Source organism: Thalassophryne amazonica, chromosome 15, assembly GCF_902500255.1.
Source record: "Thalassophryne amazonica chromosome 15, fThaAma1.1, whole genome shotgun sequence".
Lineage (NCBI taxonomy): Eukaryota > Metazoa > Chordata > Actinopteri > Batrachoidiformes > Batrachoididae > Thalassophryne > Thalassophryne amazonica.
This window is the reverse complement of record NC_047117.1, coordinates 10,789,967-10,862,055: the sequence shown is the minus strand read 5'-3', so window position 1 is coordinate 10,862,055 and position 72,089 is coordinate 10,789,967. Positions and strand designations below refer to the sequence as shown.

General features: G+C 40.9%; 3 protein-coding genes across 7 annotated transcripts in view; all 3 read right to left on the bottom strand.

The window, feature by feature from the left end:
• The window catches only part of LOC117525855 (bromodomain-containing protein 4-like), an 85,701-nt gene extending 55,518 nt beyond the window's left edge, over positions 1–30,183 (bottom strand). For 3 of the 4 annotated variants that reach the window (XM_034187782.1, XM_034187785.1, XM_034187784.1), the window contains exon 1: positions 30,142–30,183. The gene's annotated coding sequence lies outside the window, so the exon portion shown is untranslated. Of the gene's footprint in view, positions 1–1,968; positions 2,017–30,141 lie in introns of those variants that run through there. The other variant, XM_034187783.1, reaches the window with a different exon arrangement.
• LOC117525805 (bromodomain-containing protein 4-like) lies at positions 5,062–13,185 on the bottom strand. Its single transcript, XM_034187737.1, is given in 11 exon segments — positions 5,062–5,544; positions 5,646–5,965; positions 9,622–9,682; positions 9,685–9,756; positions 11,714–11,797; positions 11,799–11,852; positions 12,718–12,758; positions 12,761–12,809; positions 12,892–12,932; positions 12,935–13,051; positions 13,176–13,185. Coding segments are annotated over 11 exon segments (1,332 nt in total).
• Positions 30,184–36,529: 6,346 nt separating the features above from the next.
• On the bottom strand, positions 36,530–66,659 carry akap8l (A kinase (PRKA) anchor protein 8-like). 2 transcript variants are annotated; one of them, XM_034187786.1, is made up of 13 exons: positions 66,517–66,659; positions 63,716–63,754; positions 53,985–54,201; positions 47,718–48,315; positions 47,179–47,293; positions 47,014–47,063; positions 44,843–44,873; positions 44,309–44,423; positions 42,022–42,163; positions 41,706–41,811; positions 41,509–41,639; positions 37,679–37,774; positions 36,530–37,437 (listed from the first exon to the last, which is right to left on the bottom strand). In XM_034187786.1, the coding sequence occupies exons 1-13, from the start codon at positions 66,539–66,541 to the stop codon at positions 37,000–37,002; spliced, it is 2,103 nt and encodes a 700-aa protein (XP_034043677.1). In that variant the 5' UTR covers positions 66,542–66,659; the 3' UTR covers positions 36,530–36,999. The 2 variants fall into 2 exon arrangements, with proteins under 2 accessions (XP_034043677.1, XP_034043678.1); XM_034187787.1 differs by having other exon boundaries at positions 47,179–47,290; positions 66,517–66,658.
• Between the last annotated feature and the right edge of the window lie 5,430 nt (positions 66,660–72,089).

Below are 72,089 nucleotides of genomic sequence, written 5' to 3'. Positions count from 1 at the left end.
AATTCATTATATTAGTAAACAGAGTGGGTTGTGGCCTCAACTTTATCTAAAGTCTAGGTCTTTAAGTGAAGCTTAGGGCTAGTGGCTGGCGATCACGTAGTATTTATTCTGTTTTTCTTACTGCTTAATGCTGACAACTTATACCTTATTTGTAGCCTTTCTACCGCCTGATTCGGTTTTTCTCTCTGTCTGAGGTGCAGCTCCATCCAGGAGTGAGTCTTCATCTGCAATGGTCATGAAATAGATGGTATCTGTAGACCAAACCCTCCAATTGTAATACCTTAACAGCGTAAGGCACACCTGTGCAATAACCATGCTGTCTCATCAGCATCTTGATATGCCACAGCTGTGAGGTGGGATGGATTATCTTGGCAAAGGAGGAGTGCTCACTAAAGCTGGGCTACACTGTGCGAGTTTTGACCCTTTTTGAGCCAATTTTTCACTTGTGTGAGAATTTTTTGGATCGCGTCAAGTTTCAGCTTAATCGTGCATCCTGCATCATGTAGTATACATGGAGTAACGAGCCATATTTAACCTCTCATGACCACCTCCTGATCGGCAATCGTATGGTCGGATGAAAATCAAACCTGTTTGATATTCTGGTTGGCCCTCATGAGGGTATCACGATGTTGAAGCAGCGCTACAAACGTCTACAAGCTGATTTACCCCAACCTCTCGCACTGTGCATGTGCAAACACCGATACTGAACTGGAGAGAGCATAAACAGTGATCATCTCTTTGGGAGAGCAGCTTCTGTTTGCTTTTTCCCCCTTATCCTTCAACTCATGTAAAGTCTTGTATCGTTTTTTTTTTTTTTTTTAAAACTTTTTGTAAAAATAAGAAATGTAAATAAAGTTTTAAAAAGAAAGAAAGAAAAAAGCTATTTAGATTTTGCTTCTGGAAACACGAGTCTGACATGTGTTTTTTTTAACATACAATGTGAGTACTCAGATCGCATCAGAGCATCGGGCCGTATCGTGTGACAACATAAATCGTGCGCTTTGAACTTTTACACCCTGCAGTTTTGTTGTACAGTTTGAGCTGGAGCCGAGTACAACAAATAAAAATATCGTACAGTATCTGCCCAGCTTAACATAAATTTAGACAGATTTGTGAACAATATTTGAGAGAAATAGGTCTTTTGTGTATATAGAAACAAAAGTATTGCATATATATATATATATATATAATACACACACACACACACTTTGCACTGGTATACCAATTAAACAATTGCAAATTATAAAGAAGACAATGCTCATATGGCCGAGAGCATTTTAGCACTGAGTTATATTAAAAGCTGTAAACAGAAACGGGCTTTATTTATTTAAATGCTTTTATGATTGATAAAATTTTCTGTCATCTAATCGATTGGTGAGCTAATCGTTTCGATGTGAGTAGTTAACCACAACAATCAGCAAGCAGATAGTTTTGTTTAATAATTTGTTTACCCTTCGCAGGATGACAGCTTAAACTACCTTTCAAAACAACCCTGCTAGTAGTGATATTCACAGATTGACCTACGCCGAAATTCACACGAGCTGCTGCGCCTTGTAGCGTAACTTACGTTACTGACAGGACGTAAGTGACGTCATGAATACGGCCTACGGAGCTACAAACAAACAGCTAGCAGCTAACCAGCTAGCATGATACCGACAGACAGCTAACACTCACTTTGACAGCACGGAGCCTCCGACGCTACGAAAAACACCTCAACGCGACGATTAAACAGCTTATACATACAACACAGAACACGCAAATAATAAAAATGGTGGTGATCTTGGAGACATATAAGCGTCTATCGCGTGCGTCTGAACCGGTGAAAAAGGCCTGCGAACACTGCTCGTGACAGCGCACGAAATAGGCAAACGCTCCTCGCACAGTACCTCCCGGCACACTCCCCGGGTTTCAGTCTCTCTGTTAATATGCCAGTGTCATGGGCACAAAGCCACAAAATGCCATTTTTACCTTTCTCGGTGCCTGTCAGCGCTCGCAAACCTTCCTCGCCCCAAACCTCCGACGTCACTGACGTAAGACGCACGGAGGCTGGCAATGGGACGTACGTGTGCGTCAACCTCGTTCCGACTCCGCCCCTTCTACCCGAACATAATGCAATGTCATGTAATACTTACAGAAACATCTAGATTTTCTTTATTTATTTTAAAACAATAGTACTAATAGCATTATTATTACTACTACTAATAATAATATAAAAAGCAGACTGATGTATGTTCTGACCTGGTGCTTAGCAACAGTACCCAAGGCAACACACACACACACACACACACACACACACACACACACACACACACACACACACACACACACACACACACACACACACACACACACACACACACACACACAAATATAATTAATAATATCTTATTTTGAGGACATTTCGGCTGCTATCTTGAATAGTTGACTTGAGGACCGTTTTTATAGGGTCGTCTAAATAACTGCGTGACGGGGGGGGGGGGGGGTTGCCGTGGATACTGTTGCTAAGCATCAGGCCAGAACATACATTGTCCTAACTATAATATAATATGATATTATAAAGTGCCTTGCAAAAGTATTCGGCACCTTGGTATTTCACACATATTAATTTATTTATGCCATTTCAGACACAAAAAGTAAATCAGGCCTCTCAAAAAAAAAAAAAAAAAAAAGAATCTAAAATTGTCTTCCTTAAACTCAAACTCAAAGCAAATCTCTACAACTTGATATAAACTAATACAAATAAAAGCCAACATGATGGGGTGCATAAGTCATGGGCCCCTTTGGTGTAATACCTGTAAATAGTCAGTTTTATTGCCAGTTTTCTTCAGACAAGTTAGGGGATGGATACATGAACATTTCCAAAGTCACTGAGTATGTCTTGGACTTTATTTACATCAGTTATGAAGAAATACAAACAGCATGGCACTCTATGGTAAATCTGTGTGGAGTAGACAGTTCTCAAAAACTAAGTGACTGTGCAAGAAGGAAAAGAAGGAAATAAGCCACCAAGACACCAAGGCAACAGAAGAACTTATAGGCTTCCGTGGCTGTGATTGAAGAAATTGTGGATAGTGCATGTTTTGCATTTTACAACTGTGCAATAAAATAAGAAACACAGTAAAGAAAAAATGCAGCCAGTGATGCCGGTAACGCGGTTACTTAGTAACGCGTTACTCTAATCTGATCACTTTTTTTAGTAACGAGTAATCTAACGCGTTAATCTTTCCAAATCAGTAATCAGATTAAAGTTACTTCTCCATGTCACTGTGCGTTACTATTATTTTTCATTGGGGTCGATAGCAGCATTAAACTTGGTCTGTGGGCAGGAGGTCGGGGTTCAACTGCACTGCACACTTTAAGCCAGCTGTGAGCTTTTCATCCAGTTTTTTGCAGCTACTCGACTCGTCCTCACCTCTTAAAGCACGGTGATCAGCACACCTGCACTGAGCTTTACCAAGACATTTTTATACTTTTTTCCCTCCTTTATTTAGAATTCTGAGCTGAGCCGCTCCGTATCGTCTCGTTAAAAACAGCTGATCCTCCACTACGCGTCAACAACTAACACTATTTTCCACTCAAATGCACCTAAACACTCTTTCTGAGGACCACATGATGTGAAAACGCAATAAAACTTTCTTACCTGTAAATCTGGTCATGTTTTCTGCATAAATAAATGTTATCCATTCTTTGTGCTCAAACGCCAAAGCAGGGGCGAATCCAGATGGAATGGGGGCGTGGGGCAAGGATGTGCCCCCCTCCCCCACAACACCCCTAGATTAAAGGTCCAGTTTTGAAGCCGTTTTTTTTTTACTACAACTACTAATATTGCTTAAAATAATAATAATTTCGACAAGTAAAATGTTTAGAGAGAATTTAAATGTTAGAATTTAATAGTTACATTTATAAACAATGTAGGTTTGAAATTGCAAGTTTTACTGTTACAGTGCTGTCAACAGTTAAATATGAGGTCAAGAAAGAGGTCTTTATTTTACTTTTTATAAAACAAGTATTTATTTTCATTGAAGTCAAGAAAGGGTGACTATAAAGTGAGTTTTGGCAAAACAAGTGTCATTGTCATGTTGAGGTGGGTTGTTGTTGGCAGCTGGGGAAAGTAACTAAAAAAGTAACTAGTAATCTAACTTAGTTACTTTTACAATTGAGTAATCAGTAAAGTAACTAAGTTACTTTTTCAAGGAGTAATCAGTAATCAGTAATTGGATTACTTTTTCAAAGTAAACACTGCATACACTGGCAACACTGCATATATATACACATACATATATGCATACACATACATATATATATATATATAGCCAATCACAGAGTAGCCTTTCCATCCATCATTTACCTGTATTTTGGCATGCTTGGGGCCAGAAAGTTATGTTGAATCCAAAGGGATCCAAAAAGGCTAGGACCAAAAGTTATATTGGATTGGTTCCCACTGACCAATAGCTTTAGAGCTTACTGACAACAGCTAGCCAATCAGAGCACAGCATACAATTATTCATGGGATGACATCACTAATGACGTAGCGGAGGTCAGGAACTTGCTGACAGACGCTGGTTGAAAAAATGGCAACAAACATGTCAACAGCACCAGAAAACCGTCTGCCAGCGAGGTTTGCTGAGTTCACAGAGGAGGAACTGGTGGAAATCTTGAACTCCAAGGATGCCAAAAATGCTAAGAAGGTAGACAAGAACGTTATGACGTTTTAGAAGCATTCATATGCTGTTCACAACAAAAAAATTGATCTAATTTACTTGACTCTTTGTTGTTTGCTTAATCTGGGAGGGGGTGGAGAACATAATTGATGGATGGCAAGTCGTCCAACATAGAGAAATATTGGATTCAGAAAAGTTATATTGGACGAGGCGTAGCCAATGAAAATTAGAATTATCATGCATCACTCATTAAATTTGTTGAAAGAGTAAATTTTTGCAGTTTCATGATTTTGTTTTGTAAAGTCCAACAAATAAGATATGTACAGGTGAAAATATAAACTTCACCTGCAGTTAAAAAAAAAACAAAAACAAAAAAAAAAAACAAAGTCTGGGGTTAGGCTCACTTTGTTGAGTTGGGAAAAAATGTGATTGAAATGTATATTTGGAAAAAAACTGGTATAATATTGGCAAGATATACAAGATTGTTTTGTGTTATTTTTAAGAAAGTTACCTTGATGGTACTAAGGTCCATAGGGTGCTTGATGATGTCAAGATAGTCATGAAGTCCAAGAGTTTTTACATCAACAGGTTTGTAGAACGGCCAGGCATAGGCCACATGTTTCTTAGACAGCATCTCTCTGTGGAGACGTGCACAGAAACGCAACTGGTCCTGGCGCTTCGATGTCGCTGTCACGCCAGTGTCCAAAGAGCCGCTCAGGTGATGCTGAGAGTCTGGCTGTGACGCGTCTTGTTTGGACTGCTTTGAGGGGCGACTGCTGTCTCGGAGCGGCCGGGCCTCAATGGAGGCAGGCGATGATTCGGTGAGCTGGTCGTTGGCAGGGCGGGTGGTGGTGTCTGCTTTTCTCTTCTGGCTCTTCCTCTGCTGTTGGAAGGTGAAACATCAGAAGTTAGAAAGTGATGCCAAACAGTTCAGTTTGTATCTGCTAATTGGAGCCGCTGATGCTCCTCAAAGTGCAGCCTCACCTTGAAAAGGACAGGAGGGTTCTGCAGCAATGGGACGGGATGGAGGGCTGGGTGTGGTGGTGCTGGAGGAGGAACAGAGGTCATGCCATGTGCCAGGACGTCTGGTGTTAAGACAGGGAATGGCGGCACTAGGTGGGGTGTGAGAGAGCCTGGGGTAGGAGGCACGCGTGGGGGCTGAGGCAGGATAGGAGGGCCTGGAGTTGTGGGTGGGGCCCGGGGCTGAGGCGTTAGTGGATGAGAGGGGGATGAGAAGTCTCGTGTGTGCGGTGTGGTGGAAGGAGATGACGAGTCTTGACCGGAGTCTGACTTGGTGATGAGAGCTGCATGAGGTGGGAAGATACAAACATCATAACCTGCAAATAAGAACACCAATGCAGCAAGAACTATAACAGCTCAGACTGCTTACACCCACCAAGCAGTCAAAACATCTCAACATTCCCCATCTGTTTGTCCAGTTTCTCATACAGAGGCTCCACTTGGGTGGCCTATGTAAACTGAGACCCAGAAGACAAAATCCAAATTCCATTTTTTCCCCAGTCAACAATGGAATTTTGGGGTGAACTCAGAGTATCCACCCACCAGCTCCACGCACTTCATAACAGTTTTTTTTGTCACCCTCCAAAGGGTTCACACTTTATTTTTATATATATATATATATATTTTTTTTTTAAGACAGATGAGTGTCTCCTTGGGAGATTAAAGTGAAGGACTGCGCACAGCTCCTTTCCTCCTCCCGGCTGCCTGCTTCAACACCTCACTTTTCTTCGAGTTGAATGCGGCCATAATATCACTTTCAGGTAAAGACAGCATTCAAGGGTCATAGAAATATGGGCTAAATGTGATTTTTGCTGTGTGTACACAACAGAGTTTTCCACTAGTGCTGAGTAACTTTGTAGAGCCATTTCTGTATTAAGCCTCAATGACTGTGGAAAAGTCAGGTCCATAGTATTTGGACAGTGATGTTTTTGTGTCTTTGCCTTTCACATTTCTAAATTGCCACTAATTTATTTATTGATATTGAGTAAATTTTATACTAAAGAGAGTTCATAAACCTTCGCTTGACAAATTTATTCTGAACTTGCTCATCGTCCACCACCCTAACTACATTCTCAAACTGGGGGTAACACTGTTTTCATTGGTCACATGTTTGGTTAAATCTAAAAGGGCAGATTTCCACCAAATAGGGTGACAAGGTCATGTCTGAAGTCTAAATCACACTGTGACAGCATGAGGAAAACTGAGTAGTCCAGAAGTGCTATGCACCCACATTCAGTGGTTGTCCACTCATTCCACCAGAGCCCCAAGTCCACTGGAGATAGACGGATTAAGCGACTTTTGCCAGACAAATGTTTTCAATCCATTCCAAATCAGTTTACACAATCCTCCACTGTGACTACTCCTTAACCTGGAACAACAAACATTAAAATCCAAACTTGATTTACAAAAAGCGAAGAGAAAATCTTTTTTTTTCAGATTATTTATTTACCTATTTATTCAGATTAAGTTCTTTATTCAATTTACCAAAATTTCACCAAACATTCATGGTTGTTGCTGCAGGGAATAGAAGTGAGAAACCAAACCTAATGTGGATTTCATGGAAAAAGAAGAGAAATACAGCAGCACCGTTGCTTCTTTAACCTTTTATAAAAGAGTCGAACAATTACACAGGATGTGCTCAACAAGCACAAAGCATTAAGAGCTTAATTTAATAATAAATGCCACAGTGACGTGTGGTAATTATAGAACCAGAACTGACAATAACGACAAAGCATCTACATACAAGTTAAGCCTGGTTCACACGACAGGATTTTAAAATTATCTGTAGGTTTCCAAAACCTGAGAGACCACACATGTGAAGATAAAAAAATCATGGATCTAACAGGTTTGGTCGTACAGTGTGTGGTGTTCAGCCACACGGTAAGAACACCACCACCACACACGAACAGATTTTACACACGAACATTTACAGTTCAGACAGGAAATCTCGCAAATCTCTCGAGATTAAACGTGACTTCAGAGTAAACAAACGGAGGTACTTTGTGGACTATTTACAACAGAGGGAAAAAATGATACAAAAAAGAGAAGGTGTTCTTAAAGGAGTGGAGACAGCGCGACCACCGAACTTTCTGGTAAGTCAGAACAGCTGTTTCGATTTTATTTTCCGCTCCGTACGTTCGTCACCTCGCTTTTTGATTGGCTGCACATCACATCCAGCAGGCTGTGTGCTCGTTTGTGGTCGGAAGACACAACACGCTGCAATATCGGGCCAAAAAATCCAACATGTTGAATATCCTGATTTGCGATCGGAGCGCTCCTGAATGCCCTTCTGAGCAGATCAGAGCGCTCTTAACACACCACACACACACGGCAGGAATATCTGATAAGATTATCTTTAGCATCATCACGATTGTCGGTGCGTCCTTAAGATTGTCGGAAGGGGAAGATCGGGTCCGATATCGGCCTAATTATCCTACCATGTGAACCCCGGCCTTAGGCTGGTTGGTTGGATCATTTGTTTCTAGTATTAATCTTGTAACTTGTTTTTTTGAAATTTAGTCTTAGTCTTTGTCAAATGGACTTTTTAGTTTTAGTCATATTTAATCATTCACATATCATTTTTGTTTAGTCATTTTAGTCGACTAAAAGTCTTAATTTTAGTCTAGATTTAGTCAAAAGAGAACTCGATGTATTTTAGTCTTGCTTCAGTTGAGACATTTTAATCTTTTTGATAAAAAACTGTTTATTTTTTATTACCATTTCAGTCAATATAGTGTTTCACACATTTAAAATATGAATGCTATCATTACCTGACAAAATACACTTGTTGAATTATTGAAGGCTTGTGGTGTTTTTCTCCGATATTTTAAATCTGCAAAGCTTCCGGTCAGATACAGTTAGACATTCAGTTTTCTTCTAAATCAATGGAGGGGTAGGGGGGCAGGTCTTTCGGAATGAAAACAGTTTTGTTGAGCTAGTTATTCTATTTGCACATTCAGAATTAGCTGGAAATTGTTCATGCAAATCAGTAAAAATTAAATATTGCAAACGTTTGTATCTATTGTAAAAGTCACGTTGACACTTGCACGCAATTATTCTGCTGGATGGTGCTCTTTGTGCCGCTGTACGCTGCATTATATAAAATAATTATTTTATAGCAGATTAATCATTTGTGCTCAGAACTTGGCTAATGAAACCACCTCTAATCGCTCCCGGAATCACAGAGGAATTTTCTACGCTGCAGCTTTTCACCATCTTCATGATGTGCAGAACGCATTTAGAATCATATCAAAGGTAATTATTTCTAATATCGAATCCATATGGTTTTTGAAAAAAAAATAAGGTTGGATATTTTTCTAACAGACCTCGTATATTGTTTTTGAATAGATTGTGCAATGTTCATGTGTAGTTCGCAAAATAATGCGCGCCAGAAATTTTGAACATTTCAAAATTTTCCTTTACACACTTGCATACAGCCACGCACAGTTTACAATGCGTTTACCTCTGGCACGCCAGATTGCATGCCATGTGCGCGAATCAATTTCATGCAAGTGTCAAGGCACTTAAGAGCCAATTTAGTTTAAATATGAAGCACACTTCATATTTCATTATTTGTTATATTTCATGTTATTTGTTTATGTATTAGTCATAAATAATGTTAAAAACAAATTTATATTGGATGCATATAGTGCTTTTTGCTATATTCAAAAACCTATACATAGCATCTTTAATCTGAGCCTCAGAGAGCTGGTCAGACACTTTAACACCATGAGACAGAGTAAATGTAAACTAACATACAGTGTCTTTAATCTGAGCCTCAGAGAGCAGGATGACCCGCACATCTCAAAATTCACAACATGGGTAGAAATCCTGATTTTAAATAGCTTTTACTGAATGAGTAAAACATCCTTTACCAAAATGCTCATCCGTAAAAGACAGAAGCAAACACTTGTAAATCTATACAGCCTTTGAAAGATACCTAGATCCCTTCTGGTCCTGCGGCGTCCTTTCGTAACCACGGCAATTTCAGTCTCTTCCTGGGGCAATCTCCGTAATCTTCTGGCAGAAACAGCTTTTCCAAAGCCTCCGCCATTAAGACAATATCATCACCAGGCTAAACAAGCAAATGTAAACATACAAAGAATATTTACAATGTGTAATTTATTTGGTTGCTGTCATTGCTGGACCTCAGTTGATGGGGTCCTCCACACTGAACCACCTGTGTGCTGGATCATGCCCAGAGAAATACACACCACATGGAAAGTGTTGTAGTCAACATTTCCTTGTGATGCTAATGACATTCCTCATCCAAGTCTCCCTAAGTAGCAACACATCTGGCACAAAGTCATTCCAGCTGTACTCAAGGACCTCTGAAGACACAGAGCCATAACAGACATCCAGTCTTAACATTTACAGAGGAATCTGCAAATGGTGACAAGCATCAATTCAGCACAAATTATCCTTAGACAATGCTCTTTTTTTTTTGGTGTGGGGGGGGGGGGGGGGGGAGCTGGCCACTTGAATTTTCAATAGGTGACCAGGTAGGGGTCAATTGAGGAATTACACAGGGATCAAAATTTTAAAATGCTCCAGTTATATTGAAAATTAAACTACATTATTTGTCTAATTATAAGATTTGAAAAAGGTATAGTTTGGATTATCTGATTGCTTATTATATGATTAAATGAATGTAAGTGAATGTTATGGAGTTATGGGGTAATAACAGCAAGAATGGCGACAAAAGTCAATTTCAGTTTGTACAAGTGTCAAAAGTTAAAGTTCTTTCAATTTTGGCAAAAAGTGATGCAAATATTGGTCGAGGTAAGAGGGTTTTAAAAAAGGAATACTTTGCACCATGTGTTATCACGTTACACTTAGTTATCACGTTAGAGGGTGACATATGTTATAGAATCCAATGAACGTTGACCTTTATTTTGGAGACCAAACATTCAACACAGTCAAAACTATTCCATTTATTAATCTATAAGATCAACCAATAATATGCAATTGTGCTGAATTGGTGTTTGTATCACTATTTGAAGGATTGTGTTTCAGTTATCTGCTGCACTAGCATTAGTGTTCAAGTCACACTACCATACAGCAAGACAGGAAATACCAGGATCCTAAAGAGTTGGACCTTGGTCTCCTGCAAAGATCTACGCATTAGCAAACACCTTTTTCCAGGGACTTGAAAGGGAGAGAAAGTACCTGGGACTGAAATCTCTTCACAATCATCCTTACAAACATAGAAAGGATTGCAATAACCATGCAGTTGCTGTAAACCAGGTAAGCCTCCTTTTCTTACACTGTGGGGCACCATGTCTTCTCTTCCGGTCCATAGTGATGATACCAGTCTCTCAGATTGAAAACAAAAATGGTTCATAATGCCAGAACAGTGTTCTGCTCCAATACTGCAGATCCCTGCAGCTTTCCCTGCTGTCAGCCATTTTAGTCTTCATTGTTTCACTGTGTTCACAGCAGACTACATGAACCTTGGTAACGGGGATGGCTACCATCCAAGCAGGAGGTTCAGCCTCAACAACTGGTGAAAGATGCCAGCCCAATGGGACAGGACAGTAGAGGTATCTGCCAGGCCCAAGCAGGCTAAGAGTCCCAAGGAAACATATGTTGAGCCGTGCATGATGACTCCTCTTAATTATATTCACATTGCCTTCAGATGTTAAACAGCATCTCCTGTGGATACAGGCAAGTCAAATACAATCCCTGGCAACTTTCAGGCTCTAGCTGCAGAGCATCTGCATTCCATTTGGATGACCAGATATATCAATGTCTGATAGTCCTCCAGTCAGATTACGTGCAAACTCCTGCAAAACAGCCTAATCTTAAAGTCTAGTCAGATTTATCTTGGCCACTGAGCAAATTGCTTTCAGCAAGATTTCAAATTAATTGTTAAGAAAGGCACAACATATCTAATCAGAATTCACAAACCAGGTATGTCTATAAACCCTGAGGAGTTACTGCTTATGACCCTGGAATGACCAAGGCTTTGAACCCCTCAAGGCCAAGGCCTGGGGTGGAGGGGATGCACTACAACACTGCACAAAACATACCTTATTGTAGATGTAGCAGTTTGTGAACATTGTGTTGAAGTCTTGGATACACTCCTGGGCATTCCAGTAGTAGTTGTTCTCCAGGACGTTTTTTAATCGTCCCCATGTCCATAGGGGTCTTGATGATCTTATAGTAGTCCTAGAGAAAGAGAAGGACAGCAGAGACAAGGGATTTGGATATCATCTACATTGCAGCATCGGGGGGAAATCAGTCTTACTATTTTTAAAAATTTCTCCACCTTTTCTTTAAGTCCAAAATGTCGTATGATGCATTTGATTTCAAGTCCTGAGAAGCAGTGAGGCACAGCACAATAAGGCTGACACGTGAAGTACAATATAAAGTATCTGACAGTAATTTGGAGTATCACCCAGGGTTTGGGACTCGTGTTACATCACCGGATTCTTCGCTTGAGAATCCACACTCACCAGCACATTTTTATAAAGCTGGGAATACAGCTGAAACATTAACAGAACCCAAACTATTATTTGATTATTGAGTAGTAATTACTAAATATACATAATATTTTGATATATGAATAAAGGTTCAAGTAATATTTCAAGCATACGTGCCAAATATTCTTTATTTCAGGATCCAAATGTGAAGGTTTGGTTTTTCCTGTTTTATTGTATGCTTGTGCAGAATGGGAAGTATTCGTATTTTAAAAAAATTCAGGTCAATCATTCAGTGATTCATTTTCTGTAGTTTATTAATGTCAGGGTCACTGTGGCATTTGTGATATTAAAATATTTGAGCGAAAAGAAGATTACTGACTCCACTGAACCAACTCACAACCTAAAATCAATTCTACATCTTATGAAACTGAGCATTTTGGGGAGTTGGTTTAAAATACAGCTTCATGTTACTGTAGTTTCACCTGTTTCACATTTAACGTGGTTATTTTGCATAATTGTGTCACCGCATAGCTCACTACTACTTTGTTTATGAAACATTATGGTGCTTGTTTTACCGCCATGTTTGTGTTGGATGTACACACAGTACTCACAGGTAAATTGAGGTCAACGGCATCTACAGGAGAGTGGAAAGCCACGCAAACTGGTGTTTCCATAAAGTCTTCAACACCACTTTGAGGAGGTACTGAAAAGAGCAGACAAATCTATTTCTACTGCAAATCCCAGACAGTTTACACAGGAAAAAGTCACAACAACAACCTCCTCACCTGTAGCTGGTTGGTCTGTCGTTTGGGTCTGGAGGGGTTCCATGTTCAGGTGGTGGAGGGTTGAAGGGAAGAGGGGGGCGGGGCGAGAGGGAGGATTCTGGCTGCTGCCTGGATCCAGTCCGTCTCCCATCGCGGTGGTGGGTTGCAGTGGCTGAGCAGACTTAAGATGGGGACCCTCCCCTCAGGCCATTACAATCTTCTCTCGACTCTGGAACAATGGAGACATCATCACACCACTCAGTTGAGAGTCCAAGCATGAAAATAATTAATAAGCTGTATCATACACTCCGCCATGACCCTTAACTGGAACAAGGGAGGTTGAGAAAACTGATGGATGAGGATGAAATGCGTGCGCTGGTCTCGCCGTTTTTGTGTGTGGCTTCCCATTAATAACTTCATGGTAGAGTGGAGCATAGAAGGATTTCAGTACAAGAAAAAATCGAAACTACACTCATGTCTCTCTTGTGCCTGCTGGAAAACTGTAGCTGAAATTTCCACTAATTTAAAGAAAATCCTTTCTGTTCCACTCCACTAGAAGCTATATAACTAGCGATACAATAGACAAAAGCTGCACTATGCACAGTGACTCATATCACATTACAGTGATGACTGACATGCTAATCGTTACAATTTGCGTAGGCATATTAACATACAGTATGTGTTGATATTCTCATCTTTGACACAATACACAGTTGATGCACTACAATATAATACGCTGTGACAGCTGTCTCAAAACACATTGTGTGTCTTTTTTCTTTTATTGCAGGTACAATTCAATGACTGCTTCCAAGCATTCGCACGCAAGCCAACACACTTACATGCTTGTTGCACTGCAGCCTCGGTCTAATCCTGTTGTGTCATCACATCTCACTTGCCGAGACAATGATTTATGGAGGGTAATACTCAAGGTTTTTCAGTGACGCAGCACGCTCATAAGAGAGAAGTGTTGCACCTGAAAAAGACAATTGAAGGATGCCCACTTTAAAGTATGTGCAGGACAGACAAGAATGGTATACCAAGGTATACCTTACATCCAGACATGTTTGTCAAACTACAATAGAACCTCCTCAAATTAGCATTACTCTGATATGAGCAGTTAAGTGACACAGCTCAGCTTTTATCATTCATACATATAAAGCACTTCCACTAACATAAATATCAACTTCATAAAAAGCAATATGTCAATGTTTTGTTTAAATGCCATTAGACATGGGCTGATAACCAATTTTACGGTATACCGCGGTATCAAAACCACTAAAATCTTCCATTATACCGTCCCCTACGGTATCAGCGGGTTATGATAATTCTTGACAGGCAGAGTGGAGGCGGCCATTCTTCCCCCTGGCATGCACCTCTGTCTCCGTTTACAAACAGGCAGCTAATGTTAGCTAGCTCTGCATCACGGGCTGAAGGAGGCGAAGCCTGCACTGAATTTTCCCCTCCATCTAAAAGGACCAAGTTGGCTTTTTTTCGATTTCTGCAGAATAGCCCTTCAAGACAAAACAGTGGCAACAAAGCACCGTAGCTATGGCCCATGTCAGACGCGGTGCGATTCAAGATACCCGCAAAGGATTACATGGAAGGAGTAAACTTTATCATATCTTTGAAACCATTGAGAAGTACAAGCGGTGGACTCGAGTTGTGCTTGTGGTTGACCAAATTTCTCCCAAAAACATGTCAAGAAGGACAAATACATCTACTCCAAGCACTTTGTTGGTGAAGCTGGGCCAAGTATTGAGCATCCGGAGTTCTGGACCTTATTCCAGCTACGTTTCTCCCTGAGCAAGTAAGTCATGTTTCCCACGGGGCAGATGCTACATGTCTAAAAGAGTGACTATTATTTTGGTATTTTCTCTAAAGTTATCAGTGGTACAGTGCTCGTAGCAGTAGACATCACGTCAATTAGTGTGCCTGAATCACGCGCAGCTTCATATGCAAATAGCCATAATGTTGTTGAAGCACATTTTCAAGGTATACATATTACTGTGAAACCGCTGTATTTTTGGCCACGGTTATCATACCGTCCAAATCTCATACTGGCCCATGCCTAATTGCCATAATGTTGTTCCATCTAATATTGTCACAGTACCAAAAATTTTCACTGTCATACAGCTAACATCTAAGGATCACAGCACTGGTACAATAAGAAAAAACCTAAAAGACTATATAAGAGTCCTGGCATACCTATTAGACAACAGAACAAGAAACAAACTTTTGTACAAAAAAAAACACACACACACACACACACACACACACACACACACACACACACACACACACACACACACACACACACACACACACACCACGTTATTATCCATGTCATTATCAATGAAAAATGACAGTGCCCATGGATGCTTAGGAGAGAAAAAAAAAAAAAGAAAAAAGACAGCAATGTAATTCATCTATAATATTCAAGGCAGAAAAAGTTATCCCAAATGCTATAGGTGTTTGGAAAGCTAAGGGGGGGGGATGCCCCCCCAAGAAAATTTTGAGAATACAAGTGCCCCGTGGTGCATTCTGGTGCATTCTTTGGACTAAATTTGGACCTGAAACAGCTGTTAAATTTCTCTTGTGATCTCAAGCAGTATGGCACAATATGTGGCTTTTGAATGCATGTTGTGCCATCCTGTAGGAGCATGTACAGAATATAATAACAGCAGTTTACAAATATAGCTAAATCTTCATGAAAACTTTATTTAGTTTGTTTGTGATTGGGCTCAAAGACTAGGCAATTAAAAATCATAACTCTCAACTAAAATGTTATAAATAACTTCATAACTGCTTTCAGGCTAGGTAAAGAGATATCATACCATAATAGTGAAGCCACTCGATTACTATTATTCATTCAATAATGCACCACAATAAAATGCTACATTTGTTTAAATTATCCATCTCAGTCTGAGCCCAAACACCTCTAAGAATCTGAACCTGAATTTATTTACTGCTTATGCTGCCTCTTGGCCAGGTCACCATTGCAAATGAGAACTGGTTCTCAATTGACTTACCTGGTAAAATAAAGGTTAAAAAAATTATTTTATACAGAAATTTATTTATTGACATACCTTGATTAACATACCTTATAGTAAAAAAAAGCAACATTCTTGTGTAAATTCCTGTAAATCCACTCAAAGTCACTGCGTCTTTTTCCCATGAAAAACATCTACATTAATAAAAACTCATTCACACTCTTGTGTAAATTCATGCAGCCTAAATCCATTCAAAGCCACAATGTCTTTTTCCCAATGAAAGAAAGTCTAGATTAATGAAAAAAGTCACATAATCTTTTCTAAAATCCTGTTTGAACAGTACAATGTTTATTTTCCAGAGAGAAAAATTCTTATCGTTTCCTGAGGGCACAGTTCACTTTTCCCGTTTTTTATTTCAGGTGTTGATGAAGCCAGTGACAATTCCACGGATTCTTGTCCTTATAGACTTTTCAAACAGTCTTTCTCGCCATTTTCTCTCTGTCGGACGTCGATCCGTGACAGAGACATGCTGCACAAGTCTTCTTTTAAAAACTTAGCACTCTAAAGGTTTACGATGTTCACATGCTACCTTTAGCTAAAGCTTTGTGCAGGAGGCACAGCATCGCCGCAACAACCAACCAGTCTCACTTTATGACAACTGTCGCAACAGCCAGGCTTTTTTTCTCCGAGGACACTGATTTTCATCAGTGTCCGCGGACTCCCCGGTCTTATAAAACTTGCACGATGTCGTTAAAAAAAAGAACACTTTGCGATAGACATTTTAAAAACTCAGTGACAATTATGATTACAGAGTAAAACATGATGAAATCCGCAGGATCTACAGATTTTTCACAGCCCTGTATTTCTTTTAGACAGCAAGAATTTACAAAAATACGGAAAACCGTCCAAAGACGGTAAATAAGCATCCCTGAGTGCCTCACGTTATCACCTGTAGTCTGCTACTGTAAACAACAGAAATTCTGCTATAATGACTGCTGTGGTGGATTCTGTGACGCCGACATCTGAACACAGCATGAATCCAGACAGACAAACAAATACAGCTTGAGTTTGGAATAATGTGTAGGATGAGCTGGATTTGAAAAACAGGTAGAACGCGATCCAGCTAGAAAGCAATCCAGATTAAATCCGACTCAAGCCAGACTGACAATCCGAGGTTTGAACAGGATCTTAATTACCAAAACAGAACCTTCAATCGTATGCAAGTGGTTTAAAGGGTAACAGAACAACTTTTTGAGAATTTGTTTGTGCATTCCTTGGTAAAAAATTAAGTGTTATTCATACACTTGCCGAATGTTTGAGCGCAGTGTAGATAATATTATTTGAATCAAATCTGCCGCTAAATTGACCAGTAAATCGCCAATGGCTGAAGTCAGTGAAGGGCACTTTTGGTTGATGTCACTGGTTGGGATCTCCTCTGCTGGGGACAAGTGCAGTCGAGATCCAACATGGCGAGCAACGCATCGCTACACAAACAGAAGGCAAGCGATTCCGAAGATGTACTTTCACTTATTGATCCTGAAGCCATGTTGTTGGTGCCCAAAGAAGGTATATATAAGAACTAGAGTCCACACGCACTGAGCCGTGTCCCGACAAGGAGGTGTGGTCGCCATTTTAATTCCGGGCAGTTTACTGAGCTCGCTCATTGAAGATCTATTAGTTTTGTCAAAAAACAAGTGGAATATGCCGGAAAGCTGCGCATATTGGCAAAGCCGCAAACAGAGGAACAAGAGAGACAATATTTCCTTCCATAAGTAAATGGTTTTGGTTATTCTTGTCACTTTGGCTGGGGTTGGCTGTCACTGCGGTATTGTATCACTTCCTGTTCCGGAGCACAGCAGTGTTTTTCTGTATCTGTTAGCTGTTTAATCTGCGCAGTTAGATTGATCTAGTTATCTAGATTACGATTTGTTTCCCAGTGTAATCTTTACGTGCCTTAACTAAAGCACTCCTTCTGCTGAATCACCTCTAAATTATTTACACATTATTCACTTTGCGTGTTTTTAGGAATCCGCTAGCTTAGCGTAGCTACTAGCTCTTAGCCGATTTAGCATGGCGGCTTCTCCTGTCTCTCCCGCACTTTTCTGCTCTGGGTGTGAAATGTTTAGTTATTCCTCGGCCTCTTTTAGCAGTAACGGTACTTGTAATAAGTGTAGCTTATTCGTAGCTTTGGAGGCCAGGCTGGGCGAATTGGAGACTCGGCTCCGCACCGTGGAAAATTCTACAGCTAGCCAGGCCCCTGTAGTCGGTGCGGACCAAGGTAGCTTAGCCGCCGTTAGTTACCCCCTGGCAGATCCCGAGCAGCCGGGAAAGCAGGCCGACTGGGTGACTGTGAGGAGGAAGCGTAGCCCTAAACAGAAGCCCCGTGTACACCGCCAACCCGTTCACATCTCTAACCGTTTTTCCCCACTCGACGACACACCCACCGAGGATCAAACTCTGGTTATTGGCGACTCTGTTTTGAGAAATGTGAAGTTAGCGACACCACCAACCATAGTCAATTGTCTTCCGGGGGCCAGAGCAGGCGACATTGAAGGAAATTTGAAACTGCTGGCTAAGGCTAAGCGTAAATTTGGTAAGATTGTAATTCACGTCGGCAGTAATGACACCCGGTTACGCCAATCGGAGGTCACTAAAATTAACATTAAATCGGTGTGTAACTTTGCAAAAACAATGTCGGACTCTGTAGTTTTCTCTGGGCCCCTCCCCAATCAGACCGGGAGTGACATGTTTAGCCGCATGTTCTCCTTGAATTGCTGGCTGTCTGAGTGGTGTCCAAAAATGAGGTGGGCTTCATAGATAATTGGCAAAGCTTCTGGGGAAAACCTGGTCTTGTTAGGAGAGACGGCATCCATCCCACTTTGGATGGAGCAGCTCTCATTTCTAGAAATCTGGCCAATTTTCTTAAATCCTCCAAACCGTGACTATCCAGGGTTGGGACCAGGAAGCAGAGCTGTAGTCTTACACACCTCTCTGCAGCTTCTCTCCTCCTGCCATCCCCTCATTACCCCATCCCCGTAGAGACGGTGCCTGCTCCCAGACTACCAATAACCAGCAAAAATCTATTTAAGCATAAAAATTCAAAAAGAAAAAATAATATAGCACCTTCAACTGCACCACAGACTAAAACAGTTAAATGTGGTCTATTAAACATTAGGTCTCTCTCTTCTAAGTCCCTGTTGGTAAATGATCTAATAATTGATCAACATATTGATTTATTCTGCCTTACAGAAACCTGGTTACAGCAGGATGAATATGTTAGTTTAAATAAGTCAACACCCCAGAGTCACACTAACTGTCAGAATGCTCGTAGCACGGGCCGGGGCGGAGGATTAGCAGCAATCTTCCATTCCAGCTTATTAATTAATCAAAAACCCAGACAGAGCTTTAATTCATTTGAAAGCTTGACTCTTAGTCTTGTCCATCCAAATTGGAAGTCCCAAAACCAGGTTTATTTGTTATTATCTATCGTCCACCTGGTCGTTACTGTGAGTTTCTCTGTGAATTTTCAGACCTTTTGTCTGACTTAGTGCTTAGCTCAGATAAGATAATTATAGTGGGCGATTTTAACATCCACACAGATGCTGAGAATGACAGCCTCAATACTGCATTTAATCTATTATTAGACTCTATTGGCTTTGCTCAAAATCTAAATGAGTCCACCCACCACTTTAATCATATCTTAGATCTTGTTCTGACTTATGGTATGGAAATAGAAGACTTAACAGTATTCCCTGAAAACTCCCTTCTGTCTGATCATTTCTTAACATTTACATTTACTCTGATGGACTACCCAGCAGTGGGGAATAAGTTTCATTACACTAGAAGTCTTTCAGAAAGCGCTGTAACTAGGTTTAAGGATATGATTCCTTCTTTATGTTCTCTAATGCCATATACCAACACAGTGCAGAGTAGCTATCTAAACTCTGTAAGGGAGATAGAGTATCTCGTCAATAGTTTTACATCCTCATTGAAGACAACTTTGGATGCTGTAGCTCCTCTGAAAAAGAGAGCTTTAAATCAGAAGTGCCTGACTCCGTGGTATAACTCATAAACTCGTAGCTTAAAGCAGATAACCCGTAAGTTGGAGAGGAAATGGCGTCTCACTAATTTAGAAGATCTTCACTTAGCCTGGAAAAAGAGTCTGTTGCTCTATAAAAAAGCCCTCCGTAAAGCTAGGACATCTTTCTACTCATCACTAGTTGAGGAGAATAAGAACAACCCCAGGTTTCTTTTCAGCACTGTAGCCAGGCTGACAAAGAGTCAGAGCTCTATTGAGCTGAGTATTCCATTAACTTTAACTAGTAATGACTTCATGACTTTCTTTGCTAACAAAATTTTAACTATTAGAGAAAAAATTACTCATAACCATCCCAAGGACGTATCGTTATCTTTGGCTGCTTTCAGTGATGCCGGTATTTGGTTAGACTCTTTCTCTCCGATTGTTCTGTCTGAGTGATTTTCATTAGTTACTTCATCCAAACCATCAACATGTTTATTAGACCCCATTCCTACCAGGCTGCTCAAGGAAGCCCTACCATTATTTAATGCTTCGATCTTAAATATGATCAATCTATCTTTGTTAGTTGGCTATGTACCACAGGCTTTTAAGGTGGCAGTAATTAAACCATTACTTAAAAAGCCATCACTTGACCCAGCTATCTTAGCTAATTATAGGCCAATCTCCAACCTTCCTTTTCTCTCAAAAATTCTTGAAAGGGTAGTTGTAAAACAGCTAACTGATCATCTGCAGAGGAATGGTCTATTTGAAGAGTTTCAGTCAGGTTTTAGAATTCATCATAGCACAGAAACAGCATTAGTGAAGGTTACAAATTATCTTCTTATGGCCTCGGACAGTGGACTCATCTCTGTGCTTGTTCTGTTAGACCTCAGTGCTGCTTTTGATACTGTTGACCATAAAATTTTATTACAGAGATTAGAGCATGCCATAGGTATTAAAGGCACTGCGCTGCGGTGGTTTGAATCATATTTGTCTAAGATTACAATTTGTTCATGTAAATGGGGAATCTTCTTCACAGACTAAAGTTAATTATGGAGTTCCACAAGGTTCTGTGCTAGGACCAATTTTATTCACTTTATACATGCTTCCCTTAGGCAGTATTATTAGACGGTATTGCTTAAATTTTCATTGTTACGCAGATGATACCCAGCTTTATCTATCCATGAAGCCAGAGGACACACACCAATTAGCTAAACTGCAGGATTGTCTTACAGACATAAAGACATGGATGACCTCTAATTTCCTGCTTTTAAACTCAGATAAAACTGAAGTTATTGTACTTGGCCCCACAAATCTTAGAAACATGGTGTCTAACCAGATCCTTACTCTGGATGGCATTACCCTGACCTCTAGTAATACTGTGAGAAATCTTGGAGTCATTTTTGATCAGGATGTCATTCAAAGCGCATATTAAACAAATATGTAGGGCTGCTTTTTTGCATTTACGCAATATCTCTAAAATCAGAAAGGTCTTGTCTCAGAGTGATGCTGAAAAACTAATTCATGCATTTATTTCCTCTAGGCTGGACTATTGTAATTCATTATTATCAGGTTGTCCTAAAAGTTCCCTAAAAAGCCTTCAGTTAATTCAAAATGCTGCAGCTAGAGTACTGGCGGGGACTAGAAGGAGAGAGCATATCTCACCCATATTGGCCTCTCTTCATTGGCTTCCTGTTAATTCTAGAATAGAATTTAAAATTCTTCTTCTTACTTATAAGGTTTTGAATAATCAGGTCCCATCTTATCTTAGGGACCTCGTAGTACCATATCACCCCAATAGAGCGCTTCGCTCTCAGACTGCAGGCTTACTTGTAGTTCCTAGGGTTTGTAAGAGTAGAATGGGAGGCAGAGCCTTCAGCTTTCAGGCTCCTCTCCTGTGGAACCAGCTCCCAATTCAGATCAGGGAGACAGACACCCTCTCTACTTTTAAGATTAGGCTTAAAACTTTCCTTTTTGCTAAAGCTTATAGTTAGGGCTGGATCAGGTGACCCTGAGCCATCCCTTAGTTATGCTGCTATAGACGTAGACTGCTGGGGGGTTCCCAGGATGCATTGTTTCTTTCTCTTTTTGCTCTGTATGCACCACTCTGCATTTAATCATTAGTGATCGATCTCTGCTCCCCTCCACAGTATGTCTTTTTCCTGGTTCTCTCCCTCAGCCCCAACCAGTCCCAGCAGAAGACTGCCCCTCCCTGAGCCTGGTTCTGCTGGAGGTTTCTTCCTGTTAAAAGGGAGTTTTTCCTTCCCACTGTAGCCAAGTGCTTGCTCACAGGGGGTCATTTTGACCGTTGGGGTTTTACATAATTATTGTATGGCCTTGCCTTACAATATAAAGCGCCTTGGGGCAGCTGTTTGTTGTGATTTGGCGCTATATAAAAAAATTGATTGACTGATTGATTGATTGACTTTGTCCGTGACATTTGGTTGATAAACAGGTGTATGTTTCTTGCCCGTGCCTGTGTCGTCTGAGGACACGGACGACAGTTATACACACCACTCACACACAGAGATGTGCACACACACCACTGACTTCATGAATAAAACTCGTACAATAAAGGATAATTGTGTAAAAATATAATTTTTACATATATGTTTTGTAATGGTTTTAGGAGCCGCACTATTCTGAAAACAGCAGCAGCAGGAACTCAGCCCAGCAGTGCAGCTTAACAGCGCAGATCTGTGTAACTTTCAACACTAATATTTGGGAATGTGTGGGTGTCAGAGTAAGTTTAATACTTTCCTGACATGATTTAATGTTAATTAATTTTACTGGCTCGATATCCAGGTCAGAATGGCATTTTAACACATATTTTGTGAGTGTTTGAGTGTGTTCAGTCTCGAATCCCCATTGAAAATGCATTAACATAGGGAACTTCGTCAATATTTTGCCCGGTTAGGAGGTGTCACGTCACTGTCCATGAAGGGACGTTCGTGTTTAGTGGGCAGCATTGGGAGTGCGGACTCTAGTAGTCATATATAACCTCTTTGTTGGTGCCTCTGGCAGTGAATCTCAGAACAAGGCTCATCTTCCCCAAGCAGTGATGTCACCCATCTGACCTGCATAAATGGCGGCAGCCAGTCGATGTTAAAGCCTAAAACAAGACTAGAAACGACTAAAACAAGGTTTGTAGATGTTTTATGGTCTTTAGTGTTTCTTGAACTATCAAAACAATGCATTTTTTGTGTTCATTCATGCTATAAATAATCGGTGGGCAATTCTGTTCCCCTTTAAGTTCAGAAGATCAGATAAATTTGCTCCACCTCTAAGCAAAAACAGACCAGAATATGAGTAAAGACAGTTGATGCATGAAGAAAAACAATCAAGTAAGCAAACTGCTGTAACTCAGAAGAGTGCTGTCAGAGCATTTGCCAGCTGCATGCCTGAACAAAGTGATGAACATAGTATAAATGCAGGAATGAATTGGAGTTAGTGTCAAAAAAATAAAATAAAATCTATTGGCACTGGCATTCTTACTGGAATTTTAATTTGGAAATAAAAGTCATTTTTTAAGCCAACTTAAAATCATTGATGTTATCTATGCTGGTAAGATTTCTGGCTAAAAAGATACTGCTGAATGGTAATATTTACATATAATTTAAGTTATTAAGTTATTATTATGGCAGTGGTAGGTCCATGACCTATACGGGATCTAGGCGCTCCCGCCATCACGAGCCTCCCAGCTGACTGGGTTATAGCAGTGGGTAGATGGGACTCATTAGCCCTGTTAAGGCGGTCCACCTAGGGGAAGGAAAACCCTGATGTTAAACCCCCAGCTTGGGTTACTGCCCCCGTGCCTCCGAGGAAGGTTCTTTAGCCAGAGGCTAGGAGAAGGTCACTCTGATGTAAAACCTACAGCCTGGTGGTCGCCACAGCCATCTCAGCTTGTCTGTGTCACTGTGGAGTGCCACCTTGCCTAAAGAGTGGAATTGGTGTGTGCGAACTGATCCCCACTTTAAGCAACGAGCGCAGGCGGGAAGGAAAGCCCTGCAGCGATGGGAAGAGGCGAAAGCAGCAGGTGCATGATGGCACTGGGAGCTGCCAACGGGCATCACTACACGCGGTGCGAAAAGAAAAACAAAGAACCTGAAAATTGCGTGCTGGAATGTACGCACAATGATGGACTCAGACAATAGCGATTGTCCTCGAAGACGCTCAACCTTAGTCGCCAAAGAGCTAGCAAGGCTTGACATAGACATTACTGCACTCAGCGAGGTGCGCTTTGCAGACCAAGGGTCACTCACCGAGGAAGGCACAGGCTACACACTGTTCTGGTCAGGGAAGGCTAAAGAAGATCGTCGACTCTCAGGGATCGGGTTCATGATTAAGAGCGCCATAGCACATAGGTTACACAGTTTGCCAGTTGGACATTCTGACCGACTCATGTCACTCCGGCTCCCCATCAACAACAAGGATTTTGCCACTACTGTTAGTGTGTATGCCCCAACCATGCAGGCCGACATCGGAGTTAAGGAGGCTTTCTATAGCAATCTGCACAACCTTCTACAGTGCGTCGACACCCAGGACAAGCTCCTCATCATGGGAGATTTCAATGCCAGAGTGGGCCGCGACTCTGATGTATGGAAGGACGTGCTAGGGAAACATGGCATAGGCAAATGTAACGACAATGGCCACCTGCTGCTGGAGTTCTGCTCTGCACATGACTTGGCGATCACCAACAGCCTGTTCCAACAGAAAGAGAGATTCAAAGCAACCTGGAGACACCCACGCTCCAAACACTGGCACCTTCTGGACTACGTTCTGACGTGACAGCGTGACAGAAGAGACGTACTACATATCAGGGTGATGCCTAGCACGGATTGCTATACGGATCATCGCTTGGTCCGTTCCAAGATTGCTTTCACTTTCAAGCCCCCTCCTAAGAAGAAAGGCCCACAGTTTAAGAAGCTACAAGTCCACAAGCTGCAAGACATAGACACAAAAAAGGAGTTCCAGGCCAAACTAGAGGAGAGACTGGGTGGAGAAGAAGGCCTGCCTGACGACCCTGAACAACAGTGGATGAGATTAAAGACCATCCTTCAGGAGACGGCAGCAGAAGTAGTGGGCTTCTCAGCCAGGAAAAATAAAGACTGGTTTGATGAGTCTGATGCACAAATCCGGGAACTACTAGAAAAGAAATGTGCATGCCACAAGACTCTTTTAGCTAAACCTGATGACCACTCTGCCAAGACAGCTTACAAAAATGCCTGCTCCACACTGCAAAGCAAACTCCGCATACTGCAGAACGACTGGTGGCTAGCTTTTGCGGAGAAGACAACAACATTCCGATGCCGGAGACATGCGCTCCTTTTATGAAGCCCTTAAGACCATCCATGGGCCAGCACATCAAGTGCAAGCACCCCTGCGCTCCTCAGACAGCTCCACCCTTCTGACGGACAAGGAAACCATTATGCAGCATTGGTCAGAACACTTTGAAAACCTCTTCAGTGACAAGCGCACTGTGCAAGAGTCATCAATCGAGAAGATTCCCCAGGTGGAGGTGAAATGGGAAGTTGATGACCCCCCCCAACACTTGAAGAGATCCGAAAGGCCACCACGCAGCTGAATCCAGGGAAGTCTCCTGGCATAGATGGCATCCCAGCAGAGGTGTACCAAAATGGAGGTGAGGCAGTCCTCGACAAGCTTCAGATTCTCTTCTCCAGTTGCTGGGAAAAGGGAATGGTTCCACATCACCTTCGGGATGCGGTCACTGTCTCCCTGTACAAGAACAAGGGCGACAAGGCCGACTGTTCTAATTACCGGGGCATCACTCTCCTCTCAATAGCAGGTAAGATTTTGGCTCGAGTGCTGCTCAACAGGCTTACCCCTACCACAGCGCATGAAAATATCTCGAGAGTCAGTGCGGATTTCGGGCCAACAGGGGAACCACCGACATGATCTTCATCCTGAGACAGATCCAGGAGAAGTGCAGAGAACAGAACATGGCCCTTTATGCAGCCTTCATAGACCTAACCAAGGCTTTTGACACGATCAGTCGTGAGGGTTTGTGGAAGATTCTTGCACGCCTTGGCTGCCCTCCAAAGCTCCTCACCATCATCCGCCAGCTGCATGAAGGCCAGATGGGACAAGTGAAGTACAACGGGACTCTGTCCGGCAGCTTCCCCATCTCAAATGGTGTCAAACAAGGTTGCATCCTTGCTCCCACTCTGTTCTCCATCTTCTTCAGCATGATGCTTTGTGAGGCCAAAGAAGACTTGACAGACGGCATCTATATCCGCTTCAGAACCGACGGAAGTCTGTTTAACTTGCGGCGCCTTCTGTCCCACACTAAGATCACAGAACAGCTAATCATGGAGCTGCTCTTCGCAGATGACTGCGCCTTCGTCGCCCATACGGAGCAAGCCTTGCAGCACATTGTCAACTGTTTTGCTGAAGCAGCAAGAGCCTTCGGCCTCACCATCAGCCTGAGAAAGACAGAAGTGCTATATCAACCGGTCCCCCATACAGCATATACCCCACCCCAAATCAACATCGAGGGTACAAGCCTGAATGCAGTAGAGCACTTCATGTATCTCGGTAGTGTTATCTCAAATGCCGCATCTGTTGCCAAGGACCTAGACAGTCGCCTTGCCAAGGCCAGCAGTTCTTTTGGTCGACTCTCTAAGAAAGTCTGGCAGAATCATGCACTGCACCTTTCCACAAAAGTGCAGGTCTACAGAGCCATTGTGGTCCCTACCCTCCTGTATGGAGCTGAAACCTGCGTTCTGTATCGCCAGCAGATCAGATTACTGGAACGCTTTCATCAGCGTTGTCTCCGAAACATCTTCGGGATCAAGTGGCAGGACTATGTCTCAAATGAGGACATCCTTACCAGAGCCAAATTGCCCAGCATGGAGTCTATTATACTCGAACAACAGCTTCGTTGGGCAGGTCACTTAGCCAGGATGGATGATACACGCGTGCCGAAATTAATTCTCTTTGGCGAGCTCAAGGAAGGGAGACGAAACCAAGGGGCCCCCAAAAAGCACTATAAGGACCAGCTGAAGAAACAGCTCTCCCTTGCAGGCATTCAGCATCAGTCATGGCAGCATCTAGCTATAGATAGACTCAGCTGGCGTTCCAGCATCAAATCCGCCAGCCTGAAGTTTGAGGCAGAAAGAAGTGAGGCCTCACGCCAGAAGCGTCAAAGACAAAGAGCGGGCAGCAGCACAAGCCCAGGCTACTCAAGTGTTCATTTGCCCCAAGTGTAACAGGTCTTGTGCATTCCGCATCGGACTTTTCAGCCACCAGAGGGCTTGTAGAAAAAAAAAAAAAAAAAAAAGGAAACTGCCAACAACATATAATTTAAATAACTGGTGTAAAAAATGAAATACTGCGACAGTTTTCAATGTATAATGTCCATCCCTGCACACAACATGTCACTTCTGTCATCGAAGAACAGGAAACTGTGGCTAGAGTGGGTATGGGATCGCCACACTTGGACACTGACAGCTTTGAAAAATGTTGCCTAGTCCTTTTCTAGATTCTTGAGTTCTGTTGCAACATTTGGATGGTCAAATTAGAATGTGGAATAAAAAACTTGAAAGCTTGGATTAGCTAATTCTGCCTCGTAACAACAATTCCGGCAGGTGTTGAGGGTATATGGCTCTATGCATAACTGTGTGATGTCACATCAGTATGGAACAAAAATTCTGAGGAATACAACAGCACCGTGTTTAATCAATATAAAAAAAATAAATAAAATAAAATAAAAAAAACTGGGATTTTTCAATATGGACCATTATTATTATTATTTTTTTTTGTTTTAAAAATGTTTTTGGGCTAAATTTTTCACTTGAGACAAAAATTGTTTTAATTGGTACAGTGCTATAACACAACCACCAACACAGGCTCGATGTCTAGCAATTTCTTACTTTTAAACTCTGACAAGACTGAAATCATGTTTTTTTTGATCCAGTGAGACATCGGCATCAATTTGACCAGCCAACGCTTGGCCTAGGCTCATGTGTCATACATCACACTGACGAAGTGAGGAACCTTGGGGTAATTTTTGTCCTTTGGCCTCTACATTAGAGATATTACAAGGACTGCTTTCTTCCACCTGTGAAATATAGTCAGGGATGAGAATGGGCAAAGAAAACAAACTCTGAAAACCAGCGGGGGCCTGGGGGCCGCTGTAGGCCCCCAGCAGGGTCCAGTCAGATTCTGTAGAGACTTTCAAGTCTAGACTTAAGACACACTTATTTTCCCTTTCATATGGCTAGCATACTGGCAGAATATGGTACTGTGCTTCCTACCCTTTTAAATTCATTATATTAGTAAACAGAGTGGGTTGTGGCCTCAACTTTATCTAAAGTCTAGGTCTTTAAGTGAAGCTTAGGGCTAGTGGCTGGCGATCACGTAGTATTTATTCTGTTTTTCTTACTGCTTAATGCTGACAACTTATACCTTATTTGTAGCCTTTCTACCGCCTGATTCGGTTTTTTCTCTCTGTCTGAGGTGCAGCTCCATCCAGGAGTGAGTCTTCATCTGCAATGGTCATGAAATAGATGGTATCTGTAGACCAAACCCTCCAATTGTAATACCTTAACAGCGTAAGGCACACCTGTGCAATAACCATGCTGTCTCATCAGCATCTTGATATGCCACAGCTGTGAGGTGGGATGGATTATCTTGGCAAAGGAGGAGTGCTCACTAAAGCTGGGCTACACTGTGCGAGTTTTGACCCTTTTTGAGCCAATTTTTCACTTGTGTGAGAATTTTTTGGATCGCGTCAAGTTTCAGCTTAATCGTGCATCCTGCATCATGTAGTATACATGGAGTAACGAGCCATATTTAACCTCTCATGACCACCTCCTGATCGGCAATCGTATGGTCGGATGAAAATCAAACCTGTTTGATATTCTGGTTGGCCCTCATGAGGGTATCACGATGTTGAAGCAGCGCTACAAACGTCTACAAGCTGATTTACCCCAACCTCTCGCACTGTGCATGTGCAAACACCGATACTGAACTGGAGAGAGCATAAACAGTGATCATCTCTTTGGGAGAGCAGCTTCTGTTTGCTTTTTCCCCCTTATCCTTCAACTCATGTAAAGTCTTGTATCGTTTTTTTTTTTTTTTTGTTAAAACTTTTTGTAAAAATAAGAAATGTAAATAAAGTTTTAAAAAGAAAGAAAGAAAAAAGCTATTTAGATTTTGCTTCTGGAAACACGAGTCTGACATGTGTTTTTTTTAACATACAATGTGAGTACTCAGATCGCATCAGAGCATCGGGCCGTATCGTGTGACAACATAAATCGTGCGCTTTGAACTTTTACACCCTGCAGTTTTGTTGTACAGTTTGAGCTGGAGCCGAGTACAACAAATAAAAATATCGTACAGTATCTGCCCAGCTTAACATAAATTTAGACAGATTTGTGAACAATATTTGAGAGAAATAGGTCTTTTGTGTATATAGAAACAAAAGTATTGCATATATATATATATATATATATATATACACACACACACACACACTTTGCACTGGTATACCAATTAAACAATTGCAAATTATAAAGAAGACAATGCTCATATGGCCGAGAGCATTTTAGCACTGAGTTATATTAAAAGCTGTAAACAGAAACGGGCTTTATTTATTTTAAATGCTTTTATGATTGATAAAATTTTCTGTCATCTAATCGATTGGTGAGCTAATCGTTTCGATGTGAGTAGTTAACCCAACAACAATCAGCAAGCAGATAGTTTTGTTTAATAATTTGTTTACCCTTCGCAGGATGACAGCTTAAACTACCTTTCAAAACAACCCTGCTAGTAGTGATATTCACAGATTGACCTACGCCGAAATTCACACGAGCTGCTGCGCCTTGTAGCGTAACTTACGTTACTGACAGGACGTAAGTGACGTCATGAATACGGCCTACGGAGCTACAAACAAACAGCTAGCAGCTAACCAGCTAGCATGATACCGACAGACAGCTAACACTCACTTTGACAGCACGGAGCCTCCGACGCTACGAAAAACACCTCAACGCGACGATTAAACAGCTTATACATACAACACAGAACACGCAAATAATAACAAATGGTGGTGATCTTGGAGACATATAAGCGTCTATCGCGTGCGTCTGAACCGGTGAAAAAGGCCTGCGAACACTGCTCGTGACAGCGCACGAAATAGGCAAACGCTCCTCGCACAGTACCTCCCGGCACACTCCCCGGGTTTCAGTCTCTCTGTTAATATGCCAGTGTCATGGGCACAAAGCCACAAAATGCCATTTTTACCTTTCTCTCGGTGCCTGTCAGCGCTCGCAAACCTTCCTCGCCCCAAACCTCCGACGTCACTGACGTAAGACGCACGGAGGCTGGCAATGGGACGTACGTGTGCGTCAACCTCGTTCCGACTCCGCCCCTTCTACCCCGAACATAATGCAATGTCATGTAATACTTACAGAAACATCTAGATTTTCTTTATTTATTTTAAAACAATAGTACTAATAGCATTATTATTACTACTACTAATAATAATATAAAAAGCAGACTGATGTATGTTCTGACCTGGTGCTTAGCAACAGTACCCAAGGCAACACACACACACACACACACACACACACACACACACACACACACACACACACACACACACACACACACACACACACACACACACACACACACACACACACACATAAATATAATTAATAATATCTTATTTTGAGGACATTTCGGCTGCTATCTTGAATAGCTGACTTGAGGACCGTTTTTATAGGGTCGTCTAAATAACTGCGTGACGGGGGGGGGGGGGGGGTTGCCGTGGATACTGTTGCTAAGCATCAGGCCAGAACATACATTGTCCTAACTATAATATAATATGATATTATAAAGTGCCTTGCAAAAGTATTCGGCACCTTGGTATTTCACACATATTAATTTATTTATGCCATTTCAGACACAAAAAGTAAATCAGGCCTCTCAAAAAAAAAAAAAAAAAAAAAGAATCTAAAATTGTCTTCCTTAAACTCAAACTCAAAGCAAATCTCTACAACTTGATATAAACTAATACAAATAAAAGCCAACATGATGGGGTGCATAAGTCATGGGCCCCTTTGGTGTAATACCTGTAAATAGTCAGTTTTATTGCCAGTTTTCTTCAGACAAGTTAGGGGATGGATACATGAACATTTCCAAAGTCACTGAGTATGTCTTGGACTTTATTTACATCAGTTATGAAGAAATACAAACAGCATGGCACTCTATGGTAAATCTGTGTGGAGTAGACAGTTCTCAAAAACTAAGTGACTGTGCAAGAAGGAAAAGAAGGAAATAAGCCACCAAGACACCAAGGCAACACAGAAGAACTTATAGGCTTCCGTGGCTGTGATTGAAGAAATTGTGGATAGTGCATGTTTTGCATTTTTTATCCCCAGTTATACAGCTTCATGATGAATTGGTATGGAGGAGGTCACTCAGTTTTTGAGAACTGTCTACTCCACACAGATTTACCATAATGCTCATGTATCCATCCCCTGACTTGTATGAAGAAAACTGGCAATAAAACTGATTATTTACAGGTATTATACCAAAGGGGCCCATGACTTATGCACCCCATCATCTTGGATTTTATATTTTAAATTAATTTACATCAAGTTGTAGAGATTTTCTTCGAGTTTAAGAAAGATCATTTTAGAAAATTTTTATATCGAGAAGCCTAATTTGCTTTTGTGTTTGAAATGGCATAAATAAATTAATATATGTGAAATACCAAGGAGCTGAATATTTTTGCAAGGCACTGTATTATGACGGCAGTCAATAATAAATAAATAAATAAATCAGCATGGCCCTGATTTATCAACGCTGCATTTTTATTTTTAGTAAATTCTGCCTTATGAATGCAATTTAGAATGCATAGTACACAAATAAATAAATCTGTATTTTGGAAAACAACTTTTTCATAAAAATACATAATTATGGTTAATTTCTCAATTTTGTCCAGAAATACTTAGGAACTTTGTTAAATAATCTCTTTTGTGTGTGTGTGTGTGTGTGTGTGTTGGGGTAGGGGGGGTTTCATTCTACTACTAAAAGGAAATAATCATTTCCATCACACCATAAAAATGCTTTGTTTTTTTGGCAAAATATTTGTAATATCTTGTGTTAAAAAAGCAGTGCATATGATATCACTTTTTCACGATCATTACTACAATACTGAAACCTTAACTACCTGCTGATACCATTACAGATACTAAACAATCTGTTAATAAATGCATTTATACACTCAACAAAAATATAAACGCAACACTTTTGGTTTTGCTCCCGTTTTGTATGAGATTAACTCAAAGATCTAAAACTTTTTCCACATACACAATATCACCATTTCCCTCAAATATTGTTCACAAACCAGTCTAAATCTGTGATAGTGAGCACGTCTTCTTTGCTGAGATAATCCATCCCACCTCACAGGTGTGCCATACCAAGATGCTGATTAGACACCATGAATATGGGAACAGGTGTGCCTTAGACTGCCCACAATAAAAGGCCACTCTGAAAGGTGCAGTTTTGTTTTATTGGGGGGGGGGGGGGGGGGGGGGATACCAGTCAGTATCTGGTGTGACCACCATTTGCCTCATGCAGTGCAACACATCTCCTTCGCATAGAGTTGATCAGGTTGTCAATTGTGGCCTGTGGAATGTTGGTCCACTCCTCTTCAATGGCTGTGCGAAGTTGCTGGATATTGGCAGGAACTGGTACACGCTGTCGTATACGCCGGTCCAGAGCATCCCAAACATGCTCAAAGGTTGACATGTCCGGTGAGTATGCCGGCCATGCAAGAACTGGGACATTTTCAGCTTCCAAGAATTGTGTACAGATCCTTGCAACATGGGGCTGTGCATTATCCTGCTGCAACATGAGGTGATGTTCTTGGATGTATGGCACAACAATGGGCCTCAGGATCTCGTCATGGTATCTCTGTGCATTCAAAATGCCATCAATAAAATGCACCTGTGTTCTTTGTCCATAACAGACGCCTGCCCATACCATAACCCCACCGCCACCATGGGCCACTCGATCCACAACATTGACATCAGAAAACCGCTCACCCACACAACGCCACACATGCTGTCTGCCATCTGCCCTGAACAGTGTGAACCGGGATTCATCCATGAAGAGAACACCTCTCCAACGTGCCAAACGCCAGCGAATGTGAGCATTTGCCCACTCAAGTCGGTTACGACGACGAACTGGAGTCAGGTCGAGACCCCGATGAGGACGACGAGCATGCAGATGAGCTTCCCTGAGATGGTTTCTGACAGTTTGTGCAGAAATTCTTTGGTTATGCAAACCGATTGTTTCAGCAGCTGTCCGAGTGGCTGGTCTCAGACGATCTTGGAGGTGAACATGCTGGATGTGGAGGTCCTGGGCTGGTGTGGTTACACGTGGTCTGTGGTTGTGAGGCTGGTTGGATGTACTGCCAAATTCTCTGAAATGCCTTTGGCGACGGCTTATGGTAGAGAAATGAACATTCAATACACCAGCAACAGCTCTGGTTGACATTCCTGCTGTCAGCATGCCAATTGCACGCTCCCTCAAATCTTGCGACATCTGTGGCATTGTGCTGTGTGATAAAACTGCACCTTTCAGAGTGGCCTTTTATTGTGGGCAGTCTAAGGCACACCTGTGCACTAATCATGGTGTCTAATCAGCATCTTGATATGGCACACCTGTGAGGTGGGATGGATTATCTCAGCAAAGGAGAAGTGCTCACTATCACAGATTTAGACTGGTTTGTGAACAATATTTGAGGGAAATGGTGATATTGTGTATGTGGAAAAAGTTTTAGATCTTTGAGTTCATCTCATACAAAATGGGAGCAAAACCAAAAGTGTTGCGTTTATATTTTTGAGTGTACTTTGCTTACTTAGCCATGCAAAAAACAAAAACAAACTGTGAAACAAGCATTCTACTCCGCTAAAGGAACCATATACAGAGCCCATGACTCAGATCAACAGAAGACTCTCATCAAATCAATGTATTTTTTTTTTATGCACATGCCGTAAAAACGGCTGAAATGGCATACAAAAAGTCACAGAGAACCTCTGGTAATAACTTTACCCCAGACAAAACTAACACTATTCCAATAGTTTCACTACAGATACTTTTCTTGACACTGCACATGGGGGCTTTAAATCCAGGAACCATCTGATTTCGAATCAAGTATATTAGCATCATGTTAATATCCAAATACCAACACCAGATGTGTTCTCACAAGACGTGACTAGATGGCTTGGTTCTTGAGCCTGTACACATCAGTTTTTGGGCCCAGTCCTCTCCCGCTCCATTGTGGCACATGATGGTGACCACTGTGGACACATGTGGCCTGTAAAGTTCATGTAAATGTATTCATTGTGGGTAGCTTAGTGGTTAGCACTGTTGCCTTATAGTGAGAAGATCCCTGAGCCACGTCTGACCTGGTCCTTTTCTTTTTGGATTGCATGTCACCCCTCAAGATTGCATGGGAACACTCTGGATGCTTCCACCCTCTTCTGGGGCTCAAAATTGGCCATAGATGAATTAGATCGTGAATGTTTTTGTCTTTCCCCGTGACCCTTAATTGGAGTAAGCGAGTACTGAAAATGGATGTTTTTGTCTACATGTCAGTCTTTATGGGCATTTTGTTAGCAGAAATAGAACAGATTTCATAACAAACTGTCCATTCATATAAATTACCTGTAACAACAAATCTATGCATTTTCATAAGCCTAGAATATTATTTTACATGGACACGGATCTTCTCAGGAAGGCTGCCATGTTGACACAGTAAGTCTACTTGTTGCTCGTGCAGGCTAACAAGTTTGAGAATCATACATGTAAAATGAGATAAAGCTGGGAAACATGAATCGCTGTCAAAAACGTGAAGGTAAACAAAATCATGACTCGTGATGGCATATTGCAATTTGCAACGTCTTTACTTCATGACACCAAATCCTACACACTGTAGCTTTAAATTGCCCCAGTAAAGTGAGTGCATGCAAACAAGGAGCTAATTATTTTATTTTGGCATACATGAAAAGTCTTTCATAAATTGCATATTTCTCATTTAGTCTACATGCAGCACAATCTTGGTTCAGTTAAATCAATAACCTGCATGGCAGTGGAACAAATTCATAACAGCCCTACCTTGTGGCCAAAAAGCTGTGATCTGGTCTGTGAAATGTCCCATGAAGACTGAGGTAGGTGATGGTCGAGTGGTTCAGCAGTGGGTTTGAAGCTACGTCAGAAAATGACGAAGAGCCCTTGGGCAAAGTCCTTAATACCCAAGTTGCAGTTGGGCACCTTGCATGGCAGCACTCTGATGCCAGTGTGTGTGAATGTGAGGCATCATTGAAAAGTGCTTTGCGCTTCTCATTCAGATAAAGAGGCTTTCTATGAATGCAGTTCATTTACCATGTCATTCTTGCAAAAAATAAGTCTATTAACACTCATACACACTTTGCAAACCCGAGGAGATTTTTCAGTAACACTTTACTTGAAGGTATTGTCATAATCGTGACATGACAGTCATGAATGTGTCAAACATTATGTCAATGTCAAACGTTTATGACTGCTGTCATTAAGCGTCATTCGATTTTTGTCATGACAAGTTGACATTTTTTTTGGGTTGTCTTGATTATGACAACTTGACATTAAGTGACAACCAGAAGTTGTCTTTGTCATGACAACTTGACAAATTTGTTTGGGATGTTCTTATGACAACTTGACATTAGTAAAATTATGGAGCTGTTTTCCATCCTTTTAAATTCACTTTATTAGCATCAGAACAGGTCTCAGCCTCAACTTCATCTAAATTCTGGGTCTGCTCATGAAGCTTAGGGCTAGCAGCCAGAGATCACCGTAGTATTTTGTTTTCCTATGGCTTGACTGCTGATGAATTATACCTTCTGTGGTATTTTTTAGCTGATTCTTTTACTCTCTGCCCAAGCTACCGACAGCATCACTTGAGATTTGTGGCTGAGAGGTGCCATGCCTGGAGCTGATGTACCACACTGCAGCCTGCATATGGAAGTTACCATTGTGACAGGCCCAATGATGGCATAAGGCATGAACACTGGCCCTGCACCCCAGGGTGCTGGATGTACCTGCTTGCAGCATAAATACTTGTGTCATCGGAATCCGGTCTGCTTCAGGTTTCATCCTCATTATCATCAGAGGGAGTTTTTTTTTTATCACCGTCGCCTGTGTGCGTGCTCTATGGGTTAAGGTTAGACCTTACTTGGGTGAAGCGCCTTGAGGAAGCTTTGTTGTGATTTGGCACTACATACAATGAACTAAATTGAAATGACCAGAAAAGGTCATTGTCCTGACAAAAACCTTTTCTGGTAATGTCACTTTGATGAATGTCAAGTTATAAGGACAACCCAAAAAATGTCAACTTGTCATGACAAAAACCGAATGACATTTAATGACAGCAAACGTTTATGACATTGACATAATGTTTGTGACACATTCATGACTGCCATGTAAGTTATGAGTGTCATGTCACGATTATGATGATACCTTAAAGTGTCACTGATTTTTCTATGCAAGAGCTTCCAAATCTCTGGTTTGATAACATACTGGCAGTTGAGCCATTCTGTCTTAAATTTACTGTCATAAAAAACAAAAACAAAAGAGATAATCACTTATTCAACAGCAATTTATTGAGCACATTTTTACTCTGACCAAAGAACACACTGCACACATGAACAGAATCATCTACATGATCAAATACACTCAGAAGAATAAAAGCCCATCATGTTGTGAATCTCACTATTTCTCTTAAAAATAATGAAAAATCAACCATTCACAACAATCAACACTTGAAACAGGCAGAATATTGTGCCACCAACTCTGATTAAAAAAAAAAGGAGAGAGACAAAAAAAGAGGCAATTTATGCCCTTAACTTTTTTTTACCAAAAAATTCCATTCAGTTTCACTAAAGGGAGGAAAAAGCACAAATTTACACGTGTTCAAGCTTTTAGACTAAAGAACATGAAGAGCAGATACGTTACATCTGAGCGCCAGGAAATCAAACTGGATTGTGGGGGGGGGGGAACTGACTGGTCCAGAGAACCCGCTGGCTGAAGCTTCACATGCAGAGTGCAAAGTCACTCATCATTCTTTTCTTCCTCCTCGATTTCTGTTGCCTCTATTCCTTCATCTTCCTCCTCCTCCAGCTCAGCCAGTACGCCTTCTTCCCCAATATCATACACATCATACGGCTGATCCTCCCTCTCACCTCTCACTACAAAACCTTCCTCACTCCCCTGCTCCTCCTTGTTCTCCTGTTCCTCTCCGTTGTTCTCCTTCTCTCCTTTGCCCTCCTCCTCCTTCTCCTCTCCCTCCACTCCAAGCTGCTGTTGCTCCTCCTCCATCTTCTCCTCTGTTACGTCACCCTCAGTTTCCTCTTTGGACTCCTCCCCCTCGGGTGCCGGCTTGTCCTCGGCTGTCGCCGCTGCCTCTTTCTGGTGGTCCGACTCTATCTCAGACACGTCCATCACCATGGAGTCCTCCTGGTCCTGGTCATCGATAAACGGGTTTTCGCCCTGTTGAAGTACCACATTGATCAGCACGGGTATTTGCTTCAGGCATAAATCTTTGTCAAATTTAACAAATTTATAATGAAGTAGAGAAAACTCTCCAATCACAGAGCAAGACTGCTGACAAACTGCTTAAAAGATGCAAAAAAAAAAAGGGAAAAAAGAAAGCAGATTAATTACTATTTTTGTAACTATTTTGTTTTTATTCCCAGTGAATTGTAACGCTTCTTATCACACATGTACTGACCTTAAGATAACTCTCCAGCTTCTTGCCAATGAGTTTGTGATTGAGGATGCTGCGGGTGACAACCAGACTGGCTCTCTTGGACTGTTCCATCATGGCCTAAAAACAACAAACAAATAAATGGCTTCTTTTCTTTGGCTTTAGAAAGTATGTTTTCCATAAAATACACACACAATTGTGGGCATGAAATTTACACATTTTAAATGATCGTAAACAAGTTGGTATGTTCACTTTGCTACACGCTCCCGTTTTTAGTGGACTGCTATTTTCTTAATCCTGAGTCAGCTGTATGGAGGGAATTTTTTTTTTTTGGCGTTGGATGAACTGTGCAATGAAGTAGTACAACACAAGTGCCAAAGGGACAAAGTCCTCTAAGGGGGTCCAGAATATATATATATATATATATATATATATATATATATATATAAAAAGTTTAAATGAAATGGTGCATTTCCGTGCATTCTGGTAGACTCTTGACACAATTCTTTCTTCCAAAAATCTGTTATATCTTAAGATATAACCCTAGAAAGGGATTTTTTTCCTAAGTAAAGTGTATCTTCGACTGCAAGAAAAGTTGTATAGTGATACTTACCAATTATTATTATTTTTTAAATGGTACCACCATAAATTAGCATAAATTGCAGGTGATTCAGTTTTTTGTGAAATAAATAAATAAATAAAATATTGAAATGGATACTACATGATAGATAGAATGAAAAATGTGAAATCCGAGTAAAATTTGCGGGGGGTACAGCTCCCCAGGAGCCAGGGTCTAGGGCTCTGTGGGGCCCCAGAATTAATTTTTTATCTAATGATACTTTTTCAGCATCTCCTGGAAGAACAAATTAGTGGATATTTAAATGATCCTATATTCAACCTTTTATTTGACCTGTCAATGATGATGTTGAAATAACAGAATATAATGTGGAAGTAGGACCTGGAATGATTTTTCTTTTAATTGTAAACCAAATTATGCATTAACTCAGAACAATTAAACTACATGAAATTTATGAAGACTGAAAAGACTGTTACAGCGTTTCAAAAAACACAGCTAAAGCTTGGAGAATATTTAGAAAATCATGGTAAAATATTACTAACATACCTTATAGTAAAAAGTCACATATTCTTGTGTAAATTCATGCAGCCTAAATCCATTCAAAGCCACGTCTTTACAATGAAAGAAAGTCTAGATTAGTGGAAAAAGTTACATAAACTTGTCTAAAATCCTGTTTTAACAGCAGAATGTTTATTTTCCAGGGAGAGAAAAATTCTTACCGTGTTTTCCTGAGAGAGCACAGTTCACTTTTCCCGTTTCTTTTATCTTTCAGGTGTGTTGATGAAGTAAGCGACGATTCCACGGATTCTTGTCCTTATTAGACTTTTTCAAACAGTCTTTCTCGCCATTTCTCTGTGCGACGTCGGACCGTGACAGACATGCTGCACTAATTCTTATTTTACAAACTTGAAAACTCTAAAAGTTTGGGATATCCACATGCTAACTTTAGCATAAAAGCGTTGCACAGGAGCCACATAGTGTCGCCGCAGCAACCAACCAGTCCTGCTTTACGACAACTGTCCTAACACCTACGCTTTGAGTGGCATTTTTCCTCCGCAAAACTCAGCGGATCCGAGGAAACCGATTTGTATCTGTAACAAACAGATCAGTGTCCGCAGACTTATAAAACTCACACGATGTCGTAAAAAAAACGGTTTGCGATAAGCATTTTACAAACTCAGTGATGTTCACGATTAAAGAGTACATCACTAACACCCCCCCCCCCCCATTATGAGATATATATATATATATATATAAATAAAATATTCTCCATTTGAGTGGAAGAGAATCTCTAATACAACTCCTGGCAAAAATTCTGGAATCACCGGCCTTGGAGGATGTTCATTCAGTTGTTTAATTTTGTAGAAAAAAAGCAGATCACAGACATGACACAAAACTAAAGTCATTTCAAATGGCAACTTTCTGGCTTTAAGAAACACTATAAGAAATCAAGAAAAAAAAAATTGTGGCAGTCAGTAACGGTTACTTTTTTAGACCAAGCAGAGGGAAAAAATATGGACTCACTCAATTCTGAGGAATAAATTATGGAATCACCCTATAAATTTTCATCCCCAAAACTAACACCTGCATCAAATCAGATCTGCTCATTAGCCTGCATCTAAAAAGGAGTGATCACACCTTGGAGAGCTGTTGCACCAAGTGGACTGACATGAATCATGGCTCCAACACGAGAGATGTCAATTGAAACAAAGGAGAGGATTATCAAACGCTTAAAAGAGGGTAAATCATCACGCAATGTTGCAAAAGATGTTGGTTGTTCACAGTCAGCTGTGTCTAAACACTGGACCAAATACAAACAACATGGGAAGGTTGTTAAAGGCAAACATACTGGTAGACCAAGGAAGACATCAAAGCATCAAGACAGAAAACGTAAAGCAGTATGTCTCAAAAATCGAAAATGCACAACAAAACAAATTAGGAACGAATGGGAGGAAACTGGAGTCAACGTCTGTGACCGAACTGTAAGAAACCGCCTAAAGGAAATGGGATTTACATACAGAAAATCTAAACGAAAGCCATCATTAACACCTAAACAGAAAAAAAACAAAAAACAAAAAAAAAAAAACACAAGGTTACAATGGGCTAAGGAAAAGCAATTGTGGACTGTGGATGACTGAATGAAAGTCATATTCAGTGATGAATCTCGAATCTGCATTGGGCAAGGTGATGATGCTGGAACTTTTGTTTGGTGCCGTTCCAATGAGATTTATAAAGATGACTGCCTGAAGAGAACATGTAAATTTCCACAGTCATTGATGATATGGGGCTGCATGTCAGGTAAAGGCACTGGGGAGATGGCTGTCATTACATCATCAATAAATGCACAAGTTTACGTTGATATTTTGGACACTTTTCTTATCCCATCAATTGAAAGGATGTTTGGGGATGATGAAATCATTTTTCAAGATGATAATGCATCTTGCCATAGAGCAAAAACTGTGAAAACATTCCTTGCAAAAAGACACATAGGGTCAATGTCATGGCCTGCAAATAGTCCGGATCTTAATCCAATTGAAAATCTTTGGTGGAAGTTGAAGAAAATGGTCCATGACAAGGCTCCAACCTGCAAAGCTGATCTGGCAACAGCAATCAGAGAAAGTTGGAGCCAGATTGATGAAGAGTACTGTTTGTCACTCATTAAGTCCATGCCTCAGAGACTGCAAGCTGTTATAAAAGCCAGAGGTGGTGCAACAAAATACTAGATGTGTTGGAGCATTCTTTTTTTTTTTCATGATTCCATAATTTTTCCCTCAGAATTGAGTGATTCCATATTTTTTTCCCTCTGCTTGGTCTAAAAAAGTAACCGTTACTGACTGCCACAATTTTTTTTTTCCTGATTTCTTATAGTGTTTCTTAAAGCCAGAAAGTTGCCATTTGAAATGACTAGTTTTGTGTCATGTCTGTGATCTGCTTTTTTCCCTACAAAATTAAACAACTGAATGAACATCCTCCGAGGCCGGTGATTCCATAATTTTTGCCAGGGGTTGTAGCTCCGATCAGTGAAGTTACAATCATAACAAAATTAGCACGATTAATGGACAGTGTGGATTATAAAGTGCTTTGGCAGAAAATGACTGCAACACACACACACACACTCTTGGTAAAAGATGACTTCCGCTGTGTATATTTGGGATGATAGAAGTAGTTAAACAAAAACAACACACTTCTAATCTGAATGATAAATCGCTCTGTGTCTGCACAATCTGTGCGTTTGGACTGGCTACACAAATGAAGTGTGCTGATCAGCGTTCCGTACCTTACGGTTGTGGTTGTGGTCAGGAGTTCTGATGTGCTTCTGGATCAGGTGGTTCTGCATGGGAATGAAAACGTCGCATGCTGCACAGTGAGCAGCCTCCACTTTCTTCATGAAATGGTCCATACTGAGCTCTGCACAGAGGAAACCAATCAGCTCATGCACACGCACGCACACATACACACAGAGCTGCTACTCACCCCTGGTGAGGTCCTGCTCTCGGTACACCTGGCAGATGGCAGCCGTTGGGTTTGACAGCATGTTGTACCTCTGCTCCGTCTTCTTGAACTTGTTTATCAGATACTCCTACACAACAGCATAAAAAACAAGTTAGTTTACGTCAGATCAACAAAATTCATGTGCACAAATGACCCGAGTATTGGCTAATCCACCACAAGCCTAAATGTTACAGACCCTCCTGTTTGCTAACATCCAGACGCGGAACAGACAGTTTGTGCGTGTATTTCAGATAGCTGCTCTGATCTCATCATAATACAACAAACATGTTTCAGTCACCTGTAGGAAGTCTGTAATGGGCTTGGACAGTTGGCTGGAAAGGAACCTGAAGTGCTCCTTGTGGAAGCGACTTTCAAGATGAGCTTCCATTTCTTCCTTGTAGAACGAACGGAACTTGCACACAGAGCACGCATACATCACCCTGGGCAGGGAAACAAAAATTCTCCATCAACTCACACAGCATCTTACAGTACTTTGGAACTCATGTGCTTTTATGCTGAGTCTGTAGACACACAACAGCCACTGATCACTGCTGCTGCCAACAGAGAATGCTCAACTTCCGGTGGCAAAGTAGACCAAACCGAAGCAGCTTTATGTGAGGGTTTAAAGCACCGCGAATCCTGCCAAGACCCAAACACATGGCGGAAAAATCTGAAGCTCTACTTGCGCTGAGGCACATTAAATGAACAAACAGCAGCAAATTACACATTGTTTCTTAAAGAGCAGCACACTGAAAGTGGAAAAAAGTGTTAAAATGACCAAACATTTGACAATTAAAATACAAGAGTCATCGTTAGTGATACTGATCTCCAGGAATCTGAAGCACATATGTACAAGAACGTGAGATATCACTTTTGCTTTTAAACAAACTGCCTTATTTAGGAAAGGCTGAAACTGAGACTGTGTCCTTTTTAACAGACGCTAAATCCATGTTGATGTGGTAGATTCATTTGTACCGCAATCAAAATCATCTGAAACTAAGACAAGCTGATTATTTTTGGTAAAAGAGCTAACTAGTTCCGCTCAAAGCAGTACTACTGATGTTTTGGAAATTACAAAAGATTTAAAAAGTATTTTCCTTTTGAATCCTGATCTTGTCAACTCCTATTAAGTTTAATTTCATACACAGATGAAAACGCTAACATTAGCGTAGCAGACTGACAGGACGAGCTGCCGGATACAAAAGTTTGACAACTTTTATGGAAGAAATAAGTAATTTTAAAAGTTTAGATAACTTAACGTATAGACTGAGCAGAGGTGACGCTCCTGTGTGTGACTCTTCAGCAGCTGTCGGTGATTTACACTCAGCTATCTTGTTCTGATGCACCAACCTCCGCGTAACCGCAAACAGTGTTTGTGGAGATGACAGCGATCGGTCCATTGCCCTTTTAAAATAACAAGACAGTGTTGGAGCACACCTTTTAACCATCAACAGTGACAGAGTGGTACTTTTTTTTTTGCTGTCGTTTTTCCCTTTCTTGTCCCCTAACACGCAAATGTAGTTTATGTGTTACATGGCACCGACTAAAACATGCAGTGACCACATAAACTTTCTGAAACAAAAATATATATCCTCCCTCAGAACACTGAAAACAGGAAACTCCCAGTAAACCTTCAATGTATAAAGCTGCTTGGTGTAATTAAATTCACCCGATAGCCTGAGTTTATCTCAAAAGTGCAAACAAAGGCAAAAGCACGGTGAACACCCTAAACGCCGGGACTCGACAACATTACCACCAAGTCCATTTTACGGAAGAGGTTTGGTAAAAGCAACAAAACACACAAAGACAGGTTATTTTTTAAGGCAGATTTTTTTTTTTTTAATCATCAGCATTTATTTGTCTGTGTTAGCAGGATTACGTCAAAACTACTGCACGGATTTTGACTAAATTTTCATCACAGATAGATAAGCTCATGTAAGACTCAATTTTGGAGGCGATCCGCATCCAGACTCTTAATCAGGATTTCACTTTGTAGACTTTTAAGGATTATGTCAAAACTACTTCACTCATAAGACATCACGATGTAAAACACTATTTTGTGCAAGTTTGTGAATTAAATATCAGATTGCAACATCTTGATCAGTCGGACCATTCTGGATCAGTATGCAATTATTGCATTGTGTTGTGGAATGCAGATCCAGGTAGTCTGGGTCACAATGTGAATCACATCTATTTTTGTGAGTCCTCTTGGTGGAAGTCAGAAATCTCAGATTGCTGCTTTAATTAAATTATTCTAATATCCAAATAATAAGCCCCCTGGTTTCTTCAGGCTTCATTCATACTCTTCAAACTGGCAGCAAATTACATATCGTAATAAATATCAAAAATCAGTATTTTTGTTGAGGGCGGGAGGGGGTGTTACCATTAAAAAATAAGAATGAACTTTATTACTCTTCAAGGAAATTATTTATTTCACCTACAAGGACACTTTGTGGTCCTAAATTTAGAGTACACAAATATCAAACTGGGGTGTTCAATGTGCTTTTTACCCAGAATCAAAGAAAAATGAGACAGGAACCAGAGTGAGATGTTTTAGATTAAGGAGGTGTCCTGGTCCCACTCACCTTTCCAGGAAGCCCTTCCTCCTCTTGACTTTGGGCACCCTCTCCTGACTTTGGGGTGAGGTCTGTTTGCCCTGTGGCTTTTTCTTTGCCTTAGAATCATCCTCCTTGGATTCAGCTAAGCAAGAGGTGAAGAGTAGAGACAAATGCTTCAGTTTAAGATGAAATGGCAACTGTTATAAAGAAGCTGAAGGACAGCACTTCAAGGAACAGGTCAGAAATAGGAGCAGGCACTGGTGCTGTATCCTTGCTTATTCTATCTGGCAAAATCTCAGAAGAAACGCAGGCTGTAAAGACGCTATGCAGAAATTCATACTCGCATTTTAAGAGCTACAATAGGTTGAATGGTTGGCGACGCTAATTCAATGTGGGAGACCTTCTACAACAATGAGATGCAAAGATTGTATTTGCCAACACCCACGGGTCATCTCAGAAAGCACACTACATAATATTCTATAGGAGTTGCAGCACACAGCTTAGTGCCAGCAATACAGGGGAACTGTGAGAGCAGAAAGAGCAACAACTGTTAAAACTTACCTTTCTCTCCAGCTGCAGGGGCTTTTGGTTCCTGCAAGAAAATAACACCATTTATTTTATGATTTATAAAACTGCACACAGCTCAGAAGATAAAGTATAGGTCAGCAGATAGTACGATTTTGATCGGGAGATCATGTTCATGATGACACGAATTTGACCCATTTGAGTTGAAAATATAAGGAGTTTATTCAGGGGCTTCATTTTTCTCCTACCAAGTCTCTAATTAAATTTTGAAGTTGCTAAGTAACTATGCCAGGGGCAATCAGCCAATCAAGAGCAAGGAAACAGGAGGAGGTTGTCAACCAGTGTTCTACCATAACGTTAGAATTAAATGAGTAAATGTGTTTGTTTCGTATCACAAAGAGATCGATAAGATGTGACTCACATTAGGACAATGTTGATTTTAGAGAGATTTTATGAAATAAGCCTAAATTTGTTATGTTTCATGTTTATTCTTTTTTTTTTTATATGAACCACAACCAGGAAATTGTCAACCGTTGCATGACCCAGAGGAAAAATACATACCCAAAATACACAAATGCACAAATTCTTGATTGTTCCTGCTCAGAGTGCCAACCAGGGGTGCATCCAGACGCAAAGCGGGCATGTCCTCCACAACACCCCTTGATCCTTAATTAAAGGTCTACTTTTGAAGACATTTTTCATACTTTTACTTAGAATAATGATTTTATCAACTAAAATGTTTGAGTCAGTATTAAGTTGGGTCTATGTTTTACTATATTTATGGACTACGTTTAACTGATGAGCCATGTAAAAATACGTTTAGTTAATTTAACTTTTCTGCATATCTAAAGTGGGATGTGAAGCAATCTTTGTTAATGTAATGTCAGCTCTGGCATTACTGGGTCTGGGCTTCCAGCTTTAAAATCAGGTCAGTTAAGATAAAGGAAGCCAAATATATGAAAATGATTATGGCTCTTGTGGTTAATAATCTTATCAAACAAACATGTAGGTTGTGATATCAATTTTGTTAAAGCCAAAGAAAAGGTGAAAATGTGCAAAAGAAAATACAAAAACACACATTAAGCAGTACAACTAAATTGGGGGGGTCGAGATAAGAAAATAGTCATTAAAAAACCCTCCAGGATGCTTCCCCAGATATCAAAAACCCTGGGGGTCGCTGCTGACTATGATCAACACACACACACACACAAAAGGACCCCCCCCCCCCATTCGAGACTGGCTACAGGCCTGAGATTTTAAAATCAGCATTGAACTTAGTAAAAACTCTAGAAAAGCTTAGAATGTGTTTATTTGGAAGCATTTAAATAATGTGTAGGTTAAAGTCTTTCTACAATATGATGCTACATTAGAAAAGAGCAGCAATGGTTAGTGAGTGAAATATAGGACCCAATTGCAAAATGGTTTCTATAAAAATGTAGATGAACACTTCAATTTGGCTGCAAAAAAATTTCAATTTTTTTTTTTTTGCTTAAGCCCTGTAAACAGTGTATTTTACTCGAAAATACTAAGAACGTGGCAAAAATGACAGTAAGAATGCCTAAAGATGTCCTATTTCATGCAGTTCCCATGTTCCAATCCGCCTTGCTATTTCACACCGCCATTTTGATTATGACAAATAGTTCTTCTGCAGGCCTCCCGTCTGGTGCACCAGCATGGGCTCCCAAAATCTCCTGTATAATTTCCTGTATTGTCTGTTGTGTCGATAGCATGGCCCAAATAGAGGGTCACCCCTTTGAGTCTGGTCTGCTTGACGTTTCTTCCTCAAAATCAGAGGGAGTTTTTCCCCTTACCACTGTTGTCTGTGTGCTTGCTTTAGGGATTGGTAAGGTTAGACCTTACTTGTGTGAAGCACCCTGAGTCAACTTTATTGTGATTTGGTGCTATATAAATGAAAATAAACTGAAAAACTGAAATTTAAATGGAACAAGCAGTCTCATGTATTACAGAGTTCTGCAATGTTCTGTGTCTGTGACAACTTTCCCTTACTTACTGAGCCACCCCAGAACGCCCCATTTTCACCTCAAATGTTCTAAAGCTCTGCACCATGTTCACTCCTGTCCCTCGTGTCTGGTGTCCCCCGCTGCTAAATTTTCTTACAAAAACCCCTGCTAAATCATCATGGTTTACTTGCAAAGCCACATTTAAAATAGTGCTAAAAGTGAGCAAAGTATAAATGATCGACTCACCCCAGCTTCATCCTTTGCTTCATTATCGTCACCATTTTTCTCTGCTTGCTCTATGCAAACAGCACAGAAACAACAGGCATTACCAAAACAGACAGAAATATTTGCAAAATAATTACATTTACTTATTCAGAGTGTGTTAAATATTCCTTATGTTTCCATGAATACCTTGGGTACCTTCTGCCTCTTCACCGTCAGTCTTATTTATCTTGGATTCTGGCTCATCACCTTCTGTAGGAGTCTGTTTTCTCTTCTTCTGGTCTTCACGCTGTGGCTTTGACTGTTACAGTCATAAGTCAATTTGCACTCATACATTAACAATATAACCACTGTACATTTGACATCTAGCCATATCATAGACAAATAGCATACTCTAAATTAAGTCTTCTTCCTATGGGAATTCTTTTAGCACTAGCATTAGCCTTATTCTACCCATAGCTGTGGCAAAAAAAGAAAATCATTAAGTGAAATTGGGAAACTCTCACATGTGTGTACAAAACTGCAAATGGGGGACAGGGAAAAGCGCCACTGGCATTTTTAGTTCTTTAAAGCATTTCTGGCCACATTGAGCAATGGCTTAGTGAGACATGGAAGATCAATGCAGATTTTTCATGGTGGTTGAGGATACAAAAGGAGGGAATTAGAAAGGGTTTGATTGTATACCCATCACTTGGGGAGGGCTTCCCAATTAGGAAGGAGGTACTTACTTTGTTGAGGGATCTCTTGCGGCCTCGCTGGTGGCTGGCCCGTGGACCCCCACCAAAATGCCTCCCAGGAAAGTCGTGAGGCCCTTGAATGGAACCCTGATGGAAACCACCACTGTCAGGGTACATGCGGTTGGACAGGAGGGATGGGAGCTTTCCTCTACCACCTCCTGGAGAGTGGCCACGGTGGGACTGGCCACCACCACCTCCACGCCCGCTTCCACCCATCGGAGTGGGATCAGACCTGCGGCTTCCAAACCCTCCTCCAGCTCCTCGACCACCGGCACTTCCCCTTCTGGGGGAACGTCGGCCTGCTCCGGGCCATCCTCCACCTCCAGAAACTCCACCCTGTCCACTGGTGAAGGAGTCTCTCATATTCTGTCGCATTCTAGCGACGCCGTAGGAAGAAGAGGGGCTGTCGAAGCCTCCTCCTCCCCCTAGCCCAAATCCCCCTCCAAAGCCCGAGGCTCCACGCTGACCCATTAGCATGTTGTCCCCACGGCCATCGTCGTAGCCGTAGTTACTGCCACCAGATCTGAAGAGATCTCGGGGAGAGTTGAAAGCAGAGGGACGCGAGTCAAATGACTCATACTGGTCAAACCTGTGAGAGGGAGGGAGGGAGAGGGGTGATAGAGAAGAGCGGAGAACGATGGAAGGAGGAATTCAGGTCTGGATTTCTCCACCCGCTATTCCTTCTCCTCCAGGTTTGTATCTCTCTCTCCATTAACTTCATTGTCACTCCCGACTTCATTTTATGAACCACATAAGATCAAAACTTATGATCCAAACCTAAACCAAGTTAACAGTCAGTCAAGTTAACTTTTCAGAACATTCATATTTTTTTTTCATGATCTTTAAAAATCATAGAAAGTCATCTAACCACAGTCTTTGTTGGAAGTGAAAAGATGAACAGTATCCTACAGGTTAGGAGAAATTCAACTTTTTAACTCCCACATTCCTTTTTAAAGGATAGCTGTCAAACCTACAACAAACATGAGCATGGTCCATTATATGTGATGCAATAAGTGAATATTCTAAGATGTGATTGGAACATATTTAAATATTCAACAAGGGGGTTACTATATAAATTCTTCCCCCAGGGGAAACATTTTTCTGTCAAAATGTGACTGTGCAATGACGTAGCTTGAAAAACTAATACTAAGCATGTACCTACAAATTCATCTAATATTACCCAAAACCAGAACAATGGTTCAGCCATATTGAAGAAGAGCAGAATATAATTTGAAGAAATAAAGTCAAGATAAAGACCACGTTCAAGGACCCCAGAGGGCAATTCTATGGTAACGGAATTACAAAAGCAGCAAAATCTGGACATACTGCATCTAATCATGACAGATTAGCTCACGTTGTAATTCCATTACCGTAGAATTGCCCCGGAGTAAAAAGAAAGCGGCTCTGTGTGCAAAGAAATGGGAAATCTGGCCTGCACTTGTGCTTTCAATCAGGAACAATGCGTTTTAATGATTTCTATGAGACTGGGGCAACAACCTCCTCAACTCTCACCAACAGTCAGACAAATGAGAAGGCAGTCGATGTCCAGAACTCAAATGCTGAGGTTCGAAACCGTTTAAACGCCAATGGACATGTTAGATCTTTGCTATTCCAAAAGAGGATTTTTTCTTCTTAAATTATAATTTGAATCAGAAACCATGAGTATCTTTTTAAGGACTTAAGATATTTATTGAAGTTCTATCACATCCCTCTAAACATGTTTAAATATTGCTTAATATTACCCAAGAACAAACAAATAGCCCAAAGAAAAATCTCAGCCAACCAGGTGACCAAAGTTGGGACTTTTTTCTAAAACATGGGGATCAGTAGGGCCACTTCACACATAACACGCAAGACACCGAAACTGGAAGAAAATACGCAAACCAAAAACAAAATGGGGGGACTACAAACATTCCACCTGCTAGCGGGAAGGAAGCACGGTTGGACAGGCGTGCACGATACACCGTAGACAGTTTCGTGTCACATGCACAAACAGTGCGTGCAGCTGGAACGTGTTGCACCACACTGCCCCTCTGCTGTGTGTGTGTGGGGAATGAATGAAGCAGTGGGCACTTATGTCCACATCTGCTGGTTCAGTGTGTCCAGTCAGCCTCGAGCGCGCTCGGCCTGACATGTGACCTGTGAGCGGTGTGCCGCAGGACATGCATGTGGAACAGAGCTCATGAGGGTGACGTGACATTCAGATCGCCTGTTTTACCTGGGACAGCCTGTCAATGTGCGCTCGCTCGCTGCAGCCCGTCACAAAAGCGATATGTTTTTATGCATTTCCACGTGAGGACACCAAGCACACACACGCGTGCCACATTGGACAGTTGTAAGGTCATGTCCTAAACACGGTACGTGTTCTACAGCTGTGACGTCCAAGTCCAGAGATCTCAACAGCTGCTGCTGTTGGCAGCCATGCCCCCATCCATTCAGCACAAAGACCAAAGTGTCACACTCTGTTTCTGTGTTATGTCAGGGCTATACGCTTAGCTTTTTCACTAGGAGCACAGGTGCTCCTAAATGAAAAAAATTTAGGAGCACAGATAAAAATTTAGGAGCACTGTGAAATTTCTTGATACAATTTTATTATTAACGCAAAGACACATACTGTACAGAGTACCTTTTCTACACACACATGCACATTTTATATGATTCTAATGTATTTATTTCATTGTTTTTTTTACTTCCTTTTCTATCATTATTTACATCATTGCTTTTGTCCATTTCATTACTTTTTGCTGTGTATTTCTTGTATTATTTTAAACCCTCACACACACAACATCCCTGTCCCACTTTTTATACTCAGGTCGCCTGCTATACTTAGCTACATTCAACCAACGGTCCACAGCACGCACTCACACACACGTCGATTTGTACAGATGTGGGAATGGTTTTCTCTAAGGGATTTACAGTGATCCCTCGTTTATCGTGGGAGTTACGTTCTAAAAATAGCCCGCGATAGGCGAAATCCGCGAACTGGCCAGCGTTATTTTTTACAATTATTATAGACATTTTAAAGCTGTAAAACACCTCACTACACACTTTACACACTTTTCTCAATCAGACATGACCATTTTCTCACTTTTCTATCATGTGTAAACACTCTCAAAGTTCAAACCTGAGTAGAAAAATCCCGACCCCCCCCCCCCCCCCACTCCCCAATTCAAGGGGGTACCTATGCTTGTTCGCCATGTTGAAACTATACCCCCTATCTAGGGAAAACCTTCAGACAATCACCTCCCCTATCATGGGCTTTTTTGCATGATATTTTTTTTATAATTTTATTTTTTACCGGGGTCTGACGAAAAACTACCCCCTTTTTCAAAAATCTCGGGAGATGGTTTGAAAATAGGGTTGCCACAAACGACTATTTTGAAAGTCGACTAGTCAACGATTATTTTTGCGATTAGTCGACTAGTCGGATCATACAGAATTTCCTAAATTAAGGTCTGCAGCATTTTCAGAGAAATGTCAGGATGAAAACATGAACATTTCCAAATCAGTAACTATTTCTTAGACTTCATTTACATCAATCATTCAGAAATACAAACAGTGTGGTACTTTATAGTAAATCTGTGTCAGGTAGGCAGTTCTCAAAAACTAAATGTCCATGCTGGAAGGAGACAAGTGAGGGAAGCCACCAAGACACAACTCTGCAACATTTTTATTTTTATCTTCATTTTACTTATAGTCCCACCTTTTTCTGATTTGTGGTTGTTTCTCTTGCATTTCTGAAATTACAGAACTGCTTTAAAGAAAAGTGTGAACATTTTATTGTGTTTTAAAACTTTGTGGCGCAAATACAAACACCAAACTCTTATAAAGAGGAAAAAATACCTGGACATGTGCAGGAAAACTGATAAACTGAACAGAACAATGCAGGCTGATTTGACTCCCCATATTTTTTGTATAAACAAATCAGAATAAAATAAGAGGTAACTCACTTTGAAATGAATAAAACATATAGCTGCAGCTTATAATAACTTTGGAAAATAACAAAAATCAGCAGCTTGTATTTTTATTCCGACTCCAGTTCATTTAGTGTGATGAAGTAATTTATTTCTCCTCATCGCTTAAGATTGAACAAATAAATACCTTTGGAAAATAGCAGCTGTTAAAGTTCAGAGTTCTCACCTGCTTTTTGTGATCTGTGCCTCTGAACATCACTGCAGCAGGGTTTTATTTTTTATCCAGTGTTTGCGTAATTTTTCCTCAGTTCATTCATATATTCTCATTTTTAAAGGATGTTTTTAAGGATATTTGACCGTTTATTTCATCTCATGATCTCGTAAATTCAGTCCGTCAGAAAAACACCGGTAGAGAAAGAGCAGAGAAAAGAAAAGTAGTTTTTTTATGTTCACTCGGGTTAAAATCCTCTCTCTCTGCGCTCGCTGTGTCACGTGCACTGATGGTTCTCAGCAGAATGTAACGTCTCGTGCCTCCGTTCGCAGTCTGCAGTGAGGTGAGTCCGCGCACGCGCGCGCACACACACACACCTCCTCCGGTAAACTGCGCATTTTAGACTGCTTTGAACAAGACGGCCACCGTTTTAATCAGCCGTCTTATCCAAGTTTGAACGTTCAAATGACGGCAGGATGGCTCGATAGGCCGCGAAAGGTGAACCGCTTTAGCGAGGGACCACTGTATTTATTTTAGGAGCAAAATGCGAATGAAAGCGTTGAAATACATTCTCGCACACGTGCGCCCGTTTTATTTTTTTCCTCGCACAATCAAATTTTAGGCGCAATATGCGAGCAAAACGCTCGCACTGTACAGCCCTGGTTATGTGATAATTTATTTATTGTTTTTAAGTTATTTTGACATGTAATTGTGTATATAGTTACTGCAGCACTTATTTATATACCCGATGTCTGTTTTTAATGTGACATGTCATGGGCACTGAGCCGTCATTTGCAGCTGTCTGAGTCTCTGGCCGGCTATCAACTGGGAGGCAGTTCACTGCTGTGTGTGCGCAAGTTTTTTTTTTCTTAATTTTTGCTAATTTATTAAAAATAAAAAAACTAAGAAATCGCATGCACATAAGTATTCACACCCTCAATTTAAAGTTATTTCATTTATACAGCGCCAAATCACAAAGTTGCCTCAAACCGCTTCACGCGAGTAAGGTCCAAACTCATCAACCCTTTGCTCAATACTTTGTTGATGCAGCTTTGGCAGCAAATACAGCCTCAGGTCTTCTTGAATATGATGCCACAAGCTTAGCACATCTATCTTTGGGCAGTTTGCCCATTCCTCTTTGCAGCACATCTCAAGGACATTCACAGCAAGAATTCATGCAGAGGGCACTCTGTGTTTCAGTCCCCTTTGTATGCGAATGGTAGTACTAACAGGTGTACGAGGCGTTGGAGGTACTTCCGATTTTTCACGACTGGCATACCATTCCTTCTTCGTGCGCTAGTCAGCTTCAATCATGCCACGTGTGAAGGGGCCCTTACGGATGTCACAGTATGTGATTTCAAAGCTATAGTTATGCAGTAAATGATTTTATGCTTTTAAAATCAATGATTTTTAAAATTATTTGCTGACCTATCATAGAACAATACAGAAACAAACTCTCCCAAATTTAGTTTCTCATTTTCCATTTTGTGCCAGCTTATATTACAGATACCAAGCCCTTTACATATGATGAGTGCGAAGACCAGGGGTCACCAACCCTGCCCTGCATGATTTTCATCTCTCCCCGCTCCACCTACTGCTAATTAAAAGTGTGTGCAGCCAGTCAAAAGCCAGAAAATACCAGACTCAACTGATTATCTGTAGCTGCAGTAGGTAGATATGGAAATCATGTAGGGCAGGTGATCTTAAGGTGTAGAACAGAATAGGGCCATGTTTCCCAGGGATGGGAATCCAGAACTGCTTTCAAACTGTCCAGTCTACTTGGATCAAGTCACTCTGTGATAACCAATTCCTTGTATAAATACTGACATGGTTTTCTGATAATCCCACCTAGTAACAAGGCAATTCGGGGCTGAGCGCAATCTACCTGGAGTAACTTAAGTGTTCATGTACAAGTCACACTAATAACCCAGAAAACATACACACACACGATTTTATATCCACCGCTCTGGCGTGGCCAGCAAGGAAGAAAACCTCACATCAGGACCCTAAACTCTGCCTGAAAAGTGAAAACATTTAACTAACAACCCTAATCCACGTTTACTAGAACGTGATGCATTTGTGATCATCTGGACTGTATGGAAAAAGTGGAACAGATAATAGAGAAGTTATTACCTGTCCCCGCGAGATCCTTTCATCCCACCCTCCAACTGACTGAGCATGTCCAGGCGCTGGTTAATCTTGGCAATGACTGTGTCTGCATCAGTGCCTGTGGACGAAAGCAGGGATGCTCCAGAGAGGCCTCGCTTCATGTGGCCGCCTCCACCATAGCCTCCAAATCCAGACACAGAGTCCTTAAATCCTCCACCGTATGAGTCGAAGCCTCCAGAGCCTAATAAATAGAGAAATTAAATGCCAATGACACAAAAACCATCTTCTCAAAAGAGCGGTGTAGTGAGAGCACACACATAATCCTAAACCTGCTGAGTAAATCATTGATGTCATCAAACATTGAGCAAAACTATCACTGACTTGTTACACAATTCAAATATGCATACAGTAACTTTTTCGTAACAAATTCAACACGTAAAAAAAAATCATTTTACTGGCACCTGATCCAGTCTTTCACCTACACAAAGTTAGACTCAAAATACCATTTAAAAAATTATTTTGCCTATTTAATAGCAATAGCATTCCACAGCAATGAGATGTAGTGGCACTAATTTAACCAGGTTAGTCCCACTGAGATCATGGGCTTTTTACATACTGTGTATCTGGAAAGTATTCACGTAACTTTTCCCACATCTTGTTATGTTAGAGCCTTATTCCAAAATTGAGTAAATTAATCCCCCCCCCAAAAAAAGTCTACTCACAACACATCATAATGACAACCAGCGGTAGAGAAAACATTTTTTTGAGCCTACTGGTCAGGACCAGTAGCACCAATTTTGTTACCGATCCTCCTGGTCCAAGGCAGTGGCCCGAGGTATTTGGAAGCTCAGAGCCTCTGACTGAGCCAGCAAGCCTCAGTGTAGCATTAATCATCACATCATATGCATGTATTCAATCAATACTGTATTTGTAAATCTATAGCATGATAGAACATTTTCACTCATCACTCACTCATTTATCTTCAACCGCTTTTCCGGGTTCTGGGGGCAACAACTTCCCTTTCCCGTGCCACACTGACCACCCCTGACTGGGGGATCCCAGGCGTTCCCAGGCCAGTGTGGAGATATATTCTCTCTACCTAGTCCGGGGTCTCCTCCCAGATGGACATGCCTGGAACACCTCCCTTGGTAGGCGCCCAGGAGGCATCCTTACCAGATGCTGGAACCACCTCAGCTGGCTCCTTTCAATGTGAAGGAGCAGCGGCTCACTCTACTCCGAGCCTCCCACGGATGACTGAACTTCTCGCCCTATCTCTAAGGGAGACACCAGCCACCCTCCTCAGGAAGCCCATTTTGGCCGCTTGTACCTGTGATCTAGTTCTTTTGGTCATGACCCAACCCTCATGACCATAGGTGAGAGTAGGAATGAAGATTGACCAGTAGATCGAGAGCTTCGCCTTTTGGGTCAGCTCCCTTTTTGTCACAACAGTACGGCAGAGCGAATGCAATACCGCCCCTGCTGCACAGATTCTCCGGCCAATCTCATGCTCCATCGTCCCCTCACTCGTGAACAAGACCCCGAGGTACTTGAACTCCTTCACTGGGGCAAGGCCGTATTCCCTACCTGGAGTAGGCAATCTATCAGTTTCCATGGCCTCAGATTTAGAGGTGTTGTTCCTCATCCCAGCCGCTTTACACTCGGCTGAGAACCGATCCAGTGAGTCTTGGGGGTCACCGGCCGATGAAGCCAACAGGACCACATCATCTGCAAAAAGCAGTGATGAAACCCTGAGCCCACCAAACCGGAAACCCTCCTCCCCTTGATGTTCTACCCTTTGATAGGGTAGAACATTTTCTTTTAATGTGTTAAATGTTAAATATATGTAAAGTAATAAATATTTGCTTACATGATCCTCTGCATTTATGTGAATGTACTGTGCACCTTATACTTCCCTCTTCTGTAATTCTGGCCTTGTGCTTGTCATATGCAGCCCAAACATAGCCTTTACTCTTGTTACTTAAGCTGCCTGTCTATTCTTGCTGTATAAGCTCTATAATATCTCTTATTTATTTATTTTTTGAGTATGCTTTGTCCGAAGACAGCTGAAGTTTACCAAACTGGGGCGAGAACTTGCGGACTGTTGTCAGACAACCACACAGTCAGTTGCTCCGACTCGGTCACACAGTATGCATGTTCATCACACTACTAGCGTACAGTACACTGACTATTCAACATGGAATCAACATTTATTTTGAATACTGATATTTTCAGTTCCTCACTTGGTATGCAGGTGCTGTATGTGTTGTTCAGGTTTGAAATGACGTATGTACCTGTTTCTAAGGAGGGAAGAAGAAAAAAAGAAAAAAAAAAACACTTCCCTTCCTCACCACTTTTTTGTGATGTCAAGGATGATAAACTTATTTTTTGTGACTGAGTGGCATAGCACAGGGTCATTGTAATCTGCAAACAGCGGCTCAGTTATTTAAGGCCCAAGTTTCGTTGGTCTTGTCAAACAATCACTAGACCGACAAGATTGTTAACTAGACATCGGCCTAGCAGGGGAAAATAGCAACTAGACATAGGTCAAAAGTTACTGGTCCATGACCATGGACCACTGAATCGAAATTTATACAGCCCTAAATCACAACAAAGCTGCCTCAAACCGCTTCACACAAGTAAGGTCGAACCTTACCAACGCTTTTCTCAATACTTTGTTGATGCACCTTTGGCAGCAAATACAGCTCCAGATCTTCTTGAATACGACTCCACACGCTTGGAGCACCTATCTTCCGGCTTCCGTCTGGCTAGTCTACCATACAGGCCTGATTGGTGGATTGCTGCAGAGATGGCTGTCCTTCTGGAAGGTTCTCGTCTCTCAACAGAGGAATGCTGGAGCACTGACAGAGTGACCATCAGGTTACCTCCCTGACTAAGGCCCTTCTCCCCTGACCACTCAGTTTAGGTGGGTAAGCAGCTCTACGAAGAGTCCTAGTGGATCTGTACATCTTCCATTTATGGATGATGGAGGTCACTGTGTTCATTGGGACCTTCAAAGCAGAAGAGATGTTTCTGTACCCTTCCCAAGATTTGTCCCTCGAGACAATCCTGCCCCGGAGGCCTACAGACGATTCCTTTAACTTCACGCTTTGTTTGTGCTCTGACATGTACTGTCAACTGTGTGACCTTATATGTAGAGGTGTGTAGCTTTCCAAATCATGTCCAATCAACTGAATTTTCCCCAGGTGGACTCCATGTGGAATTTTGTGGCAAAGGCTGTTAACACTTATGTGTGATTTCTTTTTTGTTTTTTTGTCATTTTTTAATAAATATGCAAAAATCTGTAAACAACTTTTTTCACATCACCATTATGGGGGTGTTGTGTGTAATATTTAGAGGGGAAAAAAGAATTTCATTTATTTTGGAATAAAGCTGTAACATAAAATGTTGAAAAAGTGAAGCACTGTTTCTGGATGCACTGTATTTTACTACAAATGAAGACAAAGTAGCACAGATTTCAGTCTCTACTTTGCCAAATTGTCAACAGGAGGAGTAAGACAAAACTAAACTGTTTACCAAAGCAGCACAAATTCTTGAAAACATACAAGTTATTGTAGCCAGCATGAAAAATGGAATTCCTGCTGTCATTGCAATCCTGACACTTCAAAACAAAATAATGGATGTCGACCACAGCATCATAACACTCAAGGAAACCTTACCAGCAGTTGTTTATGTTATATATATATATATATATATATATATATATATATATATATATATATATATATATATATATCTATATATATATATATATATATATATATATATATATATATATACATACACATACACACACACACACACACACTCAACAAAAATATAAATGCAACACTTTTGGTTTTGCTCCCATTTTGTATGAGATGAACTCAAAGCTCTAAATCTTTTTCCACATACACAATATCACCATTTCCCTCAAATATTGTTCACAAACCAGTCTAAATCTGTGACAGTGAGCACTTCTCCTTTGCTGAGATAATCCATCCCACCTCACAGGTGTGCCATATCAAGATGCTGATTAGACACCATGATTAGTACACAGGTGTGCCTTAGACTGCCCACAATAAAAGGCCACTCTGAAAGGTTCAGTTTTATCACAGCACAATGCCACAGATGTCGCAAGATTTGAGGGAGCGTGCAATTGGCATGCTGACAGCAGGAATGTCAACCAGAGCTGTTGCTCGTGTATTGAATTTCTCTACCATAAGCCGTCTCCAAAGCCGTTTCAGAGAATGTGGCAGTACATCCAACCAGCCTCACAACCGCAGACCACGTGTAACCACACCAGCCCAGGACCTCCACATCCAGCATGTTCACCTCCAAGATCGTCTGAGACCAGCCACTCGACAGATGCTGAAACAATCGGTTTGCATAACCAAAGAATTTCTGCACAAACTGTCAGAAACTGTCTCAGGGAAGCTCATCTGCATGCTCGTCGTCCTCATCAGGGTCTCGACCTGACTCCAGTTCATCGTCGTAACCGACTTGCGTGGGCAAATGCTCACATTCGCTGGCGTTTGGCACATTGGAGAGGTGTTCTCTTCACGGATGAATCCCGGTTCACACTGTTCAGGGCAGATGGCAGACAGCGTGTGTGGCGTTGGGTGGGTGAGCAGTTTTCTGATGTCAATGTTGTGGATCGAATGGCCCATGGTGGCGTTAGGGTTATGGTATGGGCAGGCGTCTGTTATGGACGAAGAACACAGGTGCATTTTATTGATGGCATTTTGAATGCACAGAGATACCGTGACGAGATCCTGAGGCCCATTGTTGTGCCATACATCCAAGAACATCACCTCATGCTGCAGCATGATAATGCACGGCCCCATGTTGCCAGGATCTGTACACAATTCTTGGAAGCTGAAAATGTCCCAGTTCTTGCATGGCCGGCATACTCACCGGACATGTCACCCATTGAGCATGTTTGGGATGCTCTGGACCGGCGTATACGACAGCGTGTACCTGTTCCTGCCAATATCCAGCAACTTCGCACAGCCATTGAAGAGGAGTGGACCAACATTCCACAGGCCACAATTGACAACCTGATCAACTCTATGCGAAGGAGATGTGTTCACTGCATGAGGCAAATGGTGGTCACACCAGATAATGACTGGTATCCCCCCAATAAAACAAAACTGCACCTTTCAGAGTGGCCTTTTATTGTGGACAGTCTAAGGCACACCTGTGCACTAATCATGGTGTCTAATCAGCATCTTGATATGGCACACCTGTGAGGTGGGATGGATTATCTCAGCAAAGGAGAAGTGCTCACTATCACAGATTTAGACTGGTTTGTGAACAATATTTGAGGGAAATGGTGATATTGTGTATGTGGAAAAAGTTTTAGATCTTTGAGTTCATCTCATACAAAATGGGAGCAAAACCAAAAGTGTTGCGTTTATATTTTTGTTGAGTGTGTGTATATATATATATATATATATATATATATATATATATATATATATACACATACATATACATACATATATATATATATACATACATACATACATACATACACACACACGAGGGCTGTCAATAAAGTATAGGTCCTTTTTATTTTTTTCCAAAACTATATGGATTTCATTCATATGTTTTTACGTCAGACATGCTTGAACCCTCGTGCGCATGCGTGAGTTTTTCCACGCCTGTCGGTGACGTCATTCGCCTGTGAGCACTCCTTGTGCGGAAAGCGTCGGGACACAGCCGGCGCGGTGCGGCGGCACTGGAAAAACACCTCCGTGTTGATAACCATTTGTAAAATCCAGGCGGCTTTTGATGGCTTTCAGTGGCGTGAGTATATGAGAAATTGTTTAACAGCTGGACATGTTCCAACTTGTCCTTAAGGCTTCCAACGGAGGTGTTTTTCCTGTGGCGGAGCATCGCGGCGGCTGCGAGCCGACGCTGCAATCCGTCCGCACGTCTTTCATTAAAAAATCTCCTTTAACAGTGGAATATCCGGATAAAATGCTGAAATCAACTTCTTCTGAAACTTCTCTGTTCTCTCACAACGTCCTGGATCAATAGAGCCTGAAATGTGGAGGTTTTCAGCTTGAAACAGGCTGACGACGGCGCCTGGGACCGCTGCGCGACGTCTCACACCGTGGGAAGTCCTTAAAGCAACAGTATCACCTCAAAATCTCTCATCAGCCGTTAAAATTTTCACTGAAAACCAGCTTAATTTTTCGAACCGTGTCTACTTCGATGTGTCTCACAGGTTTAGAAAAAATTTTGATCAAACAAAGCGCCAGTCTCTCAGCAACTTCTCAGACAAAGGAATTCCGACGAGGGTCTGGACGACTCCTCCCACAAGGAGTGCTCACAGGTGAATGACGTCACCGACAGGCGTGGAAAAACTCACGCATGCGCACGAGGGTTCAAGCATGTCTGACGTAAAAACATATGAATGAAATCCATATAGTTTTTGAAAAAAATAAAAAGGACCTATACTTTGACAGACCTCGTGTGTGTATATATATATATATATATATATATATATATATATATATACACACAAAAACAAACTATGCCACCTAACGAGAGAAGTAAAACTGAAATAGCTGCATTTCTGATGCTAAGTTTGTAAAATGAAAACGCCTTTTATTTTATAGTCAGTTCTGTAGTATTGCATTATTTGGTATTCATAGTCAGCAAGTACTCAAATGTGAACACTCGTTCACAACACAAATGTGGTGTTGGGTCATTCTTGAAGTGATGATTGTATGTCTTTTCATTTTGTAAAGAACGAGTCATTCTAAGTACACGATTAATAGGAGTGAATCGTGAAATGCGTTGTACAGCAGGGCTGCCACGATTAGTCCACAAGTCATGGTTACAGTGACTATCAAAATCATTGGTGACTAATTTAACAATTAATGCCATCTTATATTTTTTTCAAACTTTGTTTTTCTCTCAAAACTGCCACTGTACGTTCCGTTGCTTTTCTGTCCTTGACACACATGCACAGTAGCGGTAATCAAGGTAAGCCATGATGTCACCGGAAAGTTTCTGTGAAGGCTCTCAGTTGTCCAGGTGGTTTCCATAGTAAAGAAGCTTGAATCTTCGACTAGACTGGGTTGCTTGACGCGAGGATGTTTCGCTTCAAATTGCAGAAGCTTCCTAAGCTAAAATTCTTTCTCTGGTAGTCTGACTTCTGTCTTGACTCTTGTGGAGAACAAACAGAAGCCACAAAAGCTGGAGTTTTAAACCTAACCAGCCCCTCCCACTGAGAGGCAGACTGCTATTGGCTAGTGACTAAACAATAGCTTTAATTAACACCTATTGTGCTCCAGTTAGCCCCCTCCTAATGACAGGGTAGCTGTCCCTCCTAACGATGGGACTGACGCCTCTCCTGATGATGTGAATGACTCATTACCATGAACAAAAGACTGAAACTGCTTTGACCTAAGTACCCCATTGTAAACAGGGGACAAAGCGTGTCTCAGACCCCCTCCCCGGTTAAGGCTGGGTTTCAACTGTTTCACATACAATGTCCCCTTCACTCCTCTTTCAAACCATTTCTTCTCTCTGGCTAAGATTTTAACTTCCTTGTCCTCAAACGTGTGGTTAGTGTCTTTAAGGTGGAGATGAACTGCAGACTGAGGTCCACTGTCGCCCTCTCTGCTGTGCTGGTATAGCCTTTTGTATAACGGCTGCTTAGTCTCACCTATGTAGTGTTCGTTACAGTTTTCCTGACATCTGATAGAATACACTACATTGCTGTTGGTAACTAGGGCAGTCACAATTATTACAATATTTGCCAATCGCGATTATTTTTCATATTTGCGATTACCGTGAATTATTTATTTTATCAACAAAGTTGCATAAAATGACTCAGAATCTGACGTCATCGTGCAGCAGCAGCTGCACACTGCCTCACTCACTGTTTCCCTCTCGTCTTGGTCGGATGGTTAGCGAGGCTCGGATAATAACATGAAAAGTGAGGAGGTTCTGGTTCCAAAGCTGTGGATGCATTTCGGTTTTGTAGGGCTGGCTCGACTAGTCACGACTACGTCGACGATTGAAATCTTTAACAACTAATTTAGTAGTCGACGAGTCATTTATTTTATTTAAGTCTTCGATTTTTCTCTCAATTCATAGTTTTAGGCAGCGAGCCTTCCTGCCGTCATTTGGACGTTCAAATTTTGAATAAGACGGCCGATTAAAACATCAGCCGTCTTGTTCAAAACCTTTTAAAATGCGCAGTTTACTGAAAGAGCTGTGTGTGCGTGCGCGGAGTCAACTCGCTGCAGACTGAGGGAGCGAGATTCCTGAACGGCGGCACGAGATGTTACGTTCTGCTGTGAACCATCACGTGAGACAGTGAGCGCAGAGTAGAGAGAAGATTTTAACCCGAGTGAACATATATATAAAAAACAAAACTATGGAGCTGCCTTTACTCTTTGTACTTTCTCTACCGGTGCGGTTCTGACGGCACCGTCCTGCTCACACCATGTGCGCGTTATATACTGAATTTATGAGATCATGAGATTAAATAAACGGTCAAAAATCCTTAAATAAATCCTTAAAAAAATGAGGATATATAAATGAACTGAACTGAGTTCAGAGGCACAGATCACAAAAAGCTGAACTTTAACATCTGTTATTTTCCAAAGGTATGTATTTGTTCAATCTTGAGCTTAATGTAGTGTTCAAGCACAAAACGTGACTGATGAGGAAAAAAGGATGACTTCATCACACTAAAATGAACTGGAGTCAGAAATAAAAATACAAGCTGCTGATTTCTGTTATTTTTCAAAGTTATTAAGCTATAGCTATATGTTTTAATTATTTCAAAGTGAGTTGCCTCTTATTGTATACTGATTTATTTATACAAAAATAAATAAAATTTAAAAAAATGGGGAGTCTAATCAGCCTGCATTGTTCTGTTAAGTTTATATCAGTTTTCCTGCACATGTCCAGGTATTTTTTTCTTCTTTATAAGAGTTTGGTGTTTGCTCCACAAAGTTTTAAAATAATAAAATGTTCACACTTTTCTTTATAGCAGTTCTGAAATTTCAGAAATGCAACAGAAAACCACAAATCAGAAAAAGGTGGGACTATATGTAAAATGAAGATAAAAATAAAAATGTTGCACTATTCCCGGTTTCTCCAAACAGAGAAGCCAAACGTTCTTCCAGAGTTGTGTAATCATACTGCGATAGTAGAATATAAGGGGGGGAACAATATAGTCGTCAATCGCAATTATTTGCCTGACAATTAATCGTCTCCAGAAATTCCTAATCGTGACAGCCCTATTTGTAACTAGGGATCCTGTCCATAGGGTGAACCAATTTCTGTCTCAAGGTGTTAACAGGTTTAAAGTAAACTGGGATTTTGTGCTGTCTGAAGATCCTCTGTAGTTTTTCCCCTACTCCTGCTAAATAAGGGAGAGACATTCTTCTTGTCTCCGTCTTCTTGTCTGTCGGGTCTCTCTGTTCTTTGGGACTTCTGCACTTTATCCAGTCTCTCTCTCTCTCTCACTCTCTCCCAATTTCAATTTGCTTTATTGGCATGAATGTATTAAAACAATATCACCAACATACAGTGAAATAATTCATTAAATGATATAAACAATAGCAACATTCAAAGACAAATAATAGCTGCATACTGGTACAATAAGCTTCAATTTACGTATGATCAATTAGTCGACTGATTGCAAAAATAACCAGTGATAAGTCGATTATCAAAATAATCGTTTGTGGAAGCCCTATTGTACAGCGGATTGTGGTAGTCCTTACCTCTGCTTCCTGATCCTCCGCCACTCCAACTGGAGTAACCTACAAGACAAAAAGTGATGAGCGCCTGAAAAGGTATATACACAAAAAACCCGAAACAAACAAAACAAAAACAAAGATAAACCACTGTTAAAGTTCTGCCTCATGAGACAACAGGGAACCGCAGTCTCATTTAGCCTCGGCATGATATATTTTACCACGTCCGAGGACAGCCTGCCCAAACAGCATCACTTCTAACGGAAAAATGGTGTACTATTTTGTTTTCGGCTGCAATCACTGAAGCAGTGAAAAGTGATGCCAGACTTTGGACAGGAAGCAGAAAGGTTGACCACATTACACCCAAATTAAAGTTCTGCTCTGATCGATTTGAGGAAAGTGGGATCTGAGTCGTCTTTTGTGATTAAAAGTCCGTTTATTTTTTTTTTTAAAACCGTGTTCAGACTGGGGCCTGAAGCCTGACGATTTGACACTTTTCTGCCTTCACTCCATCTCTCATCATATCTTAATAGTTTTTCAGCAAGCATGCAGATTACATTTTGATAATAGATCAAATACATTTGGCAGAAAAAAAATTTCAGAAGAAATTTAGACCCGGTCATTAACGAGGCACATGTCCTGATTCAGGATTCCCGTAGATGTCCAGAGCTTCCTGATTAAACTAATCCGCTGCATACGTGGCTCACAATATGCTAAACCGTTATATTACACCTGAGGTACTTCATGAATGTGTTTATTAAATATGGACTGTTGAATAGAAATGTTTGTTGTTGTTAACAGTAATGTAACTAATGTATATATAGCATGCAAAATTTGAGTGTATTTCGTTGCTCATAAAATGAAGAAAAATTGAAAAGAAGTTTGGAAAATCCACTTTTTTTTCCATCACATATTATATCACGATTGGACCTCACTTTTTAAACCAGTTCATATTTTTTTCAAACCAACCTCAAGGCAACTGCATTGTGCGTTAGTCAATAGAAAACCCATGAAATGGAAAAAATTAAAAGTAAATAAAAGGGCCTTGAGTCAATTTTAAGTACAAAAAAATTAAATTAAAAATGACCCTTGCGGATGTTATGCCGTCTGTCAAAACCAAGTGGGAGATATAGCTGGTTAAAAGTCACAAACTATAGCTAACATTTACAATTAGATGGGCATTCTATTTTGAAATATGTATTCTCCGATATACATTGTCAATTTGTATATAAGATAGGCGTATTAAGAAATTATAATAAGTTGAAAACAACCTGAGAATTGTCCGTCAAAAATAACATCCGCAAGGGTCCATACTCTTATTAATTTCACTTTTCCATAATGGAAAAGTGAGATTTTTAAAGTTAATAGTTAATTAGTTAAATATACGTGTACTACAATTTCAAACTAGTTTGCAATAAAAACATGTAACTTGAAAAATTGATCTGTGTTACACTTTCATAACAGTTTAGCATATTGTGAGCCACATATCACTCAGATCGGATAAATGTCCCGTCCGATCTCAATGTATTTCCATTAAAAACTCTGAGCCGTCTGGATGTGCAGAGGTACAAATTAAAGTTCTGCCCCGACACTCTCCGATTTGACGAAAGTGGGATCGGAGTCATTTTTTGAGGTGACGACTGTAGAAAGAAAAGCTTGTTGAGGTTCAAATTAGTACACAATAAAGCATAATCTAGAGATGGAGAACTTTAAAACTGTCACACACGTCACTGCATGAGTTAGAGAGCTGCAGCTGCATAAATCAGGCTTTAAATGAATTAAATCATCATAAATTGTACATTTTTGTAAATTTGATAGCTTAACTATTTTTTTATATTTATTTTGATAGCATCTGTACCCAGATGTGTTGCTGTATGTGGTGAAATGATTTTAAAAGATGTTGAAAACATTAAGTCCATTCAGTTTTTCAGAGCAGTTAGACCCAAAATGGCGCCATGTTCTGAGTTGACGCCACTTTCCAATCAAAGCACTCTAGTCCACGCATATGTAACGTAGCCCTGTTGGGTTTATGATTTAGAAATCTACGCAGCCTCATGATCACGTGACCAATAAGAGGCGCTACGTACCAATAGAAGTTAAAAACGGCGACGTACAAATAGCCATTGCGCCCCCCCCCCCCCCCCCCTTGGAGGGGATGGGGTACCTGCCCAAATACTTATGGACCTAACTGTACATAAGGTGTCCTATCTTTAGAGATAAATTATGCACGAAAAGACCCAGCAGAATATTCAAGTCCAGTAATTTGCAACCTCATCAAGACATAATGTGGTTTTTAAATAGTGTAACGTGTCGGATTTTCTTGTTCACGCTGCCTTACTCTTTGGAGACTACTGACTTAAAGAAAGACATGAATAATTTAAACGATCGTTATTCAACATTCATTTTTCCATTATTGGTGCAGCCATTTTATTGACTGGTCTTTGAAGAGTCCGTTTCTATTCGCGTCGACTCCATTTTACACGAGGCTAGCTCGCATAGCATAGCAGCTAAACGCGCCACAATAAGCTAGCAACGCAGTTAGCATGGCGCGGGCCTTGCGCATGTTTAACGACATTTAATATCCCAAACTACACTCTATTTTGAGCCTCGCCGCTATATACAGGGAAACAAATTACATGAATTGACAATAATTCGAGGTACATAGGAGACTGTGTACGCGTCTAGATGTTGCCGCCAGCGAGCAAAAGCACGCCCAAGGCTAGCAAGCAGCAAAGGCTAACCGGAAAGATAATTACTGTTCCAGCTACAACACCCGAAATTCAGTTTGTGTTATTACTCTACATAAAAACAAATCAGGTTATATTTACCAGAACCAAAACCTCTGCCGTCCATAACGTTAGGGTTATGCGTTTTTTTTCACGCTGGAATGAACGTCGAATCCACTCCGCAGTCAGTCCTGCTGCAAGAATAAGCGAATGGAGATTCGACACCTGATTCGATACTTCCGAGTGTGACGTCTCACTTTAACCACCGATATCTGCATGAAAATATCGATATTAGTAAGCTGCTTTACGTCAGGATGTGAATGAGTTGCAGTTTATGTGGAACAGTACTGACACAGGATTTATGAGAATGCAATGTAATAAAACGTTTAATATGAATTGGTTATGTGTGGCAATCTTTGTACCAAAACACTCAATTTTTGACTTAATGAAAATTCTTAACACTTCTTTAATCAAACACACGGTGTTTGAGTAAATGATGATGATACCAATCATGTAATTTTGTATCCCAAATCCATACAACAATTTAGATTCAAATTGTGCTTCAGAAGTGGCATAATAAAGTGTTGACAGGTACAGTGCCCTCTAAATGTAGTGGAACACTTGATGTTTCACACATTTTAATTTGTTCATGCCATTTAAAAAAAATCCTTAAACTCAAACTGAAAGAAAATCGATACAACTTGATATGAAGTAATTAAAAATATAAAAGCCAAGATGATGGGTTGCATAAGTAATAGAACTCTTTGGTATAATACCTGTAAATAGGCAGTTTTATTGCCAGTTTTTTTTTTCAGACAAGTCAGAGGATGGATACATGAACATTTACAAGTCACTGAATATGTCTTGGACTTATTTACATCAATTGTGAAGAAGTACAAACTGTCTGGCACTCTGTGGTAAATCTGTATGGAGTAGACAGTTCTAAAAAACTAACTGTGTAAGAAGAAGAGTGAGGAAAGACACCCAGACAACCCAGAAGAAATTGGAGAAATTGTGCAAAGTGCATGTTTTGCATTTTGTATCCTCAGTTGTACAGCTTCATGATGAAACTGTATAACTGAGGATACAGTCTTTCCCTCAATCCTGACTAGTCTCTCAGTTCCTGCAGGTGAAAAACATGCCCACAGCATGATGCTTGCCACCACCATTCTTCACTGTCAGGATGGTGCCTGGTTTCCTCCAAACATGACACCTGGCATTCACACCAAAGAATTCAATCTGTGTATCATCAGACCAGAGAACTTTGCTTCTTATGGTTTAAGAGTCCTTCAGGTGCCTTTTGGCAAACTCCAGGGGGGCTGCCATGTGCCTTTTACTAAGGAGTGGCTTCTGTCTGGCCACCTACCATACAGGTCTGATTGGTGGATTGCTACAGAGATAGTTGTCCTTCTGGAACGTTCTCTCCACAGAAGAATGCTGGAGCTCTGACAGAGCGACCATCGGGTTCTTGGTCACCTCCCTGACTGGCCATCTCTAGGAAGAGTCCTTGTAAATCTGAACTTCTTCAGTTTATGGATGATGAAGGCCACTGTGCTCATTGGGACCTTCAAAATAGCAGAAATGTTTCTGTACCCTTCCCCAGATTTATGCCTCAAGACAACCCTGTCTCAGAGGTCTACAGGTAATTTCTTTGACTTCATGCTTGGTTTGTGCTCTGACATGCACTGTCAACTGTGGGACCGTATATATAGACAGGTGTGTGTCTTTCCAAATCACGTCCAATCAACTAAATTTACCTCAGGTGGACCCCAATTAAGCTGTAGAAACATCTTAAGGATGATCAGCGGAAACAGGATGCATCTGAGCTCAATTATGAGCTTCATGGCAAAGGCTGTGAATACTTATGTATGCGTGATTTCTTACATTTTTTAATAAATTAGCAAAAATCAAAAAAAAAAAATTCACATTGTTATTATGGGGTTTTGTGTTCAGAATTTTGAGGAAAAAATTAATCCATTTTGGAATTCAGTCGTTAGCACTGTTGCTTCACAGCAAGAAGGTCATGGGATTGATTCCCACCTGTGGCATTAGAGTAAGCGGTTAAAGATGAGTGAGTGAGTGAGTAAGTGAGTGAGTGAGTGCTTTGGAGTCAGTGACTTCTTTGTATAGCAGTTGCATGATTCGTCCACTAGATGTCGCCATTATAATTTACCAAAATTTGGGAATTACGCATGGCTTGAGTTTGATATCAGCCATGTTGTCACCTGACTCATATTATCAAGCATTTTGTTACTCGCAAGTGATTTCATAAACATCTTGAATTCTGCTGTGTTCATTACATTCTGGTAGACTGTTACAATGAACATGGTGCCACAGCATTAACGGCATACTGTATATTGTATAGTAAATATCAAAATTCAAAATGGTCATTATGCTACTTTAAGCAATTCAGTCTATTTTGAAGTGCCAGCTGACAATAAAATGTATTATAATGTTCTTAAATAAACTGAAGACTGCTGGAGTGAAATTATGAACCACCAGGATAGCTTGAAAAATGGGCACAGCTCTTCAGTGTGATAAAATGGAAAATAACATAGTTATTTCTCAGTTAAGATGTTCAGATGTCAGTCAGAGTGCTATTTTCACAAGCATCGGTGTCTTTGGTGGCCAACAGACCTAGGCTTTGGAAAAGAATGAAAGTAACAAACAAGCTAATTTCAAGCTAACTGTAAGTTTAACCACACCTGCTCTGAATTTCCATCTTGCATATAACGAAAAGATTATTCGCCATCATACTGTCAGCCCAGACAGGTCTATCAGGTGGCAGACAATCAGCATGTACATTCAACCATTCCTGCTCCTAATTTCCATCATTCATCCAGCATCCAACCATCCTGCAAGCAGCAGGCAGATCCACCCATGTTACATGTGCAAAAAAAAAAAAAAAAAGTTTATTTTCGATTAACAGGGTGTTTCTAAGTTTCTGTCAGGTCAGGTCTGAGAGCATGCACCGGTACTATGCACTGGCACTTCCACCACACCATGGAACCATCTTGGGTCTTGGTGGAGGACAAACCTGGACAGACAACTGGTCCATACCCACTTCTTGAAAGTCACCATCTAAGTGCCGCTGCAAGGTGAAATGTGGTTATCCATGGTCTTCGCTAGCTGCTGGAATCCCCAACATTGAGGCACCTCCATTATGGATCATGCAAAACTGACACTACCTCACCATGCCAGTGATTTTCCTCATCTGAGTCTCCCTAAGTAACCACCTGTTTGGCACAAAGCTATTCCAGCAGTACCCAAGAATCCTTAGTAGAATGCTAGTACCAAAGACATGTCGTCGTTGCATCCAATTCTCAGAACTATAAAGTAAGACAGGAAGTATCAGTCCGAGATCTGGAGCTTTGGTCCCTTGCAAAGATAACAGCATCACTAAACAATCCAGCAATGTTGGAACTCCATAAGCTCTTCCCAGACACCTCCTGATTTCTAAATTTACCAGAACTTAAATGCACACCCCCATAATCTGTCCTTTTAATTTGGAGACATGCAAGATGATAGCATATATTATTTTTCAGTTATTGTGTTAACCTGGAGATGGACTAATTTTATCTACTCGGGGTTCTCACGTATCCCATAATCCCTTGGGTGCCAGAGAGTCGCTGCAGTCAAAACAACATAGAGAATCCACACGATGACAATCGTAAATGAATATTATACTACAAAAATGTCATTTTTTTATGCTTTTCATCACTTTAATAAGAGACTGCTGCATGATACCCTGAAAACTTGCTGAAACAATTATAACAAAAAATCCGTGTCTGTTACATTTAATCTGCGTGGAATTTAATAAACGCAAACTGAATTTCAGACATATTATATATATTAGTCTGGAACAAAGAGGACAAACGGTGTTGTAAAGAACAATAATCAAGACGTTAAAGAGCAAACTTCACAGAAAGACATGATCAGGAAGCGATTGTAGCTCACAGCAGCTCCCATTGAAAATAACGGAGAGACAGCCTGTGATTCTCACATGTTTACATAAAATAAACGCAATAACAACGTCTATAAACCCAGAGAATATATTCACAGGAGTTTTAGGCACAATATAAAAATAGTTTTATGTTGCGATGTTAATGGTGTTGTCCGTGTGCAGTGGTTAAAGTTTAGCGTGATCAGAGCGTCTCAATGCAGTTCTCAATGTTACTGAGATCTCGCAGCGCGGCGAACTCTCCGAGGTTTTTGCGGGATTTGAAACCTGAAAAGCCTCAATTCCTTCACTCATTTTACAGATTACAGACCTTTGCCTAAGAATTTTTTTAAATGTTATTTTAATAAGTATTATGTGTAAAAGACACTAATATCAACAGAGAAAGTGTGTATTGTGCATCAAATTTAGAAGAAGTAGATGTAAGTCTATAGGTGCTGAGGGCTGTTGGAGGCCCATCGCTCTGCTGGCTCAGCAAAAACAAACCAAAGTAGTGGACAACACTCAGAAACTGCTCATTGCTGTTTAAAGCTATTATGTTTGACTTTTTAAAAAAAGATATTTTCTAAAAGTTAACAAGAAATAAACTGTAATAAATCTAAAAATGATCTTTTTTGTAACCAGATAGCTCCTCTGAAGTGATTTACAAGACATCTTATGGCAATGTTAGCATGCTAGCTAGCCATACAGAAACGTCACTGTGAAAGACGTTGGCCTGAAATAAAAGAAGCTAACTTTGGTTCCAGTAACCAGTCAAGCATGAAGGACAAACTCATAGTGGCAGTGTCAGGATTTCCCATCCTTTGTGATCTATTATTAAACATGGTGCACAGTAATGTCAAGTAACCCCAAGCTGGCCATGCCCCAGGAATGCCCACCAAGCGACAAACGGCATTTGTAGCTAATGTGACTGTAGGGTGAGGCAATCTAGAAAGATAACTCTATTAATCTTTTTAAAAACAATTTTTATTTTTAACGCCATAAAGTTATTAATTCTTCAGTCAGCCTTTGTTCATGCAAGACTTTCCCCATGTTTTATTACTTCTTTGGTCGTAGGGTCGGTGGGGCCTTGGTGGACGTACACGCTTTCTGAGTGCCTTCTAGTCTTTTACGAGTAAACAGAGCCGGCTGCAACCTCAACTTTATCTAAAGTCTGGGGCTTATAGTGAAGCCTAGGGCTAGTGGGCAGCGATCACTGAGTATTTCTTCTGTTTTTCTTGTTGCTTAATGTTGACAAATTATACTGTATTTGTTGTCTTACTGCCGCCTGATTCTGGTTTGTTTTTTCTCTGTTTGAGGTGTGGCCCAATCCAGAAGTCAGAGTGTACACCAGGCCTGGACACCAGCATGGACTCCCAAAATTTCCTGTATATTTGTATTGTCAATTGTGTCAGTAGCATGGCCCAATCAGAGGGTCACCCCTTTGAGTCTGGTCTGCTTGAGGTTTCTTCCTCACATCATCAGAGGGATCTTTTCCTTACCACTGTCACCTGTGTGTTTGCTCTAGGGGTTGGTAAGGTTAGACTTTACTTGTGTGAAGCGCCTCGAGGCAGCTTTTTTTGTGATTTGTCACTATATAAACAAAATAAATTGAATTGAATAATCTTATTTGAGCATTTTGAGGCAGTGGTTCACAGTGTGATACAACTGTTTCATTTAGTGTTTTGAGCTTTACAACACAGTACAGTGAATCGTTTTCTGAAGTTACTGGTTCATG

Coding starts and splice junctions, on each gene's coding strand:
- akap8l (XM_034187786.1), bottom strand. CDS start 66,541: ATGGACGGCAGAGGTTTTGGTTCTG. Junction 47,294..47,717: donor GCAAGAGATCCCTCAACAAA/GTAAGTACCTCC, acceptor TTATGACTGTAA/CAGTCAAAGCCACAGCGTGA. Junction 42,164..44,308: donor AGGAAGGGCTTCCTGGAAAG/GTGAGTGGGACC, acceptor TTCCCTGCCCAG/GGTGATGTATGCGTGCTCTG.